At 39.4% G+C, this 60952-nt stretch overlaps 1 protein-coding gene across 3 annotated transcripts; it reads left to right on the top strand.

Moving 5' to 3' along the window:
• Positions 1 to 3685: 3685 nt before the first annotated feature.
• On the top strand, positions 3686 to 55614 carry ARMC9 (armadillo repeat containing 9). Of its 3 annotated transcripts, XM_074153220.1 has the most exons (20): positions 3686 to 3736; positions 5476 to 5601; positions 6080 to 6250; positions 7275 to 7430; positions 10134 to 10226; positions 11497 to 11521; positions 18057 to 18214; positions 20096 to 20194; positions 35244 to 35278; positions 36484 to 36595; positions 37535 to 37627; positions 38882 to 38972; positions 39810 to 39933; positions 41953 to 42092; positions 42920 to 42996; positions 44972 to 45046; positions 46151 to 46241; positions 47701 to 47756; positions 54643 to 54747; positions 55495 to 55614. In XM_074153220.1, exons 1-20 carry the CDS (start codon positions 3686 to 3688, stop codon positions 55612 to 55614), a joined length of 1998 nt encoding a protein of 665 aa, XP_074009321.1. The 3 variants fall into 3 exon arrangements, with proteins under 3 accessions (XP_074009321.1, XP_074009323.1, XP_074009324.1); XM_074153222.1 differs by lacking the exon at positions 20096 to 20194; XM_074153223.1 differs by lacking the exon at positions 54643 to 54747.
• Positions 55615 to 60952: the final 5338 nt, after the last annotated feature.

Below are 60952 nucleotides of genomic sequence, written 5' to 3'. Positions count from 1 at the left end.
GTCTGTAGAAGTGTATGCAACAGAAAGAGGAAACCTCTGGCTGTAGACAAACTCTCTGTTTATGCAGAGTATACCTACTACTTGTATTAAGTATCGAAGTTTCACGTATATAAATGTTAACGCTTCTTTATATACATAAAACTTCAGTATTTAGTATACAAATCACCAAACCCAGAAATCACATACCGACCTGACCACTCACCAGTGCTCGCAGTAACTACAAAACCAATTTGGTGAGCAATGAGAACGCAACCTAATGGTTAGAATAGAAATTTCCTGTCGCTTCCAAGGAATTCCCTGGTGCTCTATAAAAATGTTCATGTGCTTACTAGAAATGTCAATGGGCTTTCTGTGGATTTTCAATGGGTTTTCTAGGAATCTCGCACAACTTTCTAGGTATTCAGGCTGGACTAACAATTTTCCCTTACTCTGGGAATTTCTTTGTGCTTTCCAGGAATATCCTTGTTCTTTGTAGGAATTGCAGAGAGCTTTGTTGGGATTACAGACTGGAATTCCAAGGTGCCTTCTGAACACTCTGATGTGCTTCCTGGGCATTTCAGCCAGCTTTCACAGCACTTTCTAGGCCTTTCCCTGTGGTTTCTAGGCATTTTCAGGTGCTTTCTAGGAATTGCAGAGTCATTTCTGGAAATATCCAAGTGTTTTCTAGAGATTGCAGGGCGCTTCCTGGAAATGTACCACTACTTCCTAGCACTTCCCATTTGCTTTCTAGAAATCACAGACAGCCTTTCTAAGACTTGCAGTGTGTTTCCTAGGAATATCTTTAATCCAGACTCCAGGCTGTCAACGTCTCCCAAGAAGCCATAGGGCTACAAACATTTCTCTGCAGCACACAATATTTGTTGCTTTAATTAAGTAGAAGGGGACATACCTATCTTTATCTTTGAACAGTGAGGCAGTGGCAAACCCTGGAAGCATAGCAGTCCTTTGAGCCACTGTGGTTTTGCCATGGTCCAGATGTTTTCCACCATCTGGAGTTCTCAACACAAATAAATCCAGGGAAATGGCAAAGCAGAGAGTATCTAGAGTGCTTCAGCAGGAGAGGATGAGCCTGTGACTGAAGCTGAGGTTTGCTATAAAGCTATAATGAGGTTTGCTATAATGCTATAATGAGGTTTACACTTGCTCAAGGGAAGGTGGCAAAGGCAGCTGTTGCACAAGGTGTCGGATGCTGATCTTCCCTTCCAGACCAAATGCTGCCCATGCTCCTGACCGATTCCTTCATAAGGACACCTCACGCCTGATTTTAGCATTGGCAGATTATTCACCCTGGGGCTCTTCTGTCCACATTCAGCCAACGCGTTCCCTTTCCGTTTGCAACAACCCTGGCCAAGCAGCCAGCCTTCTTTGCCTGGGTCCTCCTGCCTGGCAGTGGGACAGGCTGACAGATACCACCCCAACCGACTCTGTCCTGGGCTTGTATCATCTTTCAACAACACACAGCAGTGCACCACAGTGCAAACTGCAGTGCCCTGCAGACTTTTCTGTAGTGCACTGAAAGCAGTGGGGTCCTCGCTGGGGTTTCAGGAGTCTGCTCTTCTGTCCCTTTGCCCTTGTCAGTTGTTATGCGCTTGCTGGGAGCGCTAGGAGAACGATGGAACCTGAAGCAAACTGATGAGGTTTCTCCTGATCTTCTGGAGAATCTCCTTCCCTAGTGGGATTTCTTTAACTGAGAATGTCTCCCGAGCACACTGAATTGGGGAATGAGATGTTTTCAGAGGCGATAGATGAAGTGACCTCTTCCTGGCTCCTTTTCATCCATTACATGAAATACAAGTAAATAAAAACTGGGCAGTTCGGCACAACCCTGGCTCAAACCATTGCTTTGTCCCTTACTGGGACAACCATAATTTGAAGAAGCAAGGCATGGGAGGGGGCATGTATTTATCAAGGCTGCATTTGCCCTCCACAAGATATTTCACATTCTGCTTTACTTTCCCAAAGAGCTTCAGTCTATCTCAGTATTTTATTCTCAAATACCAACCCACGGCAGGCTGGCCATGGAGCAGCGGTGAAGCAATTCCCACGAGTTACAGATGGAGCACTAGTGCCTGCCCACCAACTGTCATAACTCTGCTTACCATCACCTCGCTCTTTTCAAACATTTCACCTATCAAGCTGATAATTTTAGATGTGGCAAGAATATGCAAGCATGATTTTTATTTTTTTTCCCTGTTCCTTAAATTTTTTTAAAATTGCGTAAGGAGAAGAACGCCCTCAGATTACAAGCCAAGGGAAGGCTGTACCCTGAACCACATTCATCCACGCTGGTGTTGGAAAGTTACAGTTTGGCTGGGAAATGGTCTCAGTGGAGAGGAATGCCTCTGAGCCGGCTGGTGAGATTAGCTTTCGGGTTTTGTGAGGGTATTAAGGGTCAAAATCAGTGTGTGGGGGGCAGATGCAAAGCTCTGCAGTCAGTTTTGGCTGCCCGCTTTAGGAGCCTTTTACAGGAAGGAAGATGGTGCTGTGCTGAGTCTGGTTGTGGGACAGGGGTAGGACATGGGTCTTCTAAGGTGTTCATGGTGGACACCAGAGCTGCTCGGGGTGAGACCAGAACCCCAGGCAGGGCACCACTGGTGACACAATGCTGTTTTGCTGTGTCTAGCTAGAAAACTTGGTGTTAGTGGCAAGAGGTTCATTAACACCACTGATAATTAAAACTGGGACAAAGCCTCGATAAGGGGTTTGGCCAATCCTCCTGCTTGTTCTGCTCAGGCTTCCATGAGGTAATGCATGACCCACAGGGCTGGTCTCGGCGTCCCTCACCCCGGCTGTGGTTCAGGCTCGTCACACAGCGCTCAGTCTCGGCAAGGCCCTGCCTGGTTTTGCCCGACATCTTTTTTCAACGGAACCTTCTGAGCTGTGAGGTAAGTGGAGCAGACGGCCTCGGCCACGGGCTGTTGTGGTGCTTCCACCCCCTCCGGGAGGGCAGTGCTCAGAGGCGGGTGTGGCGGGGGCAAATACTGCAGGATCAGCGTGCAGCTGCAATTAAGAAATCACGTAATTGTGCATCTGAAAGTTAAGGCCTACAGACAAGCCCACTCCTCACCCTCCAGGGGGCGCTGCCCGCCGGCACGGTGGAGAACCCTCCCCCGTCACGTGACGCACCCTTCCCGGCCTGGGATTGGCTGAGAGGGATCATGTGCGGTGGGAAGGGGCGTGGCGTTGCGGGGAGTGAGGCCGCCGTTGCCAAGGCGACAGGAGGCGGCGGCAGCGGCAGCGGCAGCGGCGGCGTGGGGCCGCGGGGCAGGTAGGCCGCGCCGGGCGAGCTGCGGCGGTGCCGGTGTCACTCCGGGTTTGTTCGCTTCTCCCCTCTCCTGCCAGCTGTTGGCTCAGAAGCCGGCAGGGCCGCGTGTTCTCGGCCGTGAGGAGGCGGCCGAAGCGTCCCGACCCCGCGGCAAGCCGCTGTGTGAGGAGCCGGTGTGACCGTCCCGCGGCCTGGCGAGAGCAGCGGGGCGGATCGGTGAGGACCGGCTTGGAAACTTCTTTGGAGGTGCCTTATGGGGAGATATCTTCCTGATGCGGTTTGTTTGGAGATGAGATGGCTAACGGGCTGTGGGTGGCTGGGCTGTGTGGGGCTGTGTGAACCGCTGTGCTGTCTGCTGACACTCCCCTTTTACAATTTTCTAGGTTTATCGATGATGAGACGTAGCAGTAACGCTTAACGATGGGTGATGTTCTAGCTTACGAAGCTGAGTTACTTGGACTGGTGAGAGAGGTTGGTTTTCTCTCTTCTTTCTTTTCTTTTTTTTTTTTTGGTTGAAATGATCAAGGCAAAATTTCATAATGCTTTTATTCAGATCCAGGCATTGTAACTGTGGTCTAAATTCTGGAGTTATTTGCCTGGCCAAGTGTTTGCTACACCCTGAAATCATATTGACTCCTGTCATGCTCTGTAAATTCAAAGGGCTCAATGTCTGTTAAATGCCAGCAGTCAAACATCAAATCAATCTAGAATTATCTATTGTTCATTGCAAATGAGTCTTTCGTTAAAGGAAGAGTTACATTTGTTAGATCCACAGACGATTTTGGGGCTCAGGTCCAATCTGTGATAAAGATGAGATCTTTAAAACATTGCTTAGCTGCCACCTCATTCCATATGTGTATAAAATCACAGAGGCATATAAAAACCCTGGGGCTGACAAAGCCTAGGCTGAAGTCCTGAGACCACTGATCTCTATGGTTTAACGTCTAAGCAGGATTTTCCAGCTACGCACTCTTCTACCCATATTGCTCAGAAGAGGTAGTCAGAAGTTCTTCTGAAGTGTGAAACAGTCCTGTGAAAAAGACAGTGAGAGACAAACTTTGAAGGGCAGGTGCCTCTGGTAATCTGTGCTTCAGCCTTCTGAATAAATTGGCTAAAATTGGGATATTTTTGATTTGGAACAAGAGCACAAACTGTGATCTCTGCTGTTTGTTACTGTCTCATTCCTTTGATCGACACTGTGTTGGTAGCCTAGCTTAGGGCCCTTGGTGAACACCAGACCAACAACCTGACCCCCCTGCCTTGTGTGCTTGTGTGACCCAGCCTCCTGCAGGGTTCGGCAGATGCCAGTGCTGCAGAGAGGTGATCGAAAGCAGCAGTCAGCCGTCACCGTGCCCGGCTTTCACCAGGCTGTCTGATGAAAGTCTGGACAGTTACTTCCTGCCTAAAGAGTCTACCAAGTGGCAGAATCATACACAACTTAGGTATTTTTGTGGATCTCAGAAAACAAATCTATACAAGAGGTTTAAGTACTTAATCATTACTATACTAGTGTTTATGTTAACTGTGAAGAAAGTAAACAATTCTTGTTCTCTGTAGCAATGTTGGACATCCAGATCAAGTTTGCAAAATAAAATGTAATGTCTTGTCTCAGCAACCAATAACTGAGACTCCTGAGATGAAGGGAGGAGGAGAAAGTTGTGTGTAATATAATGGCTGCACAGTGTGGAAGGAAGAGGCAGGCCTGTTTATCTCTTTTCTCAGAAGAACAGTGCTGGATTATTTGGTTATTAATTTGGCTTGCACAGCTTCAGATGAGTGACCTGGCTTAGAATTCAAGCTGTCTGGCTGCTGCTGTGGAGATGAGAGCTACACTTAAGAATTCTGCCCTCTGAGAACATTATTTGCAAGGAAGCTATTTACTTGTTTCTTCAACCAAGGTATAGCATTAATGGATTTTAGTTCTGTTTCTTCTTTGGTTGAATAAAATTACTGGCTAAATCAAGGGGCATCGTTCTGTCAGAGAGGATGTGCTCGGTTGCCAGTACTATTCTCTAGGATGCAGGAGGAAATTTAGTTGACGGTAGTTTCATGCCACATGAGGTGCCAGTTCTTGGTTTGTTGCTGTGCAGTCTTTGGCATTTATGGACCCTGCTACAGGGAAACTTTAAAGGACTTTGGCAATTCATGGTCACTCATTAAATCATTGATAATCTAAAAAAATATTGCTGCTATATGTTTTTGTCTTGCAGTATTTGGATTTTGCTGAATTTGAAGAAACGGTGAAAGTATTTACAAAGGAATGTAAAATAAAAGGGAAGCCACTGCCTAAACCAGCAGGTGTTTCCTCAAGAGATTCCAAAGCTTTGCCTGTTCAGGTAATGCATCTTTTACACTTACTTTGAGTAATACTAAAAACAGTTAAAGGCCACTAACCACCATATGAATTATTATTACAGCAAGTTTGGTTGCTTTTTTTTTTTTTTTTTTCAGAATTCCAGTCTTTCTGAAGCTGAGACATAGTTCACGCTATTTCAGGTTTTTAGCTTGCTGTACTTTGATAAGACTGATTTTCACACACTGTAGGCATTTATTTTTCCGTTATGGTAAAAATGGGTCCCCAGATCTACATTCTTGAAAATTTGGGATTTATTTCTTGTATTGATGATTGATTCAGGTTCTCAAAGATAATAAAGATAGGTGGAGAAAGACTATTTGGGTGGTCATTGAGTGATGAGAGATTTTGCATAAAACTTTCAATTCAGTCTTCAGATGGCACTTGAATTCTTTGTTCACTAACCTACTACATAGCTCTTCTGTGTTTGGTTTTTCACTGAATGCTTTTCCTCTTTGCAGAAAGATCTGCTTACAGCATTTGAAAATGGTGAGCAGAAAGTTTTCTTCCAGCTCTGGGAGGAGCATATATCATCTTCAGTCAGGGACGATGAGCCGATTGCTCAGAAGCTGGAGTTCTATCTTCATGTCCACTTTGCCACCTACCTCTTAAAACACTCTATGGGAAAACCTGTAAGTTTGATTCACAGTTTAAACTCCAAATTGCTTTTGTTTCTTTTACTTCATTTATTTGTCTTTAGGGTGGATCAGGATGGGATGTTTAGTAAGAAGAATTCACAGAACATGTATCCAGTTTTTGGGCTGCAGTCTGTATTTTAGTTGAACCAGACCCTTGTATTGTGAAGTACAGAGATGGAATTCAGAGGTATCCTTGTCTTGGAGCTCCTGAAATATTTTAATTTGGAAAATACCAGCATGCTGATACTTTCAAACCTCTGATTGTAATCTATAGGAGATTATTAAAACACTTATTTTGCTTCCAGTTTGGACTGAAGCTGTGTGTTGAAATATAAACATTTCTCATAAAATCAGAAAGCTGAATCTTGACCAGCTTAATATATCATATTGAAAACAACAATTCCAAATTGTCATAAAATAAAATCTCTGTCACATGGGACTTTTACGATGAAGAGACATTTCAGTAGCCTAGAGTCACCCAGATCAGCCAGGGCTTAATAGCTCCTGCCTTACACCTGTCAGCTGCTACAGGAGTATTTAGATGCTTTCATTGTGTTTTCCAGCCTCTAAGGAGCTTTTGGTCTGTTCCCTGTGCCAGCACCCCTTCCCCCCTTCCTGGTGCTGTATGAATGGATTTTATGGTTCTGCACTTATCACTGAAATAAAGCACGTCTGAAGTAGGTGTTTCTTCTCTGCCCTGAGTGTGGAAGTGGCACTCTGCTTTAGAAATCTGGTCTGAAGTAGGCAGGAATAATTTACATTCAAAAAGCAATTGTTCCTCTCTTCTTTCATTGGACCTGGATGACACAAATAACAACATCGGTTTCAATTTTCTGTTTTGAGCAGTGAAAACAAGATACGATGCTCTCTAGTTAAATAAATGTTGCTTTTTAGATAAAAAATATTCTGGGATTTCAAACTTGATATCAATGTATTTAGGTCACTGCTTATATTTGCCAGCTTTACAGTGCATTCAGAGTGGTAGTTTTCTAAATAAATATGCTGCTTTATTTCCTAGGACAAAGCTGAGCTTGAGGAAAGGATTTCCCATTTTAAGGCATACCTGGAAACAAAAGGAGCTGCGCTGAGCCAGACTACAGAGTTTCTTCCCTTCTATGCTTTGCCTTTTGTTCCGAACCCCATGGTACATCCTTCATTTAAAGAGCTTTTCCAGGTAAGTATCTGTTTTGCAGAGATGGTATTTATGATGATTTTTCTCATGAGGTGATAGATGTTTAGTTTTGTAATTGCGTTTATTGTTTCCTTTAACAGAAACTGTGCAATCATAAAGAAACATATATTTAACGGAGGAAAGGTTGTGAGAGCGCTATCAATAGGAGTACCATCTTAAATATATTTATTTGAGTCCTAAATGCTACTCTGGCTCTGTGTCCACATGTAAGAATTGCTACCCCTCCTTCCTTTCCGCACAACCCTGAAATATACATGCTTCTGGGAATCGCTATGTAGTAGTTCAAGTCTACTTAACTTGCTTTGAGGTCGTTTCCCAGCCCCACTATCTGTGTATATGTAGCTGGATTTCAAACATGATAACTAGGCATAAGGAGACTGAAGCAATTTCATTTAATGTGGAGAAGAGAAAGTCAAGTTTATAAGTAATCCTCCTGTAACAGAAAATTAGTCTCTATTGTCTATGTTCTGAGACTCTTCTCCACCCCTCCAAAAAAAAAAATAAAATGCTGGAACAGCATAGCTGTAGAGCATGGCCATGCTTAGTGGTTTGGTGACTCTTGCCACAGGCATTTTTCCAGGTCAATTTTTTTGTTAAATAGGTTTTAGCCTTTGCCTTTGAACGGCTGTTACAGAGTTCAGTTCTTAGGCTTCCACGTGCAAGGTGAGAAGAGAGTGTAAAAGTTAGTGTGCTTGAACTTCAAAATAGATCCCATTTGCAGGGGCACTTTTGATGTGATGAAGTCTACAGTTATTCTGTTGATGAAGGGGTAATGAAACACCCTTACATTGACTGCTTTCTGGGCAACGTACAGGAAGACGGTTAGGAGATGATGTCCAGAGCTGTGGTTTGATGTTGCAAAGTATTGGTGGCAATATTTATGGGGAAGGTACAGCCACCATTTCACGGGCTGATGGCATGTTCCTGCGGTGCAAAACAGCGCCTTAACTTCTTGGTTATGCTGGAAATAGCTGGTTATGTAGTTGTATTTGGACTGGATCAAGGAACTGGTCTGCTTTATTGCCTGTGAATATGTGTGTATACAGCTCCCATGTACACACACGTGCATACACAAATTTGTTTATAAAATATGTATGTTATTTTGCAGGGTTATATGCTTGAAATGCCTCACCATCCTGCCACATGGACAGTTTTGTTAGTTTATCTAAGAAGCTGTGGGCAGTTATTGTGGTGGGAAGAGATATCTTCAGCCTGCATTGCTGCCACATGCTTTTTGATATCAAATCAAAGCTTAAGTGATACTTGCCCTTAGGCTGACTTTGGATGTACCAGCTGATGAGAAGCTCCAGTTTAACACCAAAAAAAGGCATATACTGCCATTTTCCTTTGGGACTAGCTATAAATAATGAGATATACTCGTTGACCTCGGAGACGGGCTATGACTACTCTTTTTTAATTATACTTAGCAGCTTTTTTTTTTTTTTTTGAATGCCTTATCTAAGACGAGATGCTCAGGTTTATTCATAGTAACCCAGTGTCCAAGCTCTTAGTCCACAGTCACGCATATTTTCTTGTGGGAATTGTACAGCTCATTCCATGTTAGTGTTGAAACACAGATTGTTTTACGTTTGAGAAAGAACAGCAGTGAGTCACCAGTCTACTAAGCAGTGTTCTTACGGCATATTTTTTTTCTCAGGCTTCTGATGCTTTATATAGCTGGAGTTCCTGTCTGTTTGTGTAATACATCTTGAAAAATAATATACACTCCTCTCTGTAGGAGACATGGTTCCTTTGGTAATATACAGCATACTGTGGTGCACCACTGAACTGGGTACTGAACTGCAGCAAGTAAATTCTGTATAAGCGTGGTGAAATAAAAGGCAAATCTGAGCTGTGAGAACAGCTTGCAACATATACATATACAGCGGTAAATTTAGGAAGCTCCTGCTACTTGTTGGAAGATACTGCTTTTTCATTTGTTGGCTGGCTTTTCATCCAGCAGAAACTAGCTTAACTGGAAGTTTGAAATAGGGGAAATGAGCATTCAGTGAATTCTTAGGTGTAGTTTGGCTTTTTTCCTTAATTATTTTTTTCATGTGCTTATGAGATGCTATGTCAGGCAGAAGACAGTAGCTGATACGTTGGTCTATTTTTCATAAACGAGTTATTTCTCTCCAAATCCTTATTTTAGAAATGTTGTACCCTGATCACTGATGTCCTGGCATGACACTTGGAATTGTTCTTGACGAATTTTATAATTCCCAGATTTTGTTAGGAGTGTAAGATGACTACAGTGATTACTTTTTGAAAACTGAGCAGTGGAAATTTTTTCATTTCATACTCTATTTAATTAATTTAAAATTAATTTCCATCTTTTTATCTTTTGGGTTTTTTTCAAGTTGCTTGTATTTTAAAGGTACTTTTAATTTAGGGGCAGTTGTTAGATGTGCATACAAGGTGCTAACGCTGTATGGTAGTTTTACACTTGAAATAAAGCTACATTTTGTTTTTAGAACTCTTGTCTAGGAATAATACTGAACTCTTCTAACTTCTGTACGTTTTTGTGGCTAGCTAGCAAACACGTTCAGTTCACTTCAGAAAATCTTTTCAATACAATGCTGGCTGCTTTGTTTACTAGTGGAAGGTTGCTGTGATCTAAACAGTACTTTCAGCAGAGTGTACATATTTGGTGAACAGCTGTCATGATTTGTTTTTCTTTTCAAGGATTCTTGGACATTGGATTTAAGGACAAGATTGGAAAGGTTCCTGTCTCTGACTCTCAAAGCCAGACAGACTCCCCGGCTTCTCACTTTATTTGTATCCTTTGGAGAAAACACTTTGAAGATAATTAGAATTATGATAAAGAGGCAGTATAATTTATTGGAAGAGTGTGCTGCTAAGATTTATTGCAGAATTGCAGTAACGTTGCAGTTCAGTGTTTTTATGATAGGAAACATTGTTTATATTCCACATGCAAAACCAAACTTTTTCAAAAGTTATGTAAAGACAGTGTATAGATGCATGTGAAGCTGCATGTTTATCATATGACCATTCTTGGCTTCTATAAATAAAGTAGAGGAAACCCCAAGGCACCAACCTGGCCTGACTTCTTTCTTAGCATTTGTAAAGCCGTTAGTCTCTTCAATTAGCCATTTCAAGGACTAGCTGAAAGTTTTCCAGGGCTTTTAAGGTTCCAGAAATTATTGGTTTACCAAATGGCTTGTGCTTCAGACTGTATTGTTTTGCTAACAATATTGTTTAAGCTGTGTTGTCAGGGCTAATTTGCAAACTAACTGGCTATATGAGTAATTATCTTCTCCATTTTTGGTCACTACAGTTAAAGGCAAGGTAAAGAGAGCTGAACTGAACTGGAGTCTGCTTTTTTTTGTACCCTTTTTTTTTTTTTTAAATAGAAGTTGAAAGTCCTTTTCCTGGTGTATCTTACTTTATTCTAAAGCAGCATGTTGCCATGGTGGATTTGAATGATGAGCTGGAAATTGTATTCCTTCTGTTCCATTCCTGCCCATTTGCCAGGATGGGGAGCAGTGACCAAAACACTGCTTTCGCTCCCATGTTACGGAGGTTTGTGTAGGAGTCTGGCATAGAACAGTTGAAGAAAACTTTCTCTCTGCTTAATCCTCTTTATGGAGTAATGGACTGGATCCTAATTGAGCCCTGAATATTTCTTGGGTATAAAATATCACTTGCCCTAAAACACTTGCATATTTGTTGATTTTATATAAAATCAGCAGTTTGACTTTTGATTTTGGTGTTAAGACATTTAGACTGGAGTTACTGTATCTTATACTTCGGGGCTGGATCTGGTATCTTTAAAGGCCAGCAAAACGTCTCAAGTCTCCATGCAACATTGTACATCGTGCACTTATGAGATTTTTATATATTTATTATTGATTAATTTATTCTTGCTCTCCTCTGAAGCATCAGGCACTGGCTGTTGCCTGGGACAGTAGGAATATTTGGCTCAGTTGGGTTTGCCGGTTGGCTGAGTTTCTCATTCTGTGTCTGTGGAACAAACACACACTGAAAGGATGCACATTTTCCTGAACTGCTCCTTCTTGTACAACAGAAGGAGAATGGACAATGCAACAAAGGTAAATGCTGAGATGTGGTAAGGATATTCTGTGAGATTATTATGGATTATAATAGTAGTGGAAAGTACACGTGCAACGACAGGGAAACTAGTGATGCATGGTAAAAAATCCTTTGAAATCCAGACCCTTGTCTTGGTGATAGTTATTGCTTGACTGCTTGAGGTCGGTAGGGTTGGGCATAGGCATGTACTGGAGATGGGAGGGGGCCTAGGAGTAGGATTTGTATTTTAAGTCTATTCTGTCCTGAAATATGGTAAAAACAAGCAGAGAATTCTGTACAAAATGCATACCAGCTCTCCATTTTTAGTTATGATGAAAGTAAGTTTCCTCAGATTCCTTTCCCATACTTGCTTATTCCTGTCTGCATCCTCCAGATTTCAAATCTCGTTCAGTTATTCTGATGACTGTCTGATGATCTTAGACAAAGTTGATTTTGTTCCTATTCACTTACTCTGTTTAAACTCCTACAATAGTATGTATTGGTATCTCTTGAATAAGAATGTGTTAATTTAAATATGACTCTCTGATGTGCTGCATTTTTAGGTAAGCTGTTCATACATACTTAGGTGTGTAAGTGTCTTGGGGTCCTTTTAAAAATAATAATTTCAGCACTGAATCCCATTAGATGCTGATGGTACTTGAAATATGTGCCTTTTAAAAATCAGTTCAATAAATAGGATTTAGGTTCCCAACTCCCTTACATTAATTTTTTCACTGGACTCTGTGTTCACTTTATCGGTAGGGAATTGTATGAGCCCAGCTGGGTTCCTACAATGACTTTTCCTCTTGAGATACTTTAATCAGTAATTTTACACCGAGGACTTAATATTTGTAGATTGAATTAAAGAGGAAGTTAGGCTCATCTCTCACTGTGAGTTCCAGGTATTTTCTTTATTATTTTGTGCCTTGTGTTGCATTAAACTTTCATTGAATAATAGAAAGATCTTTGTGGGTTTTTTTTATTTTCCGTAAGTTGCTCTTTTTGCTTGTGGTGGACTTTCCTGAAAGCAATAATTCCATACTCTGGTTAAAAACAAATAACTTCATGATCGGCCCTGAATTATTTGGGACCTAATTGTTTTTTTATTTGGACAGATTCTGTGCTTTGTACAAGTATAGGGACTGTCATGGTATTGAATGCATGCGGGTCAGCATTTATTTGTAGATCTGTTACATGCCTTGGAGGTTGAGTCAGTTTGGATTTTCCATAAAGGTTACTTGAGGCTTGTCTTGTATGAAAGTTTTGGATCTGAGCCGTTATTTTTGCAGTATGCTGTTCAGATCACGTGGGACCCACAGTACATATGCACTGTTGGAGAATATTTACTTTGTCAGTGAAGGAGAAACGCAAAGAAAATTAAGAGGCAACACATGAATGAAGACCAGTATGGCAAAGGGTCCTGAAAACAGCCTTTTGTAAATAGTTGGCAGTCATTAGTCTGACATACTAAAGCGCTTCAAGTTTGGGTGTGGTGGTATGTATGTTCTTGAGGGTGTCCTGGAGAGTTTAGTGTGTTTACTTTTCCTGATTAACCTGCTACAGTCTGGCTTTTTACCTATTTGCTAAAAAACTTTAATACCTGTATGGCTTTCAAAGCCATCTGTCTGGCAGTTCTGCTTAACTTACAGCTCTCCCATATGTTTTCAGTTTGGCTGGAAAGAGAAGAATTGCAGAATGATTGGCATCTTGCACAGAGAGCTTCAGACCTTTTGTGTGTCCTCTGTGCTAACAGAAACGGAGGGAATGAAGTATTTGGAAGTGTGTTCAGCTACTGTCCCTTTCACTGCCTCATTACAAATCTGTGGATGAGTTCACAGCCACTCTTCCACCATTTTGGGAGAGGGAAGAGTGGAAGAAATGTGTCAGGCAGCTGCACAAAAGAAGGTCAAGTGTGATCTGTCCGCCTGTCAAGATTTGCTGTAGTCTGAATGACTATTAATGTGGAAAGATGTCAGTTTAGAGTATGAATAGTCATTTTTATGGGAGTGAGGTAAGCAAGAAGGAGACAAGGCAACTACTGCCTCTTCTAAGAGCAAGGGTTTGGTGTCACCTAAGGAGGCCTGATGTCTCACAGCAGCACTTAGGACCTGCAGCTCCTCTGCAGAGAGTTCTGCCACATTCTATGCAGGAACTCAACCTGGCTAGAGTCGGTGCTTCTGACAAGGTATGTGAGAATTGGCTGAGATTAGAGAGACAGAGAGAGCAAGCACAGGTTCAGGAAGCATGTTTGCGGTGTAGGTACATTGTCATAATTGATAACAACCAATCTCTCACTTAGAGAGAAAAGCTTATTGTAGAATTATGCGCATATGTGTAACTCCTTGGCTACTCATACGAACTGGGGTTAAAATGTTAAAAAGGCTTGGCCATTACATACATGAGAAAGCAGGCAAGAATACTGATAGAAACACGCAGTAGTTCAGGTGATGCCCTGTGCCAACATCTTCATTTGGCAGTCACAAGCTTTACTGTATGTTGTATCTTCCTAAACCAGGAGGTTAGTCCTCTGTCCTTTGTTTTCCCCTCTTTTCCTCCACAGATGAGTAATGGTTCTGGTAGGTATTAGGTCCAGAACTTTCCTTACCTCCTCTATAAGCTTATCCTATGAAAAAGCATTTGTCAGTGTTGGAAGTTGTGTCTGGGAGAGGGAAAGAGAGAAGCCAAATGTATTGTGTTACTCTCTGCTTTCTATGACGGGTGCAGTTCGACTGCTGCTGCAAGGTAACTTAAATGAACTGCTTCTGAAAGGCACTCTTTCCTTCTCCCTTATCCTGAATCAATGAGTGGCAATGATTTAACATTTTAAACAAGCAACTAAATATTAATTTTTACCTGGACTGGTAGGTCTTTGATCTGTCTGCAGGAATGCTGTTATTAATTATGGGGATATGGGAGGAATGCAAAGGGGGAATGGGGCAGCGCAGGACCAGCTCTTCCTTAGTATCTGTACTTGGGTCAGCTACATGTCAATGATGAAAGCTTCTTGTCCTCTTGGGAAGAGAGATGTTAATGAAATATTTTTCCTTCTTTAATAAAATTACTTATGTGTGAGAAGATAGTGATATAAAAAATGCAAGATATGTCAAGACTTTGTGATTCCTGTCTTTGACTCTCTTTTCTCAGTAAAGACCAGTGTTTATAATTGATAATCCCTGGATTTAACAGGCAAGGGGTAAGTTGGACCCTGATTCCTAGTTGCCACGACTTGCATTCAAGAGCTGTATTGAGTTTTGGTTAGGTAGTTTTTCCTGCTGACTGTAGTTGGAAGATAAATTTTCATCACTGGAAATTTTCCCCACTGGGCTATGAAAAGCAAGCAAATTATGAGTAGGTTTATGTTTTGTGACTGGGTGCTTCCAACTTTCCTCTGAGTGAAAGTCATGCTCTAGATACATCCAGTGGAAATTTCTGAATCAAATGTGTTGTATGGCAGTTAAATAAAAATGTATTCCAATTTTCTCATCTAGAAGAAGGAATAAAGTTCTGAAAAGTGGCTAGTTTTGTGCAATGGCAATTGGCAAAAATACTCTTGTTTTGGAGCTGTCTCATATTAAAGCCGTGGTAGCAGTTTAACAGTGATGGCTCTAGAATAAAAATAAAATAAAAGTTGGATGATTATTATCAAGGAAGCTTCCAAAGACAACCTAAATTATTCTATCTTAATGCTTCTGATTTATAAGTTGATGAATTGATTGCAGTTGAGATGGTTTTAACAGCTTAAAGAATTGTAAAAATGTGAGACTCTCAGAAAGATTAATTAATGTTACTGGGAACTGTTCTAGTGTGCGGGGTTTGGGGTTGGTTTTTTTTCCCAAATGCATTTTTCTGGATTTGAACAGGATCTGTGACCTGTCTCGGCTTCTATTGTTATTTCACACCAGTTTTGGCTCCCTCCGAGAAAGTATAAGAGAAATATCATAAAGGTGGCTTGATTTCCAGTTTGATATCAGGTGTCAGTCACAAGTTCTGCAGGTGCAGAATGCTGTGATTCATGAACGAATCTCAGAAAGCAGCCGTTCTTAAAGGGAAGGAGGCTGTGAGAATAAAATAGCTGTCTTTTTTTTCCCTTTACTCATAAATTTTGAAAAAATAAAGATTAGAATTAAGAAAATGTACCTTCTGTGTATTCCATGCTTTATTTTAAGACTGTCAATTTATAGCTAAAGTCTATTAATGTACATTTGCTCTAAAAGATCCCATTAAAAAGATAATTTTGCTAAATTTTCTGAAAGTAAAAATAAGCTGTTCTGCCATCTACTGCTTTTCATATAAATGAGATGTAAGCAGCCTATTTCAGAAACTCTAAAAATCCGTAGGATGTGACAAGTTTTTAAAGCAATTTCTAACACCTGAATTCATAGAGCTGTCTAATGACTCTTATCAATTTAATTTGTAATGGAATCGAACAGTTCTATTCGAATAGTATTTTCCTGGCAGTTTTGTATCTCTTACGTCCATGAGGTTTTTTTGCTTTTTTAAGCTGTTTGTCGGAAGCTGTATGGCAGATATTTGTGCCTGATTAGTACATCACTACCTGCAATGTATCTAGATCACCATTGTAGATGGCAACTTGTGAAGGCTCTACCAGATAAGCCATGGTGCTGATACAGCACTTCCCATTTTTCCCCTCTGCTGAAGATGACCACCCCTGTGCCAGCTGCCGTGGGACAGCAGAGCTTCATGCCCAAGTTCAGAGACCAGGGGAGGAAATGGCAAGGGACAGTTTTAAAATAACTACAACTAAATTCTCCTGGGCTTTTTTGTCATAGCTGCAAGCTATTACCTTAGTGCTCAGCCAGACCCGTTGTAATATGCTGAGGTTTTTTTAAACACAGAGCATAACTGTGCAGTGAAACTTTGTACGGTTTAGGATTCTCCTAGTGAAGATCCTGAAGATTTCTACTTATATCAGTTATTTTTCCCAATGCTTCTGTGTTACAGGAACATGTGATCTACTTCTTTATGGAAAGAGACATTGAATCATGAAAGAAGGTTAATGTTTCCTCAAAGATTGTGGGATAAATCTGTTCAAATCCAGGAATAGGAACTATTTTTGTCTAGTTTCCAATTTTACATCTTAGCTACTTAATTTGTTTGGACCTAAACTGTGTCATATTGAGCTGTTTGGAATTCTCTACTCTAAACCCAAGATTTTTTTAATCTGTGAAAATGAATCCTGCTTCTGTCTGGAACTTTGTGGTCAAGCTGATTCCTGCCCATCATTTAACAGAAAGTCCTATGGTAAATATTCAGTCTGTTTGGAGATGGGCGCAATGCCATTTGCACAACAGTAGAGCAATACTGGCTTCTCAGCAAACTAATTTAAAACATAATGTTCTAGCAAAATACATAAACATTAGCAGTAACAATAGAATTATTGTGCCTCCCTTCATAGTTTTGTCCAGTCATGAAGATGTGCACTGCAGTACACAGCTCCAGATTCCATGCCTGACTTCCATGTGGAACGCTAATTTGGCTCGGTCTGAGACTGGGATGGAGGATACAGATTTCGGTGCTTAGTTTGCTTCTTTCATCTCTAAAGTAATTGAACCCAAAGGAGCAAAATGTACAAGGAATGTAACTCTTTGTTTTATTTTATTTATTTAGACATAAAAGAAAAATTGGAGTAACTTTTAGTACCTTCAGTTTATGAAAATAACTAGTATAGCTCACCGTCAACCAGTAAACGATGGAATCACCTGAAAAGTTTCATGTAGAAGTAGAAAATGAAGTAGAGAATTCCCTGCAACTTTGAAGAATTCAGTGAATATTTTAATAGCAGAGGAGGAACTGGGTAACTTGAATGTTGGGACTTTTTTCCCCTCTGTGAATTGTACCATTTTTCTTAAAAGACTTACTATTTACTCTAAAATAAGCAAAGCACAACATAACCTAAGTATCAGTGGTCTATTTCTAGCAAGTAACTGGAGAAAACACCCAGTCTCACAGTGTAATCTAAAAAACACTGGCAGGAATCTCTGGGTACTGTCCTGTCCTGTTGTTTTATCTTTGAAGTGGCAGCTTGACCTTTTCAGTTGCTCAGTGTGATAATGTTTTTTACCCGCTGTTGCTTAAGTGAATGCGGAAGATGGTGCATGAATCTCATCTGCAGGTAGCAAGTTCAGTGAACCAAGTCTGAGCTGCATTTTGTCATGTATCCTCTGATTCGACGCCCACAGCCTTGTTTTGTCTCTTATAGCATGAAACTTCTTGTATTAACAGACTTTTAAAACAGTATCCTCTTCACAAATATATTCAGTGAAGTTCACTGTCTAATATATTGCTGCTATAACTGTGAAGCATTTGGTTCTTTGGGCAATTAAAGCAAAATAAATTCTTGTACCTGTGGCGATGAAATGAAATCACTCTAGTAGTATGGAATTATCCTGGCAGTGAAATTCCACCCTTTGAATAAAAGTAATTCCACAGCAGCAGTTGAAGTTGCCCCTTCATAGCAATAAAAATGCTTGTGGGTTCTTTTGTCCTTTCAGTTGAAAAGGTGATGTTATTTCTTTTTTATTATTCTCTTGACAGAAATATTGCAACATCTTCATCAACAGTTAGTGGAATCTGAGCACAGGACCATGACCTACCTGAAACGATTTAACAAAATGCAGGCAGACTACCATAATCTCATTGGGGTCACTGCAGAGCTGGTGGATTCCTTGGAGGCCACAGTCAATGGCAAGATGGTAAGAGATGACTCAGATGCTTCCCTCACTCCCCGGAAAATGGAGAGAAAATGCCGCTAAAATGTGAATTAAATGTTGTAGTTATGAGCATTTCTGTAAGTACTGTGTCTCTACTAATGAAGCACAGCACTTTGGATGAGAGATTCTTTATTGCCCCTGTGTAGTAGGGTAAAGGTAGTGCAGAAGATGGGTGTAATCTTGAAATCTTGAAGAAACAATGACCATCTCGCAAGACATCTCAGGTCTCTTGTGAGGGTCCCCTTTTGAGTTTTGGCATCAGCAGTGATTAGAGGGCATTATTGTGATTACTGACTGCAATCCAGCCCATCAGAGGTGGTTGTATATTTAAAACTGCTGCCAGGTCTGGTTTCAGTTACACTGTGGTATAAACAATCTTCTCATCCAAAATTTTGGTGATGAAAAGCCTTGCTCTTTGTTCTGCTAAGCTGAACCTGTTAATTTAATTGGTAAAGGGAACTGGGGTAGGAGTGAATGAGTTATTCACTGTGTGAAATGGGCCACACGTATGTGACAGGAGAAGGTACAACTTTCTTACGGGTATTTTTTATACAAAGATGATTTTATGCTTCATCTTTTGTGCCCTCTTCTCTGCGATCGTGCCTCTGCACTGTAGCTTCTGTATAACCTGGAGATTATTCTTAGGGCTGATGTTAGTGGCCTCTAGGTGGTTTTAATGGAGCTGTGAATTGTTAGCAGGGAGAATGACCTAGGAGTTCCTGTGCTGCCTGCTGATAAGTCAGTATGTACCTTCCTCCTGTCATCAGCGTGAACATCTCATAGTTTGTTCCTCTGCATCTGAGATCACTGTCTGTTCACATCATTACTGCAGGGAAGAATTTACCTGTAGGTGTGGATTTTGCTTTACAGCAGATTAGAAAAGGTGTCTGCTCACGTGAGCTTTGATAACAATAAAAACCACATTGTTCTTCATTTGCTGCTTCCCATTTCACACGTCAGTGCTCTCCAAGGTGATACCCTCTTACCTTCTGTGGGGGTGGAACTAGGCACTGCTTATCTTTTGTTGTGGATGCTTGTTTAATTTCCCTGGTAAGCCTTGTGCTGGGCAGTCATTTGATTCTTCCCAAGTGTGTCCAGCTGAGGGTGCTCTTTCGTTGTGAATCTTGGTTTCTGTCATTTTTGAATTCAAAGTGGACTTGGATACTGAATAAAATCATGTTACAGCATTCTGAATTTGAAGGGTTCTGTTGTCTTGCTATAGGCCTGAGAATATCAGAAGTGTTCCCATTCCTGTTTCTATAATCTCAGCCCTCTCACCTCTGTTCTGGGGAAGCTAGTAGCTGCTCTGAAATTTGACAGTTCTACTGGGGTGTAGATTTCCCAAAACAAAAAACCTAAAGGCACTGAGATGTTTTGCATTGAAACACAAAGTCCTGTACTGTGTCATTCATATTTATTCTATCTGCTCTACAGAAGAGTTGAGTAGGTTCTGCTCATTAGCTAGACAAGACATCAGCATATCATTGCTTAAGTCTAAAACGCAAAACTGCTTCATATGTGTACCGTTGGAAAACTTATCTTTTGATTGAGGAAAATCTGTTTGCAAACACAGGTGTGACAGATTCCATTTTTGTTCTGGACTCTCTGAAAGTGTTTAGCGTTAGTCTTGTGAATCGCTTAACTATTCCCAGATGAAGAGAGTTTACAGTTTTCTTAATTTCTGAACAGAGCTGTAGTTGCAGTATATACCTTGTGCTTCCATCGATGAGTCTCAGGTGTATGATTTCCTGCCATCTTTAAAAAAAATAAAAACCAAACAACCTTTAGTATAGAAACCTTTGTCTGGTAGAAAGTGTAAGTTTTATGTAATCCTGTTCTCTCTTTATGTTTCCTAATTTTTAGATCACACCAGAGTATCTTCAAAGTGTTTGTGTTCGCTTGTTTAGCAATCAGATGAGACAAAGTGTAGCACATAGTATTGACTTCACAAGGCCTGGAACTGTAAGTATTTATATTTGGGGTTTTTTACAGCAACTGTCTCAAAAGACAATACCAGTTAAGCTGTATATTGAACAACGAATGTGAGGTCCTAAAGGCAAAACGTAATGTGTCCAAACTTGTGTAGCAATATGACAATACATAAGGTTTTGTTGATCTCAAATGCTGGTGAATGACACGGTTATGCAGTCATAGCTGCATAAGTATGCTTAATTCTGTTGTTATGATAAGTAAGCTGTATATCTGTTAAATGCTAACGGAATGTTTAAAAAAAAAAACAAACCAAAATTACCAAACCCTAAACCTAATGTCCTGAGTGTGGTTTGATAGCACGTCTTAGCAAATTTAATTTAGCTAGAAACGAGTGGTGGTGTTGCTCAGCTCTGGACACGTGCTGCTGCTATCAGGTATGCTCCTATAACCCTAGAGAGAATTGGCTTAGCCAGCTAAAGGAGAAGCATCGGACAGGATCATGAGAACAAATAGGGAAAAGAGGAGGAAGGGAGGACTTCCCTTTTTTTGTAAGAGCTAGTTGTTAGATGAGCAGTTAGATGACACACCTAAGCCCCCTTGTTGACTTACATGATGGGCTTTAACCCCGTATCTAAAGATCTTTGACCTTATTGATAAGCAGCTCAGGATGCCTAGGGTTTTTTTTCTTCTCGCTCCACCAGCCTCTTGTTCCATTTCAGATGGCTGCAGTAGACCTAGCTACTTGTGCCTGTTAATGTTCTGCTCAATCTCTTCTGTCTAAATGGAGGGGGAGCCTTTTTTTTTTTTTTTTTTTTTTCCCAGCAGCAGAACCAGCTTAGGACAGTTTCTAGTGTCTGTGAAATAGTGCCTGGGGAAGTTAAATTTTAAATGACTTAATGATAGTTTTAGAGGTGCTCAGTGGTACAGCCTTTTTTAATACCTAGCTTGTTTAAATTTTTCAAATAAGCATTAACATTAAAACTGCATTAAAACATTTTAATATTAAAATACTGTGTGCCACTGCTTTTCAAAGACAAGCCAAAGTCATGAACTGTGCTTATTATTTTTGCCATGGCAGACATTCATGTATACTTAACTTTGTAGTAGGAGACCTTTGTGAAGCGTCAAAGGAAAAGCAGAAGAAAATAAGATTCTTGCTCCTTGTTCTAGCCAAAGTTTTTAATAACAATGACGTTATGAGTACATTTTGTTCCTCTTGAATATCTGGTACAGAAAGATGAGGAGATAATAAGTGTTCCCTTTTCTTTTCTATGTGCTAATATTTTCAGAGATAAATATTATTCCTCATTGCTCTTCAAGCTGTTCTAAATGCCCTCACTTCCCTGTTAGCGATCAGAACTCCTTTCTCTGACTTGCCATGTATTTAGGAGGTACACTCTTAGCAGCTTTGCAGGCTGCACATCCCAGGGTTTCAGGAAGGAACCAGGATCTCTGTTCGTCTGCTACCTCGGCATTAGGGACTGTCTGTAACTCCTCTTTCCCGAAACCTACACCATGTCTGTGGTGCATGGTCGTGCCATCTCCCACCTCATAATTTACACCCCCCCATCTTTCTTCTAACAACAATTTTCAGGGGTCTTCCCTCTTTCTCTGCCAATGGTTTTCTGAGATAATGCTTTATGTACCTCAGTAGTCTTAGGCATTTTTGCTGTCTGATGTTGGGGTTGTGTGTATCTCCCAGCTCCCCATGCCTGTACTGGGAGCCACATGGCCTCTTCTATCAGTTCCTGCTCTCTGCTTGCATCAAGGCTTCTCTTTTTCTCCTATGCTTTCAAGGTGCTCCATTGGCCCAGTGTTTCACTCTTATTGTTTCTTTTTTTTCTATCATAAATTGATCCTCCGGAAGGGGGCAGAGGGAAGAGTGTCATCTTTATGCAAAGTGCTGATTTGTTTCTTTATCAGCTCTGCAGTGAGTGCAGAAGTGACTGAAGCTGTGTCTTCACTGATAAAAGCTGGGTGGATTATTGCTAGACTGCATGTCTTTCTGTAGCCCTGTCACATATGCTATTTTAGCATAAACATCTGTCTTGTATGGTTTAGCCTTTAGGTATAGACATCTGTTTCCTTCTCTATGGAAAAAAAAGAAAGACTTTTAAGAGTTTTAACAGTAAGTGATCATTGAAGAAGTGGGTAAGCAGCAGAGTATAAACAGAATCTCAGCGAGACTCTCTCACGGGAGGTTTTTAAGAAACAGGTAGACGAACAGTTACCATTTACCAGGAATGGTTGATGCTTGGCTGCTCCTCCAGGACAGATTAGGTGACCACTCAAAATCTCTTGCAGCCATACTTTCTCTCTTTCTACTAAAAGATGCTCAACTGTGAAATGATTATTGATCTTATGCATCATGTTTATTTACTCGTGCTTCTCTAAAAGTGACTCTAAAAATATTTCTGCTCCGGAAACACCTTTGCCACTATACTTATGCCAGTATGGCCACTTTAGCACAGTCTTGGGCTATATAGGTAGGTCAGAGAAAGAGGATTTGTTGGTGGTGGATTTTTTTTTCCCTCCTGGAAGTAAATTTTTTGCCTCTCTTCTGTCCCAAATTAGCCAGGTTAAGCTGAGTAAATCTGTGTTCTTCTGGCACAGTTGTATCTATTTTTATACTAGGCTTTACTAGCATAACTATTTGTGTGCGACTTTCTGGCTCCTTTACCCACACTATTTGTGGTAGTTACTATGCCAGAAAAGCTCTCTAGTGAAGGACCAGGGCAGCTATAGCTGTGGTTCTGTTTAGGTCAAGGGTTTCTCAATTGATTTAGGTCACTGCTTGACAGTGAGGTTATAGTAGCTACTGTGGTTGAAATCGAATGTTGTTTTTATAAGCAGACCCGCACAATCAGGCTGAGGCATTAGCCAAGTTTTGGAGGGCTAATCACAGTCCTTGCTTGTAGTCCTGCACTGCATTGTAACCACGTTTGCTCATCCTTTTGTCCACGCTTGATTGACCATAGTTTCTTCTTTATTTCCCATGTAGAGAGTTCTGGTTTTATTACATGAACAGCAAACATGTAGAAACACAAATAAGTTTAAGAAAAAAAAAATCTATAAAAATATAACATATATATATATATATATATATAGCCCACCTCTGACAAGAAAAATGAGACTCCTTCCTCATCATCCCAAAATATTTCTAACCACTCCCTTACTCTGTTGATTTAGGAAGCCAGATGACATGGACTAAAAACTAAATTCTGACTGTTTGCCACTAGACCACTAAGGCATCCCATTACTTTTTCTTCAAGGATTCCAACTACCTCATTGTTGTATACTTAGATGTTATTGTTCTGTCCTTAAGTGGTTTCAGGTTTTCGTGTAAGTTTTGGAATAAAGCCGGAGGCATCATGACCCAGAGTAAGTAGTAGCATGAAGTTGCAGCATCTGCACTGGATTTGTGTTGGAAGGTCCCTTCACTTTTTGCTCATAACTAATTAGAGACAATAGAGTGTGGTCTTTCCAGCTGCTCCATTTCACAAAACTCCTGCTGGAGTCACAGGGCAGTCACCTGTATAATTCTAGAGGGAAGAGACGAGCAGAGGGGCAGCTCCTTTGCTCATCCTTACCATTACGTCACTGTGTAGGGAAGATAAGTGAGATGTTTTAAAATTTAAAAAAAAGGCAGTGTCTAAAGAGTTTTGGCAGGTATTAAATGTGGTGGCTTGGCGTTTTTTTCCCCACTTCACCTGAGTATTCAGGATTTGACCCTGTCTCACTGATGTCACGAATGACAGGACCAGACCCTTAGGTAAATTAGTTTCGGTGCATCAGTATCTCTTAATAGCTGAGCAGAAAAAAACATCGTTAGCAAGGAAATTACTTTTTTGTTGTACTGACGTGCAGCCTTGAATTTCTACCACTTTTACTTAGGGGATGAGTGGATGTGCGTTATGTAGTTTGGAAAGAGAAGGTGCTTGAGTTCACAGTCAACTATACCAGCACAACTCGGGGGCAATCCAGGTTTGGGAGCAGGTTCTGACAGCAGAAAATGCTAAAGCTGCATCATTCTCTGAAATGTGTATTTGAGCTCTACAGTATATTTTGTTAAATCAGCTGCACTACACTGGTATTTCTAAGTTATACTGGGAAGGTGGACTATACCAGTCCTGTAACCAAAATGAAGTATTGTCCAAGGAAATTAAAGAGTATGCCTTGGATTATATCCTTGGTAGTATTATTTCTCTGCAAACTTGATTTTGTTCCCAGTGCATTGTGCTCCGTGCTCAGTTTTTAATGTCAGGAAAGTAGTATTGTGTAATATAAAGCCTTGAGGTCTCAGGTTTTGAAATTACAATAAAGGTAACATGTGTCACTTAATAATGTGTGCTGTTATTGTACAATAAACATCAGCTTCCTGGTTTGTGTCCCCCCTACGGTGGCTGAAGACCTGTCCTTTCATACTGGAAGAAATTCATATTGGGAGGACAAATCCCAGAACAAGTCTTTCTTACCAAACTGGCTTTAAGACCTGAGGCAATGACGTCTCTGAAGCAAAAGACTTTCCCAGTGTAATCATACCCATGAAATCTTACTTAGCAAGGGCATCTGATGTTGGCTGTTGCTTTTGTGCTCTCTGGTAAGCTGGCTTGGATCTCATTCTTTCACAGAGCAACTACATGCCTCTTGCCAGCTCAGTGACCTCCCGGGTCAGCTTGTGAGCCTGATCTACAATCCATTAACAGGATGCATCTGCTGCATGTAGTGGAAGAGAGGCCACACTACTGTGCTACAGTTGGGAGATGTTTCCAAGGCTTCTCTGAAGCCCTGCTTTACTAAAGGTCTTTTTTCCTATCGGCAGTTGAATGTTATCTCCATCTTCCATCATGTAATTTGACATGTATGGTCCTGAATTGGGAGATAAGAAATCTAAGTGAATTGTCAGAGCAAAAGGTCTGGATCTAAGAATAGGAGGTCAGAGCGCCAGGTCTGACAAGTTGAGGAAACACTTATTTGAAGATTTAATCAGATTCCTGACTTTCTAATGTTCATTTGGACAGGGAACTGATCTGAGTAGTGGTGGGTAAGTTGCAAAAGGATAGTCATCTATTACAGTCCCTTTTATCTGTAATACTCTTGAGAAAACTTAAGGTGTACTATTATTTTCGTTTTTTTCTTTTTTCTTTCTAATACTAATTTGTCTGGTGGGTAAGGAGCACGGGTCATAGTCTTTTTGACGCTGGCAATTTTCTGTTTAATACATATCATGAAGCCAAGAGGGTTGTGGCTTTTTATCACTGAAGCATCGTACATTCATTCCCCATTCACCGTTGCTTTTAAGCATAGGTTCAGGTCTTAAACCCATTAATAGATTTTCTGATTCCAGTAAGATTTCACCTTCCTGAAATTTCTTGGATTAGGGATAATGTAATAAGATTCTCTAAACTTTGGATTAAAGGGAGAACAGGAGCTGCTTCTTTAGATGCACAGTCTCTGTCAATAGTCAAGATGTGTGTTAAACACTGGAGAGTCTTTCTGACTAGAAAGCTGTGTAGTTGTTTGCATGTATTGCTCCTGTGTCATGGAATAGAATAAATGCCCATTATGTTTTTACTGCTATTAAGTCTGATTATATTTACTTGTAGCTACAATTAGTTGAATTAATGTCCCTTGCAAATTTTAGGTCTCTTTTGGCACGACTCTTGAAGCTGTGGAAAACTTTAAATTTGCTGGCCTGTGCTTTTTTTCCTCAAACATGCTTTTTACTGCAAATGTGAATAAGACATCAAGCTGTAATAGTTGGTGGCAGGTATTCTGTTTTTTACTTGTGAAAGACTTTTCAGCACCAGCAGACCACATGAAACCAAAGAGACAGAGTAACAGAAATTGGTGGGGGTTTTTTTATTACTCTGAACCATTCAGAGTGGATTCACCAAGCATTATGTAGATGTACACTCTTTCATTTAAAAATAATGTGCACCTTACAACAAACAGCATCTACACTATGCAAGCTTTGCTTAGAATGAAGTGTATCAGTCTTCTCCATCCCTGTCCGTGGGATGGTTCTTATATGTTACCACTTATGTATGGTAAAGAAGAAACAAACCTACCTCTTTATGTGAGCAAAGAGAATTTCTTTTTTTCTGCTGATATGGTATATGATGCCTTTTTCACAAGTTGCTGCGGGTGATACAATGCCCTGCAGCAACTTGGGGAGGGTTTTTTGTTTGCATAAATTCCTCATCTCTAAAGATAAGGTGTTGCTGTCATTAGAGGTCTTCACAGACTTCTGTTATTGTCCTCAAATCATAGAATAGCCCAGATTGGAAGGGACCTTGAAAGGGTCTTGTCCAACCTTTTGTGATTTCCTTTAATAGTAAAACTTTCTTTTGATGTCATCTTTGCCTACATACATTTTCACTGGCTCAGGTCATGCATGTGTTGCAATAACCTGTATCATGATGAGAGGACATCTGGTTTCTTTTGCTTACTTACTGGTCTCTATCGATCTTGTCCTTTGTCTTAAATTTAATTTTAAAATGTCTTCGCCAGGAACCGTCTGTATGTGCGTATAGCACCATGAAAGTTAAAATATTCATTCACATCAGTGAATTTTGAGTGTGACGGTAATAAAAAGAATAATGTAAGATTTTTAAAATTTGTTAAAGAATAGAAAGAACTTTATTTTCTGCTCGTGGTGAACAGTGGCAAGTTTCTTATACCCTCTGTATAAGGCTGTATGTGTCTGTTAAAGAGGACCTTACTAAATACGGTGTTTATGTGCTTATTCATCTGCACAAAAATGTCCTCTAAAGTAAGTATTAGCAGGTTTGCACAAAAAAACTAGAAGCAGAATAATTAACGTTGGTCTTATTTCATTGTGTTGAACTGCGTACTTTTATTTTGAATTAAGACTGTTCTTTTTAGATACAAAGCTGTTCTAAATTAAACATTTTAGTCTAATTAAAGAGAACATGGCATATTTTGTACTAAGCTACTCAAACCATGAATTATCACCATGTTTTATTTTAGCAACTAAATCTTAGGTTTACTTCCAGAGACTTTTTTGTAGTTTATCCTTGAAGCCTTTAGGGATGAGGAATTGATAACATTGCTGAAGCACCTTAAACTGTCTCTCTCAGCTTTCACTGTGTGCTGGTGAGAACATCTAACCAAAGCAAGTATGGAGGATACTTGCAGCTGCTTTCTCAGAAGCTGAGGTCTTCTGATCGATGTCACATTCATTGGTATCTCTCTCTTGGCTGCTTCAGTGTAGTGAACAATAGAAGCCGTATATTCACATAAATGTGTCAGTGCTTGGTACATAGCTATTCTAACTGACAGTTAAAATGGAATAATGTGCAGACTAGGTATGTTGGCCAGGTGTTGAAAGGAGAACTTGGAATGTAAATATATCACAAGAGAGACACATCGATTTCAGTCCTAAAACATAGAAGTACGTGGATTGGGAGAAGATGCTTATACTTTTCTTTTTTTCCCAAAGCTAATAGTCTGTTAATTTTTAGCTAATTTTGATTTGTTGGGTTTTTGTTTTGGTTTGGTTTTTTAAAGAACTGTGTATTTCTCTGTGATTTATTTCTGTTAACTTGTTTTTTTTTAATCTTCTTTATTTTAATGTGTGCCTGTTTGCCCATAAAGGGATATTACTCTATGAGCCCTTGTGATGACGGATATGTAAGTGTCTATATCTTTATATCCTTTCACATTGCCTGCTGCAGTCTGTCACGGTCTATATTTCTCTTCATTTCACAATGTGTAACAATTTTTCATGCATTTTAACCTGTCATGACATTAACTCTGTTGTTTATGAAGAGCCAAAAATGTGCAAGGCTTGGAAATTCTGCATGGAGAAGAGAATAGAAGTTCTGAGTAACCTTATAGCCTCATAGTACACATACACAGCATGTCAGCAAACATGCCCACAGCAGGTGGGCAGCTTTGCCCACAACTTTTACACAAAACACAGCTTCTTATAGCACACAGAAAGCAGTTGTTTCTTCCCCATGAACATCACTGTATATAGCATATGATGACTCTGAAGTGTACCAAAACCAGTTGATACTACAATACCTTTGAGAAAGCAAGTAAATATCACTGTATATAACAGTGTATATAGCACATGGTGTGTCTCAAGTGTGCCAACACCAGTGGATCCCACAACACCTTTGAGACAGCAAATAAATATTATTGCTTAAGATAATACAGCTAATTGAGCTGTGCTCCTCAGAGGTGTGTCTTATTTTACATTTTTGTATTTTTAATTTGTAAAGTGAAACTTTCTTTCTGTACTAAAGGTTATAAAATTGTTTCGTACAATTAAAATGGATCCTCTTTCATTGAAAACTGAAAAAGCAAACCAGTATTCTATGTACTGCCTGTGACTTCTGTAACCCAGATGGAAGTTTGTATTCTGGCAATATTACAAGTACACCATAAGTATCTAATTTTGCCCATAGTCAGTGCATTCTTTGCAAAGAGAGGAAATGAGTGCTTCTAAGTAACTCAGTATGTAATCAATTCATAAAAGTGATTGACACCAATTCTGAAAAATGTCAGTCATTATTCCACTTAAAAATAATCCATATTTATATTTTTCTGCTTTCTTTGGATGAAACGAGATTTCATCTTTCAAGAAAACCTGTACTTTTTTTCAAATGTATCCCTCACCTGGAATTACAGTAACCCCTGTGAGCATTCAACTTCCCACTTAAAACAACATTTTGTTTTGAAAAATAGTCATAGAATTATTGAATGCAATGGACTATTGCTTATGTGCTTCTTTTTATCTTGATGTAGAGAATACATTTATCTTTGTTGAAAGATCACTTGTAGCGAGCAACCTGTTCCTGTTGATGTGAATGGTCATAACGGCCACTTTTTGCTTGACATTTAGCACTCTGTTCCCTCTCATAATGGTCTGTTTTGAGACTGAGAAAAGTTGATTACAGATGAGAAATTTTGAATGCAATGATCTTTGCTGAAGAAAAGTTTTGCCCTTATGCAGGTACAGCCTTAGGTATATGTAACTTTATACAAAGTAGAATGCAATAACTTACAATGCAGAGTTATTTATAATTTTTTTCAAGCTATCTGACTCTAATTGTGAGGCATTTCTTGAATACCTTGATAAATTTCAGCCTCCCCTCACTGTTTATATATAGTGTTTTATTTTTTCTGACATCTTGTCTTGTTATTACATTATCACATAGTATTACAGTGTGATCTTTTTATGTACACTTCAGATGTCTTAGAGAACCTGTTTTATGTGCCCAGTGGAAAGTTTTCATAACGGCATATCTCTAGTATAAGTAAGAAAAAAAAAAATTAATTAAAAACATTTGCAGATCTTCTTATGAAATAAATTTGCATAGCCCCAGTAGACCTGCCAGGTTACACAAGCTCGGAGTCTAACCCGTCATAGGCTGCATGTAGAAGTCTTGTCACCATTAGCATATAGCAAGTGAGCTCAATGTAAATTTCTGAGTTCTAATGATATGTACAAATTGGCTCAAACTTTGGTTTGACTGTTCACATATTCATCACCTATCTTTGATTATTAATTCTGAATCTGCATTGAATTTACACTGAATTCTGATAGCACATTTTCAGAGTGGTAACTGAGGACAGAATCTGGCTTTCAGCTTTAGCCTTCAGCATATTATGAATATATACATCAAATAGCAAAGTGGAATTGGTTTGAATATAGGGCTATGGTACTTGATAAAATCAATTGTGGTTTTGGCTTGCGCTTGAAATGCATCTGTTTTCTTTTATAAATATTGATTTATTTTTTTTCCCCCCTTTGAACTTTGTTTTATTCCATGCTGTTCATATTCATGCCTCGCTTCGTTCAAAAATGAAGGGCTGCCATCTGTGGCTAATCTGCATTGTGACAGAATTACTTGACTTAATATGGCACCTGGTTTGGCTTTGGCAAGAACCAACACAAACATAAGTCATACCCTGTGATCCTACCAGAATGAGCTATGCTTGGGCTCTTCTTTTCCTTATGCTTGTTTCTTTTCCTTTCCTTTCCTTAAGACACCCAGTTTCTGCATGTGTTTCAGTTATGACAAATGGTTCTGTCTCAAGGTAGATTTTGCATGAGAAGTATTTTGTTCAAGGCTAAATCCATGAATGTTGGGTGTCACATATTGCAGATGAGTCACGAATGCCCATGTTCTTGACACTCTTTCATTCACTGGCAATTTCAGGAATGCTGTTACTCAAAACCTTGAATTAGTATTTAACCTATTCCAGGAAAGGTAAGACTGGGGAAAGAGCTTGGGAGAAAATGCTGAGGAAATAAATGCTTTTTAATCAAAGAATACTGGTAGTAAAGAGAAGCTATGTAAGCTTGTCTGATGGAGGCATCATTTGGTGGTTGACATGTTGGATGTGTAATGAGGAACCTGTCAGCAGTGCCTTTGACTCTGCCTTTCAGTCTGTGACCTTGGATTCATCACCTGGAAACAAAGATTGCAATGTTTCTACTAACCTTATAAGAATATAAAGAATTTACTTACTATAGAGTGCTTTGAGGGCTATGAATGCACAGTGCTGATGGTTTTACTGTCTCTTGTCCAGTTATCTAAAAGCAGCTGTTATAAATAAGCCCCAAGTTTCCTGCATCCAAATATTCTCTCTCTCTCAAAAACACAGTACAGTTGGAGTTTTTGCCCTATAGTCACAGAAAAGACATATCAGAGTTCAGCATTCAGATTTGAGTATGAACACCAGGAAAGAGAAGAACAGATCTGCGAGGATCAAAAAAACCCAACAGGCCAAAGTGGGTTCTGTTCTACCCACTTCCAGGCTTCAATATTAACCTTTTCCTCAGTTAAATGTATCCCTTTGTTCCTAAAAATAATTTTAAAAGGCTTCATGTTTTTATGTGTATCTGCAACATAGAAGACCGTTTTTAAAAGCATATGGCTAAAGTTTTGCAAAGAACTTAAAAGAGTTTGTTATTAATTTGGTGGTAGGGCAGGCTTTTGTTCCTGAGGATCTCTTGCTTTTGCTTCCCGTGGTAGGGATGTGTTGAGAGGAGTGAAGGCTGGTTCAGCCGGCGCTCCTGCCAGGAGTCGTGCATGTGGAAGCTTGGCTTTGCATCTGCTGTGTATAGAGAATGACCTTTTTCCAGGTTGTGAAGACGATGACCTTTTTCCACTGGCTAGATTATACGTCTTAAATGAAGTAAGTGCGCTGATGGAAGTAAGCCCAAGAGCTGATTTGTAGGACCCAGCTGTTTTTGAGGTGTGGTTTTCCTTTTGTTAAAGCTAATGCTCAAGTAAAGAACTAGAACTTAACACAGATAATTAACTGGGTAAATATCCTGAGATTGGGACATCTCAGATCCCTACCAAAGAAGAGAAACAGAAGCAAACAAAAAAGTACTACCTGGTGAAATGTGAAAGGAGGTGCTGAGACTGAAGTGTATTTGCTTTGGTGGGCTGCCTGCTGGGGAATTTGTAATGCGCATTTACCCTTCCCAGCTTGTGTGGGGCAAGGTGGTTTGTGAGGCAGAGAACACTCTGCTTAAGGAATAGGAGTATTAAACCAAGTTAAAACAAAGCATTAGGACAGGTCTGCATTTCACGCTTTTGATTAGAAATGTTGCTGTGAAGGAAGCCATGAAATTTTCAGCAGAGTATGGGTCACATTCCCCAGCCTTAATTTCCACCGGAGTCGATAACCCAGTGCTTCCTATTGCTGAGACTGCTGCTTCCAGCTGGTCAAGTCTGCCAGCGTTAAACATGAGTCGTGGGGCTGGTACAAACTGTTATGGCCTGTCGGGGGGTATCTGCTCGAGCTCTGTCCTGGGACAGGAGCCCCTTGATGCTACTGCTGCTGCAGGAGGTGGCGAAAGCAGCAAAGGAATGGGTGCAGAAGTGGTGCCAGCCAACCTGACAGTGGTCTGGGAGCGAGAGCTGAAGAGGCCATGGTATGAGGAAGGGAAAGGGTGGTGGGGCTGGAGTGCTGCATGTCTTCCCTCTTTAAAAACGAGGATAAAAAGATGAAAAGCTGAGCCCCTATGGCAAGAGGTAGCCTGGGCGTTAAACTGAATGATCAGCACTCAGCAGGACTGTATTTGGATCACCTGTTTGAAGATTGAACTGATTGAAAATCTCTTCAGACGCATTTAGCAGCAGATGGAGAAGGCGCGATGCTGTCCCTCGGCACACTGCGTGGCTCTGTGCTTCCCAGGTGGCATCAGCTCTCTGACCCCAACTAGTGTGGACCCTGAAATCAGCCCTGTGAGCCACAGGAGAGCTGCTGGGTTGCATTAACTGCCAAAAAATGGCCAGTGAAGAAATATAATTCTCTAGCAATATTTTACTACAGTCCTTGTTCTTGTAAAATTACTTAAAATAGAGGCCTAAATAAATGCCAAAACAGGAAAATACTTCTACCAGAGTTGTTACTGTACTGTATCAACTGTTGTTAACTTATTTCACAGAACTATTCTGTCATAATCAAACACTAAATCTGTTGGTTTTCTGTTTATGGTGGTTGTGCCATGAGCTTCCAATTGTTTAATTGTAAAATAAGTTTCAGCTCTTGGATATTGCTATTCATTGGTAGACCTCAAAAAACAGCTTATTGAAGAGTGCCTGTATCTGTTTTCCAAATGAGAAAAATTGAGGCCCAGAAATATGAAATGACACATTTAAATTCTGTCTGCAGCCGGTAGCTGAAACAGGAGTAGAAGCGTTATATCCTGACACCCAACCCAATGTTTTACTCCATATACCACGCTGGATGGACAGAGATTAGTTTACCTATGTCTAATCGCGATCACGTAGATGAAGATGAAGAAAGGAAATCTCTGCCTGTAACATGGTTGCATTCTTTCTGCTTATCAGTGGTGCTGGCTGTAGTCAGTCAGATTCAAAAGTGAAAGACAAACCAGCCCTGAAAAGTTTTCAAGGTTTTTCTCACTGAACCTGACGTAATATGAAGTGTATTCTTATTGCTTTCCCAGAAACACCAAAAGCCAGAGCGAGCTTCCTTCCTTCTGTACAGGCTTTAGACTGATAAACTTGGTTCTGATCAGAAACGTGAGTGATGGGCAAGAAGGTTCTCCACCCTGGTGGTCTGGCCCTCAGAGCTTCAGTGTGGGGTCTGCCTCACTGTGTGGTGTAGGTAGACAACAGAGCCCAATTGTACTAAATGCTTTGCTCTGCTCCATCTGCTGGCTTAGAAGGTAATTTGGTAATTAATAGGACTTGGTCCTGCTTGATCTGATTGATTTTTAAAACTCTGAATGCTTCTCCGATTGAAGTTTCCGTAATTTGAAATTTACGAAAGTTTGCAAAGTCTTACACTTGCCCAAAAGTTTTATTTGTGTGAAAGGGTGATGCATGTATCTTTACCAATTACATATCCTTCGGTTGGATTTTGGTTGGAGCAAATGTTTTTCTTTCTAAAGCAACAAAGAAGTGGTGGGTAAGAAAGACTTTGCTGAGAAGCAGAGAGCTTCTCCATCTGTGCATAAATACATCTATTTACTCTTGGTGACCTGCTCTATTTCTTTTCTCACTATTGTTCCTTGTCTCACATTCTCATCTTCAGGGGCTCTGTTATTGCTGTTGCTTTAACATACTGCAGTCACTTTCTGCCCCGTTTCCTTTACTGGAGGAGGGTGTGGAGGAAGTCAACAAAAATGATTTGTGATTTCATTGCACACTCAAGTGTAAGATGATAGGTTTTGTCTGTGAAAACAGTTTTGTTTAAACAAAAGTTAACTTTTATATTTATCAAAAATGCTAAGGAAAATTAATAAAAGTAAAAGAGGGGAAAACAGTTTAGGTATATATGATACTTTGAAAGACTTTCCTATTGTGTAAAGTGAACTATGGTTTGAGAACTGCTATCAAGACAGGTTAATTTTGAAGTGTATGACCTGTTAATTGTCTATTGTGTACAAGTCATTCATTGACTTAAACATAGTATAAAATGCTTTCCAACGTGCATATAAGTTTATTTCACATCTAAGAGAGTAGTTCCTTGTATTATGAACGATACCCATGAGGTAGCGTTCAAGAATATGTCAGATGGTGTAATTCAATATTCTCTATGGTATTTCATGCTTTTTGTCTCCTAAATCCCTCAGTTTTAAATCTGACAATAGGCATTGATTATATAGCTCCCACTGAAAGAGGCTAGGTTAGAAGAGAAGACCAGTTTTAAAGGCATAAGTGGTAATGAGAGATTTTTCAGAAAGTGAGTAGGGAGATCAACACAAAGAGATGACACTGAATATTCTGCGAATATGGCATATAGTTGACATCAGAATACATGATATGAAGCACTCTTATGCCAGAATTGCTGCTTCTTGGCTTGCGTACAATTCGCTCTAGCAAAAAATATTTACCAAAGCAGACAACTTTTATGTGATGTTGATATTTTTAAGTTTTGACTTGTGCAGCAGCGGTGGCTACATATGCTCTGTGTCACACTGCATCAGAGAGGAAATATTCAGGCTTAAATTGAACTTAACCTGGGCCAAACCTCTGAGAATGGCACGCTGTTCCATATTGGTTTTATCCATGCTAGAATAAATGGTCTTTTCTTCATATACTTATATATAGGGATATATATTAATAGATACAGGCACTCAGATAACATTAGTGTCAAAACAGAATTGTAGCACATTTGGGTGCTGTAATATGTGGTATGTCCCCAGTGGAATATTATTGCAGCTTTAAGGTATTAAAATTTCTTAAGTCAATAAATGCGTTTAAAAAGGTCTTCATCTTCCTCAGTGGGTTTTGTATGGTAGTTTCTGCTCCTGTTTTTTCCTTTTATTTATTTTTTTAAATTCTTCAAGTATAGGTAATTTTTGGAGTATAATGTTGAAGATAAAGTAGCCAGATCATAATGAAAGAGGTTTTTACATGTGAAACACTTTAAGGGAAAAGAAAGATAAATATTGAAGTCTTCTCTTTGTTCAGCTGTGTTTCTAATTTGCAATGTAGGTTTTATAGGAAAAGAACTGCAGAACCTCAGTGAAAGAATTCACTGTGGACCTCATTAGTAACATTGTTGGTTGGACTAATCTGTTGTGATTTATTCTTTTCTCTTTCTGATCCAGGCTTCCACAATGTTAAGAGCATCTTTAGCCCCTGTGTAAGTATTTCTTGCTGAGCTTCATTTATTTCGGTAGAGAGGAGGAAGAGGGGTTAGTAAACTGAAGTGTGCTGCCAGTTATCTGCAAATGGGAATCACGCATCCTCTGTGTGCTTCCTCTGATCTCAGTGAACATTGTATGCAAATATTGTGCGATCTGTATTCTTCTGTTGGGCAGGTTCAGTAACATCCTAATTTCAGCAGGATGTTGCTAATCCAGTAAATCTGCCACTCCACACCTGTGAGTTGGTTGCTGTATTTTCTTTACTGTTTCCGCACAGTACCGTCCTGTTGTTGTAATTGATTTGTTTCTCACAAGTCCAGGAAAGGGGGGAATCGGTAACATGGATTTTTGGGTGCTTCAAGCTTAATTTTTTTGTGACTGACTTAATAAATTTTGTTTTATAGGATCAAATAGAGATGGTATATCTGAGGTGAAGGTTTTATTAAATTTTTGAGACACTGTTTGCTGTTTGTGTTGTTTACAAGATAATTAAAGGCACAATTATACATGTAACAACATTTGTTGTGAAAAAGGGTAGGATAGGAAGATAGGAGCAAAAATTGTTTAGTGGAATATATTTAAATATTAAAATTAAAGCATTGACTGAAAGCAACTTCGTTAAGTGGAACTTCTATTGCAGTGTTAAAACTCAAAATAGCAAGATAGTACTGGTGCATGGAAAATGGTCCTGTATCAAGTCCTATGTTAAGCCAGCATAGTCCAACCTGTAAAAATCCACTCAGCCCACTGCGTTTGCCTCGGAGAAGACATTTCTGTGTGCATGAGGGCTTAGAGGTGAAGTTGGAACCGCAGCTTGTTGCTGCGTCTGTTTATAACCGTGTGCCAAGAGCCCCAAGCTGCTGCCTTCATGCTCTTGTGGCCCACACAGGGCAAGGAAGGATGTCACTGCACTATTTTGTGCCACTAAAAAGCTCAGATCATCAGTTAGGTAGTTGTCAGAGTTTAGTGTCTGCAAGTTATGATGGTAAATGAGTTGCATGCACGGTGAAAAAATAAGTCCAAGTTTAAAAAGTCTGTTGTTCTAATATGGCAATGGTAATAAAAGTAACAAAGGTGTAAAAATGTGGAAGCTCTTTTCCTGAAACGGACTCAGGTTTTGGCTCTTCTCACCTCAGAAACATCAGCTGCACTGAATAAGGAGAGAGAGTTTTGATAAATGTCTTTCCCGTTTGCATTGTAGGAAGGTGCAGGATGTGCCACTGTTGCCCTCTTTGGATTACGAGAAACTGAAGAAAGATTTGATTACAGGGAATGATCGTCTCAAGGCCTTCTTACTGCAGGCTCTACGCTGGGTAAGGGAGATGGCCTCTGCAGAAATAAAGAGGTCCCTTCTGGAGGGGTCCACAACTAAAATCTATCTTGTGAGCAAGAAGATTGTTCTGGTGATTAGTTCAGCATTGTAGGCAACTTCTCTCTTTGTCAGTGAAGCTTGCTGAGGCTCTTGAGATGATGAGGAAAGCCCAGGCAATAGGTATGTATTGTAGCAGTACTCTCCCCATCATAGAAAAGCCAGATAGGAATTCCTGGGATCTTCAGTGGAAGTAATTTCTGACATGTTTTCAAGGAAATTGTTATTGTGTTAGGAAGTTCCTCTTTCCATGTATTGCCCTGGTTTAGATTTATATAAATATTGCTGTATAGAAGAAATCCCTGACTCTAATCACTAGTTTTCCTTTATAATCAAGGTATTTACTAGAGCCTACATTTTCTTTGCCTCGGATCACGTAATGATATTTCACAAAAATTAAAGGTGACAAGGACAGGAAGATACATTTTCCTGCTGAAAAGGAAGCTGATGGGTTCAAAATGACAGAAGTGAGAGATGATAATAGTGGAATTCTGATCAAGCTTCAGTGTTCATTTTCATATAAACAAACATCTGTTGGGTCTGACCAGTGGTGGTTCTAGCCCAGTACTCTGTCTCAGATGTTTTAGAAAAGCACCACATCTGTAGCTATTAGAGGAGCTTTTTAACTTCATGGGAAGTAATGCTTCCTGTATGGACAGTAGTGAAAGCTCCCAATTAACAGTTTCATAGTGGATCACTGAGCTGAGGTCAGATGAATTAATTTCATCTCTTTCCCTTAGATCATTGAGGTTGAATTCTTTCTCCCTGTGAGAAGAGGTTTCTCAACTCTCGGGTATCAGCACCTTTAAAATCTTCAGTGGTCGTCAATTCAGGTTGCCGTTTATTTATTTGACTTGTTTATTTTTGTTGTTTTTTATTTTAGCGCTTGACAACATCATATCCTGGAGAACAGAGAGACACTGTCCTGCAAGCCTACATCAGTAATGACCTCCTAGACTGCCACAGCAACTGTCAGGTCAGCTGGAAAGGGCTTTCCTCCAACTTGCATGCGATATTGCTTATTTGTTTTTATAAAATGCTGATCGGAAAAATTTATCACTCTGGAAAAAAAAAAAAGTAGAAGTGTCAAAATCATGTCATACATTTAACTTCAGTCTTTAAATGCGGTGGGCAAAGCTTTGCATTACAAGAGCTCTCAGTGTAGATACAGTTCTTGTAGACAAGTGGAAGTTTGTCACCTCTCCTGGTGCTTGATGCCCATGAGTTGAGCAGAAGCCTACTGAACCCCCTGCTTAGGAGTTAGCTCTTGCTTGTCAGATGCTGGGTCTCTTCTTGAGTGATTATGTATTGCTAGATAATACTTTCACTCCATTTCACTGATCTAGGATAAGAACTAAATTAGGACTTCAATCTCAGTTCCTCTATAGTATATCTGATTATTCACTTGTAATAACACGTTCAATAGAATTTCCGTGAATTTGGAATGGATTGTTACCTTTCTTTAGAAAGGGGAAATGCTGGTGTGCTGATTTTGAAAGTTTGCTCCAGTCACTGATAATCCAATACTGTTGCTAACAAAAGTGCAACTTTTTTCGTTTGTAATAGTTTTGTGCATAGTTGAGTTCCCCAATTGTTTGAAGCAGTGAGCCTACTTGTTACATTGTGGCTTCTGTTGCGATTGCTACAGTAACTTCACTAGAAAAGTTAAGGATCATTAAATCTATGATCTGTTTTTCCCGGTAAATTCCTGTAGGAGGGAAGTTATGTGTAAGTAATGCCTGAAGTAAAACAGATTAAAAATGTGGTGTTCTTGTTACAGAGCTGCTTTCCCACACTCTTAGTTGTCAAACAATAGCATTTCTATTCAGATGACGTTACTGCATTTAAGTTCATCAACAAAACTAACCATTTTTTTTGTCACTGACTAAATATTAATTTTAGATACCAGCTTTAACTGATAACTCTGTTGGTTCATTATAATTCTCACCCTACACCATGGAGCTTAATGAATTTTTAATAGACTGAACTTTCCTCAGCACCCTGCCAATAGAAAAAATAAAAAAAAAAAAAATAAAATTAAAATTAAAATTAAAAAAACCAAAACAACTGGGAAATTTTAAATCATATATACATTACTTAAGATATCAATATGTGTTCAAAGTTTGTTTGCTGTGAAAATTTAATGAGCTTTTAAAACACCATAGAAGACTAACTTCGGGTTTTTTTCCTGCTTTTGTGAGTTTTTATTAGTGCTTGCTTTCTTTTTCAGAGAAGCGTCCTCAAATTATTACATTCTAAGAGTGAGGTTGTCAGACAGTATATGGCAAGGCTCATCAATGCTTTTGCTTCACTGGCAGAAGGTAAGAAATTTGCTGCAAGAGAGAGAAACAGCATTTTCATGTAATGCTGGCTTACTGCTACTTCACAAGTGCATGTTGCTGCACGTGGAAGTTGAGCCTTATTTGTACCCTTTTTCTAGGGATTCACAGTCTTTCGTTACATGCATTCAAAACAGTTTTTCGCTATCTTGAAAGTTTTCATTTTGACACTGTATATTCAGCATTTCTAACTTCTTTTGATGATTTGTGATCTATCTGGGAACTTAAAAAAAATTCCTGTTAATTAAAGGTCCTTTAGGCAGACCTGCTACCAGGCTGTGCAACAGTAGTTAATGCAGCGGCTCTTGCATCTTCCTGGTCCTCACCTGAATAAATCTTTGTGCATCACTGCTGTTTGGTTAGATATATATGTAGCTTTCTATCTCTACCTGTCCCAGATTAGCCCTTGGTTTGGTGCTACTTAAGGAGCTAACTACTGCTAGGAACTGAAATCCTGTTTAAAGTCAATAACAGTGGGGAACCTAACTTTTCAGAGCTCTTTGGACATCTCTGCTCTTTTCCTAGACTGTACAAAACTGATAGATCAGAAAGCAGGTACTAAAAGAGGGATAGTGGACTCTGTGTGGTACTAACTTGGCAAGTGGGGGCCTCTAATGCCCCAAGTGGCTGCATTGAATGCAACGGGTTTGCTAGACAACTCATTTATGCGGGTTTTTTTGAGTCCTGGCACAAGATTGTGGCTTTTCAAGAAGAAACTGAAGTCAATCCTGCTTACTTTTTTACTTTTCCAAGGAGAGGGAGCTTTTCTATCATAAGCTGATATCTCAGCATCTGTTCTTTCATCACTTTTTTCACCAGGTCGTGTCTACCTTTCTCAGAACCCAACTTTGCTGCGAATGCTGGAGGAGAGACTGAAAGCTGAAGACAAGGATTCCCTTACATGGGAGAATGTTCTGGGGGCTCTGCAGAAATTCAGCCTCAGGTGATGAAAGCATAGCACACAGTGGTGACAGCAGGAGAGGAAATGCAGGCTAGTTAGGCTCTGTTCAGGGAGGAAAGAAGAGCACTTGATTTTCCCATAACAATCATCAGATTCTGATGACTGATGAAAGCAGTGTCATTTATTACAGAGGAGAACTCAGGTTTGCTGACTGAATTAACCTGACTTCCTATCAGCTATCAAGGCTCAAGTAAATGTACATCTGCCGTAACCTTGTGTGCTTTATATGTATTCCTTAATTGAACAAAGTGAAAATCTTAATGTAGAAAGTTCTGAAGATCCTATGTAGAAAAAAGAGTTGCATTACATTCCAGAGCATAAGGTTTTCATTATCCTTTCTGCAAACATTTTTCAGGGATTTCATCCTCATCCTGTTGATCCTCTTTCCTGGAGCTGTCTGTGCATGGGCTGTCTTGTGTCTTACTTTTGCATTAGCAGTCTGACTCAAATGCCCACCACAAAAGAAATATGCAAAAGCAGTAAAAGGGCGTGAAGTTGCTCTCATTTACCAAATAAATATGATCTAGGAACTCTGTTTTCACAGTACTCTGGAGGCATATTCAGCCCTGAGTAGTTAACTAAACGTAAGGAGGTAGATGGATGAGTTTAGCTCTTGTTATTTTCATTCATGTTTCTCCTATATTGAGACTGCAAGTGTTGGGGTTTTCTTTAAATTTTTGGGGGGGGCTTCTTGAAGAATGAGGGCTGCTTTTGGATTTGCCTCATTTAGAACTCGTCTGGATGAAGCACACGTAAATGTGCTTTGGGTAAAATTCAGCACTGCTTCCTGACATGATACCTTGTATATATTTGAGATGAAAGAGAGTATATCTTCATACTCTACTGCTTGAAATCCTAAACCAACCTTAGAGAATATGATTTTTCTATTAAAGCAGTTGTTGATAGTACATGTTAGTTTGAATTCTAGGGCCTAAGCTACTGAAAATTTGAAAGTTTTTTACTTTCTAGAAAATAACAGTTAACCTCATAGAAGGTTAATTCCAGATACCTGACATGAGGGAAGTTTTGGGGTTTTTTTGGTGGTTGGTTTGTTTTTTTGTTTTTTTTTAAATGTGTGGTCAGATGCTCCCTTGTTTTGCTCAGTCCATCCATAGACCTACTGCAAGATTCAGGATTGAGAAAGAGTGTGAGCTTTCAGAAGTAATATAAATCCCAAGTATCAAGACCAGGAAAATACCTGATTTGATCTTTGTAATTTAGACTTACTGCCCATTAGAAATGATGTGATTAAAAATTATATTCCTCTGTAAGACCTTTCTATCACTATATACTACTATTTTGTATTATAAAGCAAGAAATATCTGTTGCAGGAGATCACAGTTGACCACCTGGCACTTCATTCAGTGTACTCTTTGAAGGCAACTACAGGTTGAGTTAAAATAATACATTATTTAAGAATCTCTAGGGGAAAGAACAAATAGATTTAAGCAAAAAATCTTGTTGTCAATTCAACAGTACTAAGTGGTATAGCTACCTATGGCAGAAGAGGTAATTAATTTATTTTATGGGTGTGTTGTGTGTAGCTGACTTTTTTTACCATTTTAAGATAATTGAAAATACAATTTTAGGTAGAGTTAGGAGCCTTAGAAAACAATGAAGACGCTTACCTCAGCAGTTTGGAGATTTAAAAAACAAAACAAAACAAAAAACCAAACAAAACAACACAAAAAAAACAACACAAAAAAACCCAACACTAAAAACCACACCCCACACCCCCCTCCAAAAACCCAGTCTACCCAACAACATTTTAGTCCTCTAACCCTATGGGAAACTGCATCTTCAATTTCTTCAGGCTTTGTTAATTCCGTAGTTTAATTGATTCTACCAAAATGGGTAGATTTGGGTTGGTTTTATTGGCAGGCTAGTGTATAGCAGGTAGATGACATAGAGTTTTAATGTGCTTATATTAGCTATAAAAGTATTTGAAAGCTATTTATGTTGTGGTCTTATTTCTGTGGGCTTTTTGGTTTTTAATCCTAGGCGTGCACTGCAGTCGGCAATGATCAAAGATGGGCTCATTTTCTGGCTGGTGGATGTTCTAAGAGATACAGATTGTCTGTCTGATTACACGCTGGAGTATTCCGTTGCCTTGCTCATGAATCTCTGTCTGCGGAGTGCAGGTGTCTTACCTTTTGAATTACAACCTTATTCCAAGAAATTTATAGGGAAGATTGTGAATTCTTTTTTCTGATATACCTGGATTCTTTCAAGTGACTATACTTAGTAGCAGGGACTCACATGACCAGAGATATTTCAGTGTGGTTATAACCAGTGCTTTTGAGCAGATCTCTTACCCAAGAATCCCAGACTGTGCAGGTTAGCTTCACCAAAATCTAAGCAATTAAGCAGTTAATCAATGGAACCCTCTAAGATTTGATTCTTTTTTCATATCTGCATGTGAGGACAGCCATTTCTACATTCCAGGCCCACTTTTCAAAGGACACTTTATACTTGTGGAAGAGATTTGTTTGTATGAAAGAAAGTCAGAACTGAGTTGATGAGTAATGGCAAGGAGCTTAACCTTCACCTTGTGGAGTGAAATACTTGCATGTTTCACTTCTACAATGCAGAGATTTCCCTCCCCCCCCCAAGAAAATAAGGTCCTGTCTATGTCCAAGAGACTTAAAAGAAGCTTAAAGTTTCTTTTTAAAAAGGAAAGGAAAGGAAAGTAAGGGTGAAAAATTGACTGCTTGCCATAAGCAAAATAATGCCTTTGTTGAATCTTTTAAAATCCCTCTGTGTTGCATCCTGTCCAAGATTACACCTGTATCAATCCAGAGTAACTCCACTGATTTCAGCTCAGTTATGCTGAGCAGCATTTGGCAGGAACAAGGAATAGTATTGCCCCATGTAAATTATATTTAGTACTGATTTTAAGAAGTAAGAAAGAAGCTTGCTCTGATCTGTTATATTTTTTCAAGCATATTTTTGTTTTATCCATTTGCAGGGAAGAAAATGTGTGCAAGGATTGCAAACCACGTGCTCAAAGTTCTCTCTAATCTTCTTGGCCATGAGAATCATGAGGTATTTATACAGCAAACTTTGGGCTAACTAAAAGGTGGAAAGAAAAATTAAAAATTAAAAAAGGAAGAAGTGGAAAAAAGTAAATTGGTTTTGTTTCTTTTGTTAGACCCTCATGTAATTGTGTGAAATTTTCCTAAAATTCACAATTATGTAAATTTTATTTCATTGGACACTGGTCTTTCTAGACATAATTACATCTTCTTTTAACAAATGTTGGCAGCTAAGAACGAAAGTCTTTTAGATGCATAGTTATCATGCAATCCACATGCCTTCTTGATGGCAGTTTCAGATGCTGTTTAAATGTCATCTCACACCAAATCATTCCAAGCTTAACTAGTTCATGAGATGAACAATGTGTGGTGCAAGCCCATTATGCAAAACATCAGGTGCAAAAAGCAAATTTGCGAGTAGTTTTAAGGAATGTCATAAGAAAGCAGTACATCCGTGTAACTGTATCTGTAACCACAACCCTTTTGTGGTTCATTTCTTTTCTGTCTCCAGACATTTGCATCTTAGATACGAAATTAAACTATCTCAGAGGAAAATGCTAAAAATTATTAGTTGTTTCTACTTAGTGCTTTTTAGCAAATCACTCTGATATCTGCTGTCTGCTATGTAAAGCATTGCTTCAGCTGCCTCTGCAGAGGGGCCCTTCTTTGACCATGGAGTAAAATTCAAGGCAGGAGAAAATGTGGGCAAATATTGAATGAGGCTGAAATCATGGGGAGGGAGAATTTTTACCAGGGTATTCTAGAATGATTCCTTGATACTTGTGCAAGGTGTTTGGGGACTTCTAGTAAAAATGAATTATAAATTCTGGTGTCTTACGTTTATATGCAATGATTGTATCATCAGGTTTTTTGTTTGTAGCTTAAACTGAAAGTAGAGAATAATTTTCAATGAACTGTTTAGTCCGCGTTTTATGAATTCATTAGAAGCTGTAGATCAATTCTTTACTAGCACTATTTTGGTTAAGATTAAACTTGGCATACCTTTATTGGACTCTTTCACTAGCTTTTGTTTTTGTGAATGACGAGTGTTCATACAATACATACTAATAAAAGATAACATTTCAATCCGTAGACTGAAGTATTTAGAAATGCCATCATACTGTTGAATTCTGTACCTTAGAATGACCTTGAAATTTCTCTCAGAGGGTGCATTCTTACAACCTAGTTTGCACCAGCGCAGCTGATAGAAGTGTTGTTATCAAAGTCAAAGGTAGAAAGCAATGCTCTTGGGTGCCAGGAGAGCTTTCCGAGAAGCTGTGGAATCCTTGTGTAAATCCCAGTCCCTTACCTTTCTGTGCTTCCCTTGCTCCCAGCCTTGCTTATTGTTCATTTTTCCAATCCATAGAAAGAGGATGACTCTGAATCTTAACGCTCCAAAAGGCACTGACCAATACAAAGGGTCTCATAAGTGCTGATAAAACTAGTCTGACAGATCTGGTGGCTTTCACTAACCACAATGCAGAGCTTTCATGCTAGCTGGTTTTTGCCTCTACTGAGGGCGAGTAAGAGGCAGCAGAGTGAGAGGATGTTTTAAGCTGCTAGAGCTTTTATCATCTTGCTTAAGGCTACAGTGCTTGAAGTCTAACCTGAGTTCATGCTGACACAGTCTTGTCCCTGTTCTTTGTCGCATATTTTGTACCCTCACTAGTGTTTGTCAGAAACAGAAACCTTTTTCTGATTTTTTTTTTTTTTTATGGGCTAGGTCAATTTGCAAGATACATTTTCAGAAAGGGGTGGGGAGGAAATCAGCATGCAGCAGTATTGATTTAGATCAACCATATCCCAGTATATTTGCATCCTGAAAGTTCACTGCTTCCTAAGTGGGAATTTTTGCAAGTGCAGGATAGCCTGGTTAAACTCTCCGAACATAGTTGTTCTGCACCTTCGCTCTTAAATGTTGCTTATAATCAGCTGGGGTGAATGTAAGAGCTTTTCTTGGTGGAATGACTATTTCTTCCTCTTAGATACAACCCTATGTGAACGGAGCACTGTACAGCATTCTTGCCATCCCTTCTGTCCGAGAAGAAGCCAGAGCAATGGTAAGAAGTGCTGCTTTGCATAGCACAAAGATCAACGCATATGCCAAAGATGGCATGCACACAGGTACCTGTTAAGCAGCATGCAGCAAGGCTGTGAGGTAGGAGCCATGGCATTTTGAGAAGGGAATCCATAAGAGGCTCTTCACCTTGGATATTCGGGCAGATACAAATGTTATGTCTGAAACACTTTTGCCGTATTTGCTGGTCCTTCCCCAAAAGTGGAGCCCCAGGAGTGTGAAGGATTCTGTCTAAATTATAAATTAAAGGTGTTATTGTAGAATAGTGTTGTCCATTTAGCATTTTCTAGACTGGATGTGGCCAAGGAGATGCTTTCATCTGACCTGCTACTTCTTCCTCTTCTTAACTCATTCTGCACCAGTGAATAGCCACTAAGAGGATGAGTTCCTCTTGCTGCTTTTGTTTCTGCCTGGTATAGACATGGTAAGCTGAGGAAGGCAGCAGGAGGAAGGTTTTAGCAGAACTACGAATTGATCTCCTGTGAAAGGTAGTCTAATGGTTATGAATATGATTTAATTTCTGGATTTGAGGAAGCCGTTCCTGGGATAGCAGTGTATCTTTGTATCTTAAGAATTAACCTAGAGAGTTACGCAGACATAATTGTTGTCAGATGTTTTACCTCAGAGCACAGAGGATTGGAAGTCATCTAAAATGATTAAAGACACAACATCAAGCCTATAAAGGGCCACAAATAGAGAAACTGGGTTTAAGAGAAGGTCAGAGTTGGTCCTGCTTTTTGCTTTCCTTCTCTGAATCTTGTTCTGTTGTCTCTGTGAATGCAAATTTTCCCTTTTCTGTTGACTACTGTGTACTGAGTTCAGAAAGCAGAAGCAGCAGATCTACTGTAAAACTTTGCTGTTCACCATGGATACTTCTATATTTAAACCTAGAAGCAATCTAAACAGAATATTTCTTTTGTCTTTGGGGGAAGTGTATGGACAAAACGGAGTGCTTAGAGCTGGACACGGTGGTTTGTTTCACACTGCTTCTCTTTTTCCTGACAAAACAATTACTTTTTAGCTAACGAAACTCTGTCACTGTGGTCACATGAAATACTAATCTAGCAATGTTTTCCACTACATCCAGGGAATGGAAGAAATCCTGCGCTGTTTTATCAAGGAAGGAAATGCAGAGATGATCCGGCAGATTGAATTTATTATCAAGCAGCTCAATTCAGGTCAGAAGAACAGATGCAGCTATCTGAGCTGTAAATCTTTCACAAAAGCCATAAGAAAGCTCATGTTTTTACTTGGTGTTGAAACTCTCAAAGAATAGCTATAGTGTGATGGTCTGAGAGAGGGTGAATAGTGAATGTCAGGATTTGAATTTCAGATGTATTTTAAAATTTCCTTTTGTATTATGATTATAAAGAAGAAATAAAAGGCTGAGTAGGTCTCAATCCCAAAGTCTTGGCACTGTAAATAGAATGACCTTGACGGTTTTCTTTCATGCCAGTGGCCTCATAGTAGTGAGAGACTGCTGTCAACTGCAAAAATAAAAAGGTGATACAATTTGTAAAGCAAGATTTAGGGACTAGGTCTGTCTGTGCTCATCGCTTGCTCTACTGAGGAGTGTAGCTTTGTTACGTGAAATGGCTTATCCTGAATAGGGGGCAGAGACCGTCCTTTTTGGAAAGTATGTTGATGTGTCCCAGGAGTTGTAGATGCTGTGTTAATACAGACAAGTGTAAGGAGGTGAAATATTTATTGTATTTTCTGTTCCTGTGGCTGAAAGGAAGGCTGAAGAAAGAGAAGCAAGTACTGAAAAGGAGGTGAATTCTGATTTAATCTTTTTGTACAGTAAAAATAGAACAAGTTTGACTGCTTTCTTTGGCTTTTGGAAAGAGCAGAAAACAGCGTATCTTATGGTCCTAGCTTGTAAAAGAACAAATAAAGTATTTAAGCACTGTATTGCCACTATGCAATACTTGTTCATCAAGGTTATAGAATCACTTCTTTTCTACCAGTGAATGGTATTTTTGAAAGGTTTTGTCCAATCAGTGAGCAAAAAGTGAGTGTACAGATTTCCGGCGTAAGCCTCGCTGCTTTTTTCTAAGGAAATGAGTTTGTCCAAAAGTTACAATAAGTATTCTGTGTGAGTACTATCTTTTTACATATAAAAGCAATATAGAGTCATAGAATGGTGTAGATTGGAAGGGACCTTAAAGATCATCTAGTTCCAACCCCCCTGCCATGGGCAGGGACACCTCCCACTAGACCAGTTGCTCAAAGCCCCATCCTGGTCTAATATTGAAGTGTTTGTAGGGACAAGTAGAGTCTTTTATTAAAAACAGTCTTTTACTGAAAATCAATTGAAAAATGGACAAACTTGCAAGTGCACACACTTTCATTCAAGTCTTGTCAGTAAGTACACTGGGACATCATAGCGGGATTTATGAGAAAAGAACTATTCTAGGGTGTTTCTGTTTCTGCCATTTTCCCAAATATGAATTGATTTCAGTGATTTCTAGACTGCTTTATGAGAGCAGATAATTCCAATACCTGTTTTGAAAAGAATAGGATGTCTATATGAGAAGCAAGCTAAATCTTACTGTTGTAAAAGAGGGGCAATATCTAGAGGTTCTGTTAAGTTGCACGTGTACTCTTACACCATTTTGTTTTGCTTCTTTCTAGAAGAGCCATTAAATGATAGTATTGTGTCTGACGATGAAGAGGAAGAGGAGGATGAGGAAGTAAGTTTAAAGGCCTTCTGGCACCTTTTAGAAAAATCCTCAATCTTCTAGACAGGAGGTGTCAATAAGCCAGACTTCGGGGGTTTTTGTTTGGGTTTATTTAATTACCACGGTGTATTAACAAGAAAATTGCATCTGTTTCCATTACCTTATCTTCATTCGAAGTCCTACTCTTTTATTTTGGCAAGTCACCTCCTCTGTGACAGCTTGAAATAAGTAAAGAGGTGAGGAGTTACTGTAGCAGTAGAAATCTTGCTTTCAAGCAGACCTGTTTCAGCAGGTAAAAGTAAAGGAACCAAATGAATCAGTATATTGCCAGAATCATTTATAAACAGGTTGTTACTTTTTCTTAAGGTATCATGATCTGTTCAGAGTATGACTTCTTTCCTGTTTAGAAACTTTGAAATATTTTTAATAAATTGTCTGTATGTAATGAAGGAAAAACAGTAATTACAAATTAAAAAATAAGTCCCATAAGAACAGAAAAGCAAAAAAAAAAGTTGAGAAAGTAAGCATGAGAAACTATGTTGTAGTAAATATAAATTGGTTACCTGTGTATTTCTAGCTCTGCTAATAAATGCATTTTATACCAATACTTCAGCGTTTTTTAAGAAGCTGTCTGCATAGAATAATGGGATCCCAGGTGCAGACAACACAGCGTATTTGATCATCCACATTAACAAGCAAAGGAATGTGTAAATGTTATAAGAGAAATATTAAACCCAGTCTTCACTGGTGATGCCATTGCTGTGTTGCCATAAATGCACACGGAGTGTTGAAAATCTACTGTGTAGGCAGTTACGTGGGAGTTCTATCTCAAAGAAGTCTACTACATAGCACTTTTCTTTTATTGAAAAGTCTTGCATGAGAAATTTAGAAGAACAACTATGGTAGATATTCTTTGAATAGTGCTTAAGTGTATTTAGATGAGTGTATAAGCAAATATACATTTATATCATGTATCTGCCCTGAAGAAGTCAGTGACATTGAGAGTGATCTCTGCAAAACATTCTTTTATTATAAATATTAGTGGAGAACATATATTTACTGAAAACCAATTTTTAAGGCAAAAAGAAAGCTTTTGTCCTGAACCATCAAAGAATAAGACACATAAAACTTACCAAGTCAGATGGATCCACGTTGCACTGCCTCATTGCGCTTTAACACAAATGTTAGGGAGCAGTGCCAAGCATGCCACAGGCTAAACCTTGCCCTGCTGCTGCAGGGTGACTGAGTGCATTTTCAATGTACGTTGAGCGTTTTATAATTTGAAAGCAGAGAAAAATGTGTGTCCTGGTTGTAAAAGGTGTGGTGTGCTTTCCGCTGCCGCGGTGCAGCACCTTGCAGGGTCCAGCCTTTGCCTGGCAGTGTCCAGGGAAGTTTTGCACTGGTTGCATTATTTAGCTATTTTCTGAGTTGTGGTACAACAGGTGGTGAACAGGAGAACTGATTACCCTTGTGACTTTGCCTAAACGTAGAGCTATGTGGAAATTCTAACTTTAGAGCTACAAAGAAGTTTTATTTAACAATCAGCTCTCTCCCTTTTGTTTTAAGGGGGTACAGTAAACTTTTTTTTTCTAATAGGATTAGATTATTGTAGTTCTTTCGCCTCCTGCAGTCCTGAAGTGAGTTTTCAATAATCTTCCACTCCTCTCACCCAAAATCAATGCTTGATGTATAAGATGGGCTTTCTGGGGATTAACCATTATAACTTCCCTTTCCTTAATATGCTGCTTAACACCCTTTAACTGATGTTCCAAGGCTTTGAGCATCTTAGGTGTATCCTGAGAACCCAAGGTGGTGGTATTTTCTCTTGAACTCTAGTATACTTTTTGGAAGGATACTGTGTTCTGTTGGGAAAGCACAGAGATAAGGAACTCCCTCATGAAAGATGTGGCACTGAATTTGCATGTTAGCCTTGAACATTTTCATTGCTTTACCTGCTCATGGGAACGAAAGGAAGGTGAATTCTCCTATTCAGTTGTACCACCTAGACAAGTTGCTGCTGCTCACAATCCTAGCCAACGTTCTAGGTAAAATCATTTTGAAATGCATTTTTATCACTGAACCATCATGTTATTAAAACGGACTTCTGTCACTTCTTATTATTTGACTCAAAAATAACAGTAGGCTTTTGAAACAGACAAATGTCTGATTCCAGTTTTTCATTAGCTTTGCCATTATATTGAAAAGAAGAAGTCTCATCACACCAATTTTAAAACTGTCTAGTGGCACGTTCTAAAGCTTTATTGCTGCTGGGAAGTATAATTCTGTTCTCCTGCAAGGAGGACCAGTTTCTTAGTCCCTCAGTTTAGAAAATAGAGTACACAAACAGCATGGCAGCAAAATGCTACACAAAATGCATAATGTTGTTACTTTGTTAAATAAGCAGATTTGTTGACTTAATGCCTCAATGCCTGGAGCCCTTTTGTATTTTGGAAATGCAGTGAATTATTGTTCTTTGGGGTTCTGTGATAACATCTGATGTTGTGATCTGGCAACAGAAAGTTTTGGAAAACTTTACCAGAAGTCTTGCCTTTACGTAACTTTAAAAAAACTACCACAGACTGTATTTCAGAATCTGTCCGTATATTGACAGTTTAATGACGTGCATTCAGACTGCTTGCTGATATAATTTGTTGCTGATCTGCTTAATATCAATATTGATACCTTCACGAGTTAAGAAACAACAAAAGACACTTTTATGCAGATTTACTTTGCAGGTTTTGCCCCAGCTTTTATTGTTTCCAAGAGCACGTGAAGGTTCCCCATGCTGTTAATATTATCTTTCATGGTTTTTTGCTTTTATCTGTGTTTTATTTAGAGTTGTTGAATCCTGTCTTGGCTTTGAGCAGATCTTGTGGTAATGACTACTTTCTCCTAAACACTGCTGCCAAGATGTGGTTTAGCCAGTTGGCAGATAATTTTGGGATTTCTAAGGGCATCATACACTCAGAAATTTAAGATTCTGTAATGTGTGACATTGGAGCATACAAACGGAATTAAAAAAAAAAAGTCTACATTATTCTGTTATTCAAAATTAAATTGGCTTTTGGGTTTGTCTGCTCAGCTTTAAGCTCACCTTTAATTAATTAGTGTAGAGCTCAGGATGCACTGACTTCTGGAGTAACATACCCACCTTCATTATGTCAGCCATCGTGGGTGTGTTGACACCCACAGTGACAGTGTGTATTTTCTGGTACGTAATATTCTCTTGACTGTTCTATTAAATATTAACTTAATTTATCTTTACTTTTTGATCTTTACGTTTGCTTTTTATCTGACTTGGACCATCTTTGAAAGCTGCTTGTAAATGTTAATGTATGATGTTGTAGCTCTAATTCAGAAGTTCAGTGACAAACTTGAGATAACTATACAGTTACGATTTACTGGACACCCTCTGATCCTTCATCACTCAGCACCTGGCAATAAAATCAGTAAATTGCAGTGTGAAAATACACTTCAGCTAGACAACACATCAAAAGAAAGATAGCTTAATCAAGACCTCATCGCAGGACCTCAAGCCTTTATGTTATTTGCTGCCAACATCTGCTGCAGCCTGTGAGCAATGGTAAACAGGGCACCAATTGTGTTGTTTTAGTGGTGGAATGATGGCACGTTTGTCAAAGCTCTTTTTCTGTACAAGGAGGCAGAGGAGGGACATTTTCAGGCTCAGTTACTGGGTATGTTGAATAACATCAGGGAGCAAGGCTGGCAGGAAGAAAACTAGAAATTGGAGTTCTCTGTGCGACAAAAACACGTCAAACAATATTGGGAGAGGTGGAACCTGGGGAAACCAAAGTAGCCTGTGAGGAGAAGGTAAATACATCATGCATGCAGAGAGCTGGATGAAAAAGCAGGATGATGTTCTGACTCGAATGTGTAACACTCTACCCAGACAGAGTGTAAAGTCTTCTGTTAAGCGCTCTCGAAGAATACTGTTAGCTCTTGATGCTGCATTAACATAACATATTAAAAACGTTTCTGCCAGACTATTTATAAAGCTCATCTTTGCAACTTTTAAATTATTTTTTTTCAAAGTACAGTATATTGTGGAGTTCAGAGTGTGGGTGGGTTTTGTTTGTTTGTTTGTTTTGCTCGATACAGATGATTGTTGCCTAGTCTACAAGTGTTTATCTGTGGTTTTCCATTATCTGGAGATATTGTTCCAGTTATTTTTCACACCTACCCAGCTTCTCAGAAAATTAGGAGCTGATTGTAACTTATCTTGCATTGGAGAAAAAAGGGAGATTGAACACCTTTCTGAGGTTCTATACTGCCTTATCTTTTATGGCTGAGAGACTAGAGAACGTACCTTTAGGAGGATGAAGACGATTAACAATCTGGTATTTTCAAAACACTTACAGAAGAACTAGGTTTTTTATTAAATCCAATCATAAACAAATAAATTATGGGAAAATTTTACTCTGAACCTTAGAACACTCTGGGGCTTATTGGCAGTATTTCTGTAACTGCTTCAGTTGTTCACAAACGGGCATGTAATGTCTTTTAAGATTAGCTACAGCATTGGAAGCACCTGCACAAGGCTGACAGGTATGACTTGGGACCTGTGAGAGGCTTGTGCCCTCTCAGAGCTGCAGTAGAAGACCAGGCAGGATATTTCAAAGTGGAACTGATGCTGCTGTGGGCTACTGAATTGGGGCCTTTGTGTCTGTGGTATTTATTTCTGCTTGACACCTGCGAATGAGGAGGTGATGAGCAATGACAATAACTAAATCAAAACAAAATTTATGTTTTTTAAGCCATTTGGTACAGAGGTCATGAAACTCGAAAAAAGGCAAGCCTTTAGAGCTCTGGGGAGACCAACACCTACTTGGTCTGAGTGATGGTAGTCTTGTTATTTTGCATCAGACAAAGGCTGGAGTCAGTTGGCCGTTTCCATTGTAGGAAATACCTTCCTGATACACACTTCCAACGTTTTTTTCCTCATGCTGTTTTTGTAGAGCACTGTCCAAGCATCCATACTATTGGCTAATCTTTGTGGCAGATTTGGCTATTTAACACTTTGGCTATTTAAAACTATTTGAGTCTAAATCTCACTAAAGCAAAACTCCTTTTCATTTTCTTTGTGCTCCAGGGCTCATCAAAGTTTGGTGGCCATTGTTTTTAATGGAGTTTATGCCAGACTTTCTACTGCTATTACAATATACTTTATTAGAATGACTTTTTATGACAGTCGTTTACACTTACTGTCACAACCTGTTTCCAAAGCAAATTACATTTCTTTCATCTAGGGTGGGTCTTATTTAGGGTATCTTGTGCAGCACAGAAGAGTTTTCATTTCAGTAGGAGAACACAAGCAAAAATACTGTCTTGTTCTTGTATTACTACTTTTGGTTTGCTGGAGGAGTCCCTGAAACTTTAAAATTTCCTCGCTTGTGGATCTGTAGAAGCTGCAGGACTTCCATGAAGGATGAATCACCCATGGTTATACTAGAAATAGACACAGGAGAGTGAATTCTTGGTACTTTTCACTTGAGAAGTTGATTATATTTGGCTTTTGTGGAATAAAGTCAACAGAGTACTGTTGCCTTCTTGTATGATATTTGTATCCTAAAGTACTGATTCCAAGAATCTTTTACCAGCCCCATATTGCCAGCTTTAAAGCTTCCTTGCAAACCTGAGTAGCTGCTGCTGCTGCTTCATATTGCTCTAAAAAAGCTGCTGTCAGACACCCACGGTCCCACTTTTCAGAAACCACTGCTTGAGGAGAGGGTTTGAATGCCCAACAATAAGGATTTTTAATTTTTTTTTTTATTGAGTAATTACAAATTATGCCTCTCTTTCTTGGAAATGAGTAATAAAATGTTTTGGGGGATTTTTTTCCTTCTTGGGGAATGCATGGCAATAAATTACTTAAGCGTTTTTGTGAACATAGAGGGATGTACCCCAAAGGGTTTGTTAGGTCCTGGTCTGATTGTTGGTCCGGGAGGGGCATAGGGTGTTTCAGTCTCATAGAATGCTAACATCATGTTCGGGAAAGACTATGAATTTTTTTTCAGGTGCACTTCCTTTATTTTTACTGTTAGTTGTTATAGCCTAGATTATATTTATGTGCAGATGATACTGACTCATTAAAAGATCCAGACAAGTTTTTGTCAAGTTTCCTACCATCCTCTTTGCTTGAATGATAACTTCCTTGTGGGGGTTTGGGTTTTTTGGCTTGTTTTTTAGAATTGACTTCCCTGAAATCCCTTAAGTTTAGGGTTTGTGGTTTTTGTCTGGTTGGTTGCTTGGGTTTTGGGGTGGTTTTTTGGGGGGGAGAGGGTGTTTTTAACCAAGAGTGACCTTTTCTCAGCATCCAGTGTGGCTGAGAAAGTGCGATCAGGGTTTTTTTTTAGTCTGTACTGTATGACTAGATTGACTTCAGCAGCTCTGCAGAAACTAAAACTCCAAACTTCATGCCAGCTGCTGCTTAATTATTGCACGCTGAAGAGCATTGCACCTCTCTTCACACTAGCATGCACTGTTCTACAAAGATACTAATGCCTGAGATTTTTCCTAAGACATTATTAGGTCAAGCAAGGAATAATTATTTGGGGTTGGAAATCTGAAGGAGAACAACTTTTGAAAGGCAAACTGTACTTTGTACAATTGTACATTGTAGTTGTGGAAAAAAGGGGTGGTTTTTTATCTTCTCCCAGAATTCTTTAGTTGTTGGTTATATCAAAAGATTATATAAGTTTGTCTTTAGATGTCTACTTTGATAGGAAGTGCTTGTACATTACTACTTACATGTGCTGTACTAACAGTCAATAAATATGGAAAGTACATACCATCCAAGTGACTACTGAAGCGAGAACTAAATTTGAAATGAAAACTTCTTGGAACATGGGCGCACATAACGTGCATGTTGCTGTTTCAGGAGGACCATGACATCATGGAGGCTGATCTGGACAAAGATGAGGTTTTGCAACCTCAGCTGGGAGAGCTTGCAGGAGAGAAGCTGCTAACAACTGAGTACTTGGGAGTGAGTACCACTCACTAGCATCTTGAAATAAATAAATTTGCTGGATTAAGTGTTAAGTTTCAGCAGTTTCATCACTTTCTAAAATCTTTTCTTCTTCAAATTGCTGCTTGAAGAGCCAGGTTCTACCTCCATAGCAGGCCACGTCTTTCACAGTCTGTTTTATTAGCTGGTGTTCAGAAGAAGTGATATAAGTTTGAGCTACCCTTTTACAGGAGGTGGTCAGGCTGTGGTTTAATAATAAGATAAAGGCAGCCTTAGGGTTCTAGTGCTACATCAGTGACTCTGTGGGCACACAAAGCAAAATGCTGAGCAAGTTAATACTGGAACACTCTGCTGGTCTGAAATTATTTTGAAAAAAAAAAAAACATTGAAAAGTTAACTGCTCCTGCAGGCGTTATGCCAGATCAGGTATTGTATGTCTTACCTCAAGCAGCAAAAAGCCATTAAGTAAAAAAGTGTAAAGTTGGCATGAGTGTCATTTAGTGTGCTGTCACGAATTTGAGATAAATGTGATTGTATGCCTTCTGGATTCCAGATTCCATATGTCTACCAATGCTGATGATGGAAAGATAAGATGTCATGGAACAGCCTACAGTGATTCCAGGGAATTTTATCTAGTGACACCAGAATGCAACTTAGTTTCTAATGCAATGTTTCTATGGAATTTTCTCTATGGCTTCAGTTATCTGTCTTTCCACTGCATTCTCTTTTTTTTTTTTTTCCATTTCTTTATTTCCTGCGTATCAGATAATGACTCATACTCCAAAAACCAAGAAGAAGATGTTTCCTGGTGTCCATCAGAGTATAGATGAGCCACTCCAGAGACCTGTGACGCCAGGTTACCACAGAACTGTCTACCTAATGTAAGTCCAAAAAAAGAGACCAAGTCAGATATTTTTTAAACTCCTTTAGAAAACAGCAACAACAACAACAAAACCAGCACCAAAAAGCCTCCCAACAATGCCTGATAAAGAAACCTTCCCTAGCTAAAAGTGCATTGCTATTGTCATTCCTGAAAGATAAGATAATTTCAAAAAAAGAAAGGAGGGGAATATCATAGGCAGAAAAAAGTCCATTGGCTGAGGTCACATACTTGGAATAGTTGAGTAAATGTTTACTGATCAGTTTGATTTAAATTTGCATTATATCCTGCATGTTCATAGTCCTTTCATCTTCTCATAATATATTATTTTCGTAAGTTGCATGGAGTGTCTAAAATGCCTGGGATTTTCCACTTTATAAGCAAGAAAGTATATTACTTGGGGGAGATTTTGCTACCCAGCCATAAGAAAATGGGAAAGAAAAATCTTGGTATGACAGATTTCCTGCTTTGGAAGAAATACTTTTTCCAACAGGAGGGTCTATGATGCCTTGCTCTTGGTGTGATTTGGGTCAGAGGTAGAAGGCTGCATTGTAAATGGAATAAAGAAATCTTACAGTATGTAGCTCCTTGAATATGCTGCATCTGTCTTCTGTTAGAACAAGTGTATCTTAATCCTTTAATTTCTGGGGTGAGACTTCTCCTTTTCACTGTCCCGACTGAGGAAGCAAAATACCTATGGGAAGTCAGAAAAACGGTGGCAAAACCATTGGAGTGGCTTCTATTTGCTGTTGCCACGTAGCACCCTGCAATTTATGTATCAGAAATAATCTCTAGAAGTGATCTCATGCCTCCTTTTACCACAATCTACCCGGGTAGTATGTTTACACAACAGTATCCCAGGATACCAGAGTGACACTGGTCCTGTATTTTGTGAAAAATTGAATCTGCTTGTGAACAGTTGTGGAGCTCATGCTTCCATGAGACAGCTTCAGGTCACTGCTGGGTACAAATTAAAAACACCTTCCTACCATACTGGTTCTGATAGCCCTGGGTCTAAGAGAAGTGTTAGTTTGATGGTATGAAGCAGTCTTTTCAGATTGCCCTACTGTGCAAACTAGAGAGGAAAAACGTAATCAGCAGAAATCTAACATGGTGAAAATATCTGAAAATATATTTCCCTCCTGCTCTGGCCAAATGGTGGAAATAATATGAGTGTTTGGTTCTCCCGTGTTTTAAGTAGGAAGCGTGAGATACCACCTTGAATGAGAAGTTTGTATTTTATATCTAATTAATTTGTGTGCAAGAAAACCGCAGTAAATAGGTGAAGACATTCTTAAACTAGATTTTGCAACAGAAAAGGACAAGCTTTGATGGCTTTTATGCTGTTCTAATTTTAGTGCAAATTCATTTACTAAAATGATGAAATACTCTCTTAGCAAGCCTTGCAAGAGGAAAACAGTAAAAGTGACCAAATTTTAGCTGCTGTAATTTGAAAGCGATATCTGAACTGGATGTATTTCATATTTTAAATTATTTAAGTGGCTCGTGTTTGTATTAGGTGAAATGGCGTGAAAAATGTCAAACTTTTTAGCCTTGTATGCAGCTTGTCTACACAGGGGCAATCCAGGACAGTTGAACTGAATTATCTAAAGTTTTTTTATTCAGCAGAATAGTTAAACTACATTAAAAATGTGTGTAAATTCTTGCATTCAGAATTGAAGTGAATGTAACTTGTTTGAAGTTCTTCACATGAGACTCGATGTAACATATTCCATTTTTAAAACATTGTGAAAGAGGAAACAGTTGATGGAGATACTATAATGTATCTCTTTGAGTTGTTGGTTTGTATCTCCAAAAGAGCAGGGGGAGCAGGGGGGCAGATTTCTAGTGCTGAATAGAAGTATTCACACAGAGAATTAATGCGGAATAGCCACTGCACATGTAGCAACTATTCCATGCTAATTTTTCTATGACTTCCTAGTGCAGACAAGGCGCTAGTTACTACAGATGAATTGTCATGGGATCCCTGTATGGACAAGCTCCTGCTGTATGGAGCTGAGGGAGCCAGGAAATACTGGAAAGCTGCTTCTTTCTCCCTGCCCTCCCCCTCCCCTTTTAGTTTTCCCCCTCCTCTTTAAAGACTCACTGGCTGAGATCACTCAAGGGGGACTGAACTACTTAATATTCTGCTAGCTGTTTCCTTAGAGACTGATTTAGCTGTGACATCGTTAACTGCCTCCTTGGACTGCATCCTTTCTAACTAGAAATATAGTCTGGTTATCTTAACCTGATATTGGGTAGGGAATCTTTCTGTGTCTGCCATCTTTTCACACACTTTTCACACTGCTCTTGCTTCTGCTGTGTTTTATTGCTTATTACTAAGCAATCTTGTCCCTGTTCTGTCCTTCAGCTACTTCAGTTTCTCATTGTTCCACCTCGCTTGGGAAATCAACAGTTCCGCTTCTTATCTGCTGTGTTTTAAGTCTGTGTTGCATATTGTTCTGTGAAGTGAAATCCTTGTAATATTCAGGAACAAATCTTAAATCCTTGAAAAAGCTAAGTATTGAAGATCTCTCAGGCCCACGGCTACAGTCTTTTTCTTTAAGTGTCCTGCTGGCATTTTGGGTCTTCAGACTGCAAGGAGTTACCGTTTCCTTTCTTCAGCTCTTTTATTGCAGTAGGAAAAAATGTTAATTTCAAATACATCTCACGTCAGCTGGTTTGGGGGAGTTACAGTCATGCAGTTAAATTATGTCCTTAGCACTAGTTTGCAATGTGAAATATAAAATAATTTCAGTATCTTCTATGTCATTACAGGCAATTAGAAGAAATTAGAATTTACTGTCATGCAACTTCTTATACTGCAAACATTTATCACCCTGAATTCCCCTTTCTCCTCCAGGCCAGAAAACGATACCAATTCATGTCATGATAGGGATGAGAAGCTGCAGTCTCTGCCGAGTGGTCGTCCTCCCGTTTGTGGTGGGAGCAGGTCCAGCATTTCTGACCTCTGCATTTCCCCTTCATGTAAGGATATTCGGTGAATGCTGTTGTTAACTGTTGCTTTCTTGACTGGGGCAGGCATTTGAGGCCTAACTCATGTGTTGTAGATTGTTTGGTGTTTTTTTTTTTTTAAATATAGCCTTGGAACTGGCCCTCTGGAGCAATCTGCAAGACCTTAGGGCACATGGTTGGATTCTGGCTGGAGCTGAATAGAGCTGTAGCTATGGAAGGTAACGTGTGGTCAGCAGAGACCAATGGTCTCACTTGCTTTGCTCCGTCTTGTTTCCTGTGGAAGGGCCAAGGATCATACCCAAGGCATACTTCATTCCGCAATGTCCTCTGCCTAGGGAAAGAGCTGCAGCGCAGGGTCTGTGCACTTCCCAACAGGCAAAGCTCCTTACTTGATCAAATATATCCTTGTTTGGATCTAAATGCATCACTGTCTGCTGGCACCTGCAGGCTCTGCTGGCTTGACCTCTTTATTAAAGTTGAAGGCAGCTGCAGTTATCTGCTTAGATTTGCAACTACATTCAAACCACAAAAAGCTGTGGAGGATGGGAAGCCCTGTGCTGTATAGCTACATTGTGGGTGATGCTGCTAAAGATTCTGTCCTTGCAACTTAAACTGAAATTAATGCAAACTCAGCTGGACCTGCGAGCTCAGAAACATGTCATGGAATTGAAAAGGTTATAGGCTTCTGAAATATTTCATTTCTGAACTGATATTCACAGGATCATGGAACTTCGAATGGGGGAGTTTCAACCTTCTTGCAGGGATTCATTAACATTTCCAATTAGGGATTTAAGGCAAAATGTTCTGAAGTCTTAGATAAAGGATCTTTCAGAATATCCGGTACAGAATTATTAATAAGTTCAGACAAAGCATGCCTTTACTTTGCTGAAAAATATGCTTTGAAGCAGCAGAGGAATAGCATACTTTTTTCTCTCTCTTCTTTTTTTTAAATTTCCTAGAGGAAATGAAAAGGATTCTGAGAAAAGTAACGAAGGTCTTGCAGACAGGAATCTGCTTGCGTAACGCCTAGAGCTGATAAATATAACATGCTGAATGAAAGCCATATGACAGAAGCAGCTGAAGCTCCTGTCCAAGATGGGCACTTGTGTAGGAATGAAAGCTGCTCTCCCCAAGCCTTGCCGTACCACCTGGAGTTAAGCTGAGCCCGTTTTCCAGAGAGGCTGGCTGGCCGGAGGCAGCAGCTTGGGACAGCAGAGGTTGTAAACTAATCGAAAGTGCACTGACTTGACAGTTTTCCTATATTAAAAAAAAAAAAAAAAAGGAGTTCTACATATTCATGCCCCATAAAGGAAAATAAGCCAAGCAGGTATCAAAGGTGTTCCTATTTGCTGTTTTAAAGTGTAATTAGATGCAATTTCTAAGGCATTGCGCAGCCACCAGGAGCCCAGCGTGCCTTCTGAACCGCATTCTGATAATATCTTGCCAGTGAAACGCGTTCACTCACCTTGTTCCCTTTTCCATGCTTTTGATACTGTCTGATGGTTTGCTTGTAAAGATTTGTGGAGGTTTAAACAGGGATCCTGGGTAAGTCAGCAAAGTAAATGTTGTTCCTTTTTGATGGACAATATTAAATAAATATTCAGCCTTCATGCTGAAGAAATTCCTGCCAACTTTAATGTTTTATATTGTCAGACCTTTGCTTGTAGCCACTGTTTTAGACAGCCGCTGTTTTCTTCTCTTGTAGAAAAATCTTGGACGTCAGAATATACTGCATATTGCAAAGTTATATGCATTATACATGTAAAAAGACAAATATTTTTTGTGTGTGGCAGAGACAATTCTTCCTAGCATTAATCCAGGCTATAAAACAACACTGAGCTACTTGAAGGATTGCCAGAGGTTTATTTCAGGTTTTTGAAAGTAGCCAGTGAAATACATGCTTGTCTGTTTTACCTTTTGTGATTTAGAAATTAGGGTTAAGAGAAGAGGAAAGAGAGACTGCAATGCTGGATCTCCTGGTTGTTCATGTCGGTGACAGGACTTTCATTCTGTATAATGATAATTGGACTAGGTCTTTGGACATCCCCTGTTTTCCAAAAGGCGGTGGGTTTAGTAATTCTTAAATTGGAAAAGCTTTAATTTAAGACAATGGAAAATGAACCCTTTCTCTTCTAGTGCCTCCTAAGATATGGCAGGGAACAGTACATAACAGAAAGGTGTTAAAAATGATTGTACTGCTTCTAGAGACTCTCATCATGCCCTGCCAAACATCTTTGCAGTGAAATAAATATGCAGTTTATTAAGTTCTGATCTTGGTCTGTTGGTCACTATGTAGTACCAGGAACCTGCTTACTTCAGAATATGTGTTTTCCAGCATCACACAAATACTTTGGGATACAGTTTCAC

This window comes from Numenius arquata, chromosome 9 (genome assembly GCF_964106895.1).
Source record: "Numenius arquata chromosome 9, bNumArq3.hap1.1, whole genome shotgun sequence".
Lineage (NCBI taxonomy): Eukaryota > Metazoa > Chordata > Aves > Charadriiformes > Scolopacidae > Numenius > Numenius arquata.
The sequence above is the reverse complement of the archived record's forward strand: the minus strand, read 5'-3'. Positions and strand labels throughout refer to the sequence as shown.

Excerpts from the sequence above, each read along its gene's own strand:
- ARMC9 (XM_074153220.1), top strand. The coding sequence starts at position 3,686 with ATGGGTGATGTTCTAGCTTACGAAGCTGAGTTACTTGGACTGGTGAGA. Across the intron at positions 7,431-10,133 it reads CATTTAAAGAGCTTTTCCAG|GATTCTTGGACATTGGATTT; the intron begins GTAAGTATCTGT and ends TTTCTTTTCAAG. Across the intron at positions 42,997-44,971 it reads TTGGCCATGAGAATCATGAG|ATACAACCCTATGTGAACGG; the intron begins GTATTTATACAG and ends TCTTCCTCTTAG.